The 58,736-nt window shown below is 42.5% G+C and overlaps 1 protein-coding gene across 2 annotated transcripts; it reads right to left on the bottom strand.

Annotated features, from left to right (window-relative positions):
• Positions 1 to 10,724: 10,724 nt before the first annotated feature.
• On the bottom strand, positions 10,725 to 54,122 carry hrob (homologous recombination factor with OB-fold). Of its 2 annotated transcripts, XM_078424770.1 has the most exons (11): positions 53,818 to 53,856; positions 43,272 to 43,331; positions 42,548 to 42,645; positions 39,024 to 40,310; positions 34,595 to 34,678; positions 28,182 to 28,322; positions 25,966 to 26,074; positions 22,313 to 22,398; positions 21,743 to 21,865; positions 15,264 to 15,468; positions 10,725 to 11,546 (listed from the first exon to the last, which is right to left on the bottom strand). In XM_078424770.1, exons 3-11 carry the CDS (start codon positions 42,596 to 42,598, stop codon positions 11,494 to 11,496), a joined length of 2,139 nt encoding a protein of 712 aa, XP_078280896.1. In that variant the 5' UTR covers positions 42,599 to 42,645; positions 43,272 to 43,331; positions 53,818 to 53,856; the 3' UTR covers positions 10,725 to 11,493. The 2 variants fall into 2 exon arrangements, with proteins under 2 accessions (XP_078280896.1, XP_078280895.1); XM_078424769.1 differs by lacking the exon at positions 42,548 to 42,645 and having other exon boundaries at positions 53,818 to 54,122.
• Between the last annotated feature and the right edge of the window lie 4,614 nt (positions 54,123 to 58,736).

Genomic DNA, 58,736 nt, shown 5'->3' with positions numbered 1-58,736 from the left:
CTTCGATTTGTACCAGCATCTGCAGTTATTTTCTTACATAAGTACACTGTAAACAATACAGTAAACGAGAGAAAAGTTCAGTGTGTATTGTTTTACACATCCCCACAAGTGCACACACACACACATATATTGATGTGTGGCCTCACTGACAGGATAGAAAGGTCAATATGGCAATGAAAGGAGTGTTAAAATGTTTGGCAACCGGGAGATTGTGTAGGTGTTCAGCAAAAGAAGCACCCAGTTTGTGCTTGGTTTTGCCGATACCAGGGAGTCAACATCGAGAACAACAGATACAGTCCCCTCCCTCCATAGTGTTTGGGACAAAGACCCATCATTTATTTATTTGCCTCTGTACTCCATAATCTGAGATTTGTAATAGGAAAAAAATCACATGTGGTTAAAGTGCATTGTCAGATTTTAATAAAGGCCATTTTTATACATTTTGGTTTCACCATGTAGAAATTACAGCTGTGTTTATACATAGTCCCCCCATTTCAGGGCAGCATAATGTTTGGGACACATGGATTCACAGGCGTTTGTAATTGCTCCGGTGTGTTTAATTGCCTCTTTAATGCAGGTATAAGAGAGCTCTCAGCACCTAGTCTTTCCTCCAGTTTTCCCATTACCTTTTATTGCTGTTTTTCAACATGAGGACCAAAGTTGTGCCAATGAAAGTCAAAGAAGCCATTATGAGTCTGAGAAACAAGACTAAAACTGTTAGAGACATCAGCCAAACCGTAGGCGTACCAAAATCAACTGTTTGGAACATCATTAAGAAGAAAGAGAGCACTGGTGAGCTTACTAATCGCAAAGGGACTGGCAGGCCAAGGAACATCTCCACAGCTGATGATAGAAGAATTCTCTCTATAATAAAGAAAAATCCCCAAACACCTGTCCAACAGATCAGAAACACTCTTCAGGAGTCAGGTGTGGATTTGTCAATGACCACTGCCCGCAGAAGATTTCATGAACAGAAATACAGAGGCTACACTGCAAGATGCAAACCACTGGTTAGCCGCAAAAATAGGATGGCCAGGTTACAGTTTGCCAAGAAGTACTCAAAAGAGCAACCACAGTTCTGGAAAAAGGTCTTGGACAGATGAGACGAAGATTAACTTATATCAGAGTGATGGTAAGAGCAAAGAGCAAAGAGCTGTGCGTGTCGTTTGCCTCGGTAGGGGTCGAGCTGCCTGTCCGTGGGTGCGGGGGGAAGAGAGGGGAAGTTTTGTTGCCTCCATCACAGTGAGGGGGTGTTTGGAGTCACTGTGATGGATGTTTGTGTTGGGGTCGGGTGTCCTGTGTTCTTTTCTTTTTGCTGTATTTTGTGTGACTGCTGAAATTTCGCTCGGTGTTGTGCCGAGTGACAATAAAGTGTTGTTATGTTATGTTATGTATGGAGGAGAGAAGGAACTGCCCAAGATCCAAAGCATACCACCTCATCTGTGAAACACGGTGGTGGGGGTGTTATGGCCTGGGCATGTATGGGTGCTGAAGCTACTGGTTCACTTATCTTCATTGATGATACAACTGCTGATGGTAGTAGCATAATGAATTCTGGAGTGTATAGAAACATCCGATCTGCTCAAGTTCAAATGCCTCAAAACTCATTGGCTGGCGGTTCATTCCACAGCAAGACAATGATCCCAAACAGACGGCTAAAGCAACAAAGTTTTTCAAAGCTAAAAAATGGTCAATTCTTGAGTGGCCAAGTCAATCACCTGATCTGAACCCAATTGAGCAAGCCTTTTATATGCTGAAGAGAAAATTGAAGGGTACTAGTCCCCAAAAAGGGCGGCACGGTAGCGCAGCGGTAGAGTTGCTGCTTTACAGCGAATGCAGCGCCGGAGACTCAGGTTCGATCCTGACTACGGGTGCTGCACTGTAAGGAGTTTGTACGTTCTCCCCGTGACCTGCGTGGGTTTTCTCCGAGATCTTCGGTTTCCTCCCACACTCCAAAGACGTACAGGTATGTAGGTTAATTGGCTGGGTAAATGTAAAAATTGTCCCTAGTGGGTGTAGGATAGTGTTAATGTGCGGGGATCGCTGGGCGGCACGGACTTGGAGGGCCGAAAAAGGCCTGTTTCCGGCTGTATATATATGATATGATAAAATAAGCATAAGCTAAAGATGGTTGCAACACAGGCCTGGCAGAGCATCACCAGAGAAGACACCCAGCAACTGGTGATGTCCATGAATCGCAGACTTCAAGCAGTCATTGCATGCAAAGGATATGCAACAAAATACTAAACAAGACTACTTTCATTTACATTAAATTGCTGTGTCCCAAACATTATGGTGCCCTGAAATGGGGGGACTATCTATAAACACTGCTGTAATTTATACATGGTGAAACTAAAATGTATAAAGATGGTCTTTATTAAAACCAGACAAAAAAGAGGAGCCAGCGCTGCCGTCGCAGCTGCGGCTTGCCTGCAGTCCGTCTGTCTTTTGTGTTTTTTGTTGTTTTTGTCTGAATTGTAGTTTTAATATGATGTAGTGTTGTATGTTATGTTTTTTGGGGGGGGGGGGGGGGGTGGGAGGGAACGGGAACTGTAACTGTAACATTCTCTCTCCAGAACGGAGACGCGACCTTTGTTCTGTGCCGTGTCTCCGTTCCCGTTGCGGCCTACCACCGGCCATGCACCTGGGACCACCTGGGTCTCTGGTTCGCAGAGCCCGCGGTCCGGACTCACCACCTGCGGCGCTGGCTGCCTGCGAATGCTGCGGGAACGGCTGCGACTCGTCTCCGGAGGCTCCGGCGCGGGCCGCGTGGACGTCGGAAGCCCGCAGGCCCCTGGATGGGGGCCGACATCGGGAGCTCCGGCAGCGGCAGAGGCAGCGTGTTCGCCCGCCCCGAATCGCGGGGCTTGGGTCGGCCCGCCACGGACCTTTCACCATCCGGCGCGGCCTGAAATAGGCCGCGGGATTTTTTTTCACCGCCCAGCGGGGGCTTCAATATCGGGAGCCCCGACCGCCCCGACGTGGCAACTCCAACAGCCTGACCGCGGGACAAGACGGCAGGGAAGAGAAAAAGACATTCTGGCCTTCCATCACAGTGAGGAGGGACTGGAGGAGACTCACTGTGATGGATGTTTCTTTTTGTTTGGTGTTAGTTGTGATTGTATGTGTTATTGCATTTTTATTGATTAATCTTATTGGTCTTATTGTTCAACTGCGGGTAATGTTTCATTTTACTACACATTTATGTGTATGTAACAAATAAACGACTATTGACTATTGACTATTGACAATGTACACTTTGACCACATGTGATTTTTTCTATTACAAATCTCAAATTGTGGAGTACAGAGGCAAATAAATAAACGTTGGGTCTGTCTCAAACATTATGGAGGGCACTGTGCAATAGATGAGTTGGCGGAGGTGCAAGTGATGAGCCGAAAAACCTGTTTCTATGCTGTATCTCTAAACTGTAGGAACCATCAAGCCTGTTGGATAATCGTTGAATTGGATGATATTTTGGTAATTGAATTTCATTGGAATAATCACTAATATTTTTTCCATGTTTGCTCTCTTCTCTGTACTGCCTTTGAAGACAATACTGTATTTTAGTTATTGAGGAGCTAATGCCTTTGGTCCAGGTTTGAAGGAAAACTATTAGGGCTCTTTCAAACCTTTACCACTTTCCTGCAAAAAAAGTGTTTGTGCATGGCTGTTGGGTAAGAATGGGATGAGTTTCAACTGTACAGCCAAATAGTTTAGGAAAAAAACTGCAGATGCTGGTTAAAATCGAAGGTAGACACAAAATGCTGGAGTAACTCAGCGGGTCTGGCACCATCTCGGGAGAGAAGGAATGAATGGGTGACCCCAACAGCTGCTGACGACCTTCTACCGCTGCAGTATAGAGAGCATCCTAACACATGGCATCTCTGTGTGGTATCTCAGCTGCATGGAGGCAGAGAGGAAAGCTCTTCAGCGGGTAGTCCATAGAGCTCAGAGGACCATCGGAACACAGCTACCAGCCTTGGAGGGCATCTACAACACACAATGCCTCAGAAAAGCCACCAGCATCCACAAAGACTCTTCACACCCCTGCAACAGTCTGTTCGAACTTCTACCATCGGGCAGACGATACAAGGCCTTCTACGCCCGCACCTCCAGACTCAGGAACAGCTTCATCCCCAGGGCCATAACTGCTATGAACCTGCTGAACCGGATGGTCACATCGCACAGTGAACCGGCACAGATCTACTTGCACTTTATTCTGTTTTAAAACTGTTCCAATTTGTTTCATTGGGTTGTTTAAATTAATACTGACTAGCTAATTAATTTATTGCATCGTATGGGAGGCGCATTCCCAATCTCGTTGTACCCCTGTACAATGACAATAAAGATATATTGTATTGTAGTGTATTGTTTCTGGTCGAGACTGACCTGAAACGTCACCCATTTCTTCTCTCCCGAGATGCTGCCTGACCCGCTGAGTTACTCCAGCATTATGTGTCTACAGCCAAATAGTTTGCAGTGCAGACTCTGGATCACCTGGGTGAGATGCAGAAGACTGTTGGCAGAAGTGGGATTATACTCGGGAAGATCAGTGCCATTCTGATGGGAAACACAAGCATTGAAATAGCACGAAACAGGAAAAGATAAACAACAATAGGTAAATCTGTATAACTGATTTTTAAAAGTATTTTGATTAAAATCAAAACCAATTAGATGTCTGGTAACTTGCACTCCGTTTCTAACTCCTCAGATTTCTCGCATTCATCAAGGTTTCTATTTGCAGCCGCCTGTTAAAAAGGTCTCATTGCCACGACAGCAAGTAATTTGATTCTCTGTCTTGGCCGAGTGCCTGCAACAAACCTCCAGGGAAGTAACACAACATCAAGCCAGCGTATCAACGTAGCTGACAAACAAGAAGACGCTTTTTTGTTGTTGTTTGGTAGCCATTGTAATGCATTGAAAGATCCCTTCACAGCAGATATCTGACCTATCTTTGGTTCCTTTGTTAGTGAGTTCTACGACTCTGAGAAAAAATTGACACAAAGTGCAGGAGTAACTCAGTGGGTCAGCCAGCATCTCTGGAGAACATGGATAGGTATTTGGGTCAGGACTGCTCTTCAGGAGAAGCGTCCTGACCCGAAACATCACCTATCCATGTTTCAACTCAATGTCCCAACTCCTACATTTGATGCCCCAACCTCTGAAGACAAACATCCCTTCTTCTCACCCATCTACCTGTGTCGTCACTTTCACGGAACTACGAACGAGGATACAAAAAGTCCCAGTGCTGATCAACATTCACTGGCACCACTCCATTTACAGTATATGCCCTACCCATTTTTTTAAAATGCGTCACCTCTCATTTGTTAGGGCAGTGTTACTCTCAAGGGCATTTCAGGATGGGTAATCATTGTTGGTGTTGCCAGCATCACCCAGATTCCAAATCAAAAATAGACACAATTTCACTTGTGTAGCCTTAACACCAATATCAACATCTATTTTCTTTTGCTCATTTTAGTTGCTGGCATCATGATTACTGTTACCTGTTGTATTTATGTATGTTTGATTAAACCCCTGTATGGTATGATTTACTAGATAGCATGCAAATGTTTTTCCACTGTATCTCTTACATGTGACAAATATAAACCAATGCCAATACTGCAACAGTTCAACACAGATGACCATAATATGTTAACATGGAAGAAGGGGGGACAAAGTCAGGGATGTTGGCAGTGAAGTCACATTCATGCCGAGTTAAACGCCGTTACCGCACCAGGAACGGCTTCACCACACGGGTCCAATGCACGAAGAATGAAAGCATACTTTCATCATGTGAAAATACGGATGGCAATTAATACTTGCACCAGAGTGAAAGCAAACAAACTACAGACTCTGGATATCACAAATAAGAACAGAAAATGATGGGAACACTCAGCATACCAGGCAGCACCTGTGGAAAGAAAAACAACCATTTTTTCATGTTTAAGTCCCATCCTTTGAACTAGGGAAAAAAAACATTATTTTTCAGAAGTATGGGGGATGGATGAACAAAAGGAATATCTCTGACAGGATGATGGGTTATAAGCACAATAAGCTTTTTTGTCTGTATAACATATTCTAAATAGAGATACCATTGGGGGACATGAGCAGGCCAGACGACACAAATAGAATTTAAAACATTAAGACAAACGAGGACAGGCAGAAATGGCCAGTTCTGACAAAGATAGAAAGAATACATCAGTTATTTCCATCAAAAGATAGAAATTCAACTTATCTGGGAGGCTGCAACATGCCCAGATGGAAATGAGGTGCAGTTCATCAAGCCCGTATGGGGCCAGGAGATCACTGACAAAAGAGGTCAGAGCGGAAATGAGATAGCAAATTAAGTGGCAGGAGATTGGAAGATCTGGGTAACTCCTGCAGACTTAACATGGGTGCTCTACAGCATATTTAAAGCAAGAAAAAAGGATCTTGTTTCTACACAAATGTGCAGAACCTTAAAAGGCACTGCAAAACCCAGAATGCCAACTTTACCATTTTAAAAGTATATTCATATCGGTAAATTTATAAAGTCCAATGACCCATTTACGCACAGCAGTCTCAAACAACGTTGAAACTGATCACAAAATAATATTACCCCAAACACCAGACGACTCTTGTTGAAACTATGGATCATTTACAATCAGCTGTGACACTTCCCCAAGTTTAACGTATCGCCCCAAAAACGACTTTTCAACAATGCACCAATGCGTTACATTGATCTATATTAAGTGCTCAAGTCTCAAGAACGAGCCTTAATCACACAACCTACTTACACAAAGCAAGTACTAGCACTCAGCCACGTCAGTCACAATATGAAGTGAGGGCAGTAAAGAACAAAAACAGTACGAGGACATGAAAGGTAAACAATTGTATTTGAAACCTGACTTTCATAGATCATTAGAATTTGAGCTATAGACGCTTGGAATAGAATCCATACTCCCCCTTCCTCCTCCCTTATCTCTGAAAACATTGATATCTCAATGAATTATTTAATTAAAATGAAATGGGCATTTAAGACGATTGAAACTTTTCTGTAAATACATGTTGCAAGCTTTGTGAGTTGGAACTTGATGTGTAAAAAGCTATGCCCTACGGAAGTATGGACCTCGTCCTGGGTGGCATTAGACTGGGCATCGTTTACTTGGTTGGTAGACATGGGTCAAATAGTATCATCTCCAGTTGTCTTTTCTTTGACATATGATACTTCACATCAAGCTGTATTCGTAGATGATTCCTCTGTGGATGGTATTGGGAATTGAATGGAACAGACTTTAATCTTTATTTAGGAGTATTGACTAATTACCTTTAGAAGACTGGGTAGAAATTCCCAAGAATTTGTTTCTCTCACTGCAATCTTATTTACAGTTCTTCACTCCCAGCAACAGAATTAAAAATTGATCAAGAAAATAATGAGTTGGCTCACAACAGTGGAAGGTATTTGTTTTAACTGTCAACCCTCATTTAGAAATCAGTATCAGATATCTATAGATATTATGCAAATCAAGGGACATGGGGTTAATGCAGAAAGGTGGGACTGCAATAAAGGTTCAATGTAATCATACTGAATGGCAGAACAGGCATGAGGAAACTAATGGCATACACCTGCCTCTATTTTGCAGGTTCAACACAATGGCACAGTTGATAGAGCTGCTGCTTCACAGCGTCAGAGACTTGGATTCGATCATGACCTCGGGGGCTGTCTGTCTGGAGTTTGCATGTTTTACGTGATTGCGTGGGTTGCCTCATACATCACGTGCAGGTTTGTAGGCTAATTAGCTTCTGTAAATTGCCACTAATATGAAGGGAGTGGATAGGAAGGTGGGATAACATAGAACTAGTGCAGATGGGTGATCGATGGTCAGCATACACTCAGTGGGCCGAAGGGCCTATTTCAATGCTCTCTCTCCAAATTAAATTAAACTAATAATTGAATGTGGCAATTCCAAATACTGCATAACCCCAGCAGATAAGGCCTGAGACATTCAGCTCTCTAATTATTCTACAAAAAGTGATTGTGGAAACTTTTGTTGTGTTTCAGCTCCTTCAAGTGTGGCGATTCACAGCCGGCCTCTGAAATTATTGACCCCTGCCATTTTACCATCAGTGGATTGAATTACTACAGCTGATGATATTTATAAATCCAAGCAAAAGAATCCTGAAATAGAACAGGCAGGTCACTCCTAAAACAACTTGCTTGCATTCATTTGCACATATCAATCAATTCCTTAAATAAAATCATAAACTCTTCAAAATAGATTCAAATCTGGAAAGTTCAGTTTTAGATTAACGAGATGGAAATAACCAACAAATCATTCTTGGAAGAGAGATTCTATAATGTAACTGAGGAATTTTAAAAGGTGGAATGATATGGTGTCTTTATGACGAAGACATTTCAAAACACTTCATAGCCTGAGGCACATGTAAGTGAACACAAACCCCGATAAAACAGTGCCATGGTGATATAATTATCAGTTATTATTGATTTATTTGCAAGATTAACCTTGACCAGGAAGATAACTTAAAAGCTAAAAGTTGAACATGTCAAAAATATGAAATAAAAACAGAAAATGCAAGAGGACCTTTGCATGTCTTACAGCATCTGTGGAGAGAGAAAACATTCTGGAAAGTGTTATTTCAAAGTTAAAAACAATGACATTTTGAACATAGAGAATAAGTGAGGTTTTAGAGAGAATAAAGATAGGTCTGTGATGGGGTGGAGATAAACAAAATCGACATGACCCAAATTCTGTTGGTGTCATCTAAAAGCAAGTGATGTGTGCCTGGATAAGGTATAGAGTGAGATGAATAAAGTGCAGGAGAGAGAAAATGAATACCAGAATTGTGGGATACAAAATACAACAGTTGCTGTAAGAAAGTAGAATTCTGGAAATACTCAGCAGGTCAGGTAGCATCTGCTGTGATAAAAAAAAAGTGAGTTCATGTATCAGGTGGATGGCTTACATCAGGACTGGCCAGTTCTAAAACCAACAGGAAAGGTTGGTTATCTGAAATGATTGAATTCGGATTGGGTGCCATAGGCTGCAAAATTGATGGCGTACTGTTCCTTCAACTTACTTTGGGATTTGGACTGTTGGCAATTAATCAGAAAATCAGGGTTATCCCAAGTACCATCAAGGAGAGAGATTGCTGAAGTCTCTCAAGTGGAACTTAAAGATTCAACGCGCCTCTCAGAAATAAAAATGCCAGAGGCATTGCTGAAGCAATGGAAAATAAAATGGACAAAAAGCCCCACTGAAGAAAGACAGAATTTTTTCGAGAATTTAAGAAAACAACCAAGGTTGTAGCTGCAAACTAGTAGTAAAGAATGCAAATATACTCCCTCGATTTTACATCAGAGATGTTAGCATTGTTGCAGTTGCAAGTAAGGTGTGAGGAGCATCATTAATTCTGCCAGTTTATTCAAATTGTCCTTTCTCTGTGATGTACTTTACATAAAATGCAATTTTGGCTATCAATGTTTAATGGACAGTGAAACAAAAACAGTTCCACATATTTGAAATCATATTTATCAACCACCATTCTAAACTTCCAGAAATGTAACTACTCATGACACCCCTGAAGTGGTAGACACAACAGCATCTATGTAGAGCTTGTGGATACCAGTCTTTCCTTTTTTATTGGACTCGTAAACTGCAGAGTCTTTCCTCTATTAACTTACACATTCTGAAGTGTTAGATTTACAAGTTGAAGTTATAGAACTGCCTGGGTATGTTTGACATATAACGGAAAGGCTGGTGCTGGATTGAAAGACAAAAAAGCTGGAAGCTGGAACGATGCATGTTATAACCACTAGCCAGTGCTGTTGCCTTTAATGTTGATTTGTTGTAAAGCAATACAAATTCTTTTGCACTTGTGCAACATGACTGAACACAAATCCCCAAAGTGATTTCACAATCTGGAAACAAATAGAACTATGAATATCACAGGTTACTGGGGCAAACCAATGCAAATTGAAGTTCAGAGCACTCGGCCTGATTACATGCCTGTGATGATCTAATACGTCTAGAGCAGACATGTCCAAAGTCCGGCCCGGGGGCCAATCGCGGTCCGAGGTCAGATTTTATACGGCCCGCAGCTTCCATCTTAAAATGTATTATTTATGGCCCGCCAGCACTGTCTAACAGAATGAAGGTGGGGGGAGGGGGGGAGGGGAGGGGGCGACTACACCTCCCGGCGGTCAGCGCTGCCCGACCTCCCCCCCCCCAGCGCGAAAGGCGACGGCGACTACACTTCCCGGCGACGGGGTTGAGGGCGTGCGGGGGGGGGGGGGGGTTCGGGAGAGCAGCAGCTGAGCTCTCGTCACCCCGCACGCTCATTGGCAGGCACTCCCGTCAGTCGGGCAGGTGCCGCATCCCCCCCCCCCCCCCGCCCCGAGCGGGAGAGGCGACGGCGACTACACCTCCCGGCAGTCAGCGCTGCCCGATCTGCGGATTGTCAGACGCGAGGTCCGGGGGGGGGGGGAGAGCGCATCAGTTAAAGGTCTGGGGGGGGGGGGGGCGCATTAGTTAAAGGTCCGGGGGGGGGGGGGGGGGGAGCGCATTAGTTAAAGGCCCGGGTGGGGGGGAGCGCATTAGTTAAAAGTCCAGGGGGGGGAGGGGATCGCATTAGTTAAAGGTCCGGGGTGGGGGGGAGCGCATTAGTTAAAGGTCCGGGGGGGGGGGGGGGGGGGGGAGCGCATTAGTTAAAGGTCCGGGGGGGGGGGAGTTAAAGGTCCAGGGGTGGGGGGCATTGGCCCTTGGGTATTTTCACATTATCAAATCTGGCCCTCTTTGAAAAAAGTTTGGACACCACTGGTCTAGAGCAACCCAAGCACCAGTAAGAGGGCTGAGAATGGCCCTCAATGGAACTCTGCAAAGAACACTTCAATTAGAAAAGTTTCAGTCCACCAAAGCCAAAGGCAAATGGGCCCCTGGCACAATGAAAACAAATCGGCTCACGAGCCCATTATAAAGTTCCTTATGGACATTGAAAATGATGGAAGTAGGAGACAGCAGGGAGATCAATTAGTTTTCATCTTCTGTGATACAGAGCTTTTGTCTGATACAGGCTTGTAAAGAGAGACACTGTTCTTCTGACAAGGTAACATCAACATAAAATCCATAGTTTAATAATCTTCAAATATCAGCAATATTGATGTACAGCAAGGTTTAACAAAACATCCAAATTTGAATGATTACAAATTAACATTCCAATTAATTTTAAATGGACCAAAAGTATTCTTTAAATAATGTCGGAAGGCTGCTTCAGTATATCTGTGCAAATATAGCCCCACATTAGAGGCTGATTCTCATTCTAACAGAGGAGGTCTCCTTAATGACCATAATTTCAAGTCTTATTTCAAACAATACTGGATGATCTCATGTTAATCCAATGAATATTTTACACTCACAATTATCAGCTTGAGCAGAGGCAAAATAAATAAATAAGCAGCTTTCCACGATGAAATCCTATACTACACAGGAGGTTCTAAAGGGTAAAGAATTCCTCTGGCAATTCAGCCATCAAGCAGTCCAAATCATCTGCAAAAAAATAAAGGGAAAATTAAATTGCAGGCAACTGATAAGCAAGTATAGTGATTATGATCCAATAATTTCTGCAGATATTTACACAGAATACAAGTTTGATCAATTGCATTTCTGGCAAAGAAAACTGAAACATTAACTGGATGTTTTCAAGAGAGAGTTAGATGTAGCTCTTAGGGCTAACGGAACCAGGAGATATGGGGAGAGAGCAGGAACGGGGTACTGATTCTGGATGATCAGCCATGATCATATTAAATGGCGATGCTGGCACGAAGGGTTGAATGGCCTACTCCTGCACCTATTTTCTATGTTTCTATATGGGACATATTGACGCAAAAATGAATGTTAAATACTTAATGTTGCAGTGTTTTTATACATTTAAGCCCCATATCAGTAATCCCCTTGCAAAAGCAACTGTTTGTGAGAGATATTTTTTTTAAGATGTAATATACTGGAGGCTATTTGCACACTAGGTTTTGTTTCTCCCATTGAAGCTATGGTTTTGACCATTGATACAAATGCAAATGGCACACACAAAATGGACAAACTGCAATCCCAATTGCAACCCAAGATAGACACAAAAAGCTGGAGTAACTCAACGGGTCAGGCAGCATCTCTGGAGAGAAGGAATGGGTGACGTTTTGGGTCGACACCCTTCTTCAGACTGATTAGGGAAAGGGAAACGACAGATATAGACGATGATGCAGGGAGACAAAGAACAATGAATCCTTCTTCAGACTCGTCTCCACCTGAAACGTCACCCATTCCTTCTCTCCAAGATGCTGCCTGACCCGCTGAGTTACTCCAGCATTTTGTGTCTATCTTCAATCCACTGTAAGCTGCCCAAGGGAAATATGAAGATGCTGTTCCTCAAATTTGCATTTATCCTCATTCTGACAATGGAGGAGACCAAGGACAGAAAGGTCTATGTGGGAATGGGAAGGAGAATTAAAGTGTTTGGCAACCAGGAGATCAGGTAGGTTCAGGCGGACTGAGCGAAGGTGTTCAGCGAAACGATCGCCCAGTCTACATTTGGTCTCGCCAATGAAACTTCTTCTTATCGTGTCCACAACATGCTAGATATTGTGTGTTCAGCCAAAACTGAACACAACTCTTAGCAATATCATTGTTCTCTGTGAGGTCCTCAGCCTTGCATTTGTGCTCCAATAGAGGACATCTCAATAGGTGCTCCATAGTTTGCGGTTGAGTGCCACATATGCAGATGACGTCTTCAGTGTCTATATAACCCCACTTCTTGGGAGTCGCTTTACAACGACCAGTACCGGCTCTGTCTGTTAAGGCATTTTCATTCAGCCCAGCTTGACTCTACGATGAATAAGAGTCCACATCTTGAACAACGGATACAGTAGATGAGGTTGGAGGAGGTGCAAGTGAACCTCTGCCTAACCTGAAAGGACTGTCGGGGTCTCTGGACAGAGTCGAGGGAGGAGGTATAGGGACAGGTGCAGGTGTTGACATCAAGTTCATTTCTATACCATTATTAAAACCCATGACCCATGAAACATTGGCCAGATGCAAGAAGAAATAACCAAGAGATTATTCCATGAAATGCATTTTAATGTGGTTTAAATAGAAACGGGAAATGCAAGGACTTTGGAGCGTCAACAGTCATGGCCACGTAAAGTTGATGAGAAGTGATGGGCGACAATATGTTTTATGTTAATTAAGATGGGAAATGTATCCTCTCGAGCATAATCAGAGTATTTTGACTTTTGGCAGAGGAATTTGATTCAATATACTGTAACTTATTGCTACTTGGTCAGGCTTGATGGTAAATGGCTAAATTAGCTTCAGATCACATGCACTCAATTTCAATTCGTACATTTAAATCAATTCCATTTAAATCAAAGAATCAACAGACCATAAGAGTAGGAGACAAACATATCGAAAGGCGAATTATTTCAGAGTGATTGAGCTGTTGCTTTATTTTTTACAAAATTAGAAAGGTTAATCGGTATAAAAATATCAGATGGTTTTGCAAATTTCAAGTCACAAGTACAAATTCCAGAGCTGTAAATGTCAAGGATATGGGTATGCAAAGGTGGTAATTTACCCCATTGATGCTTTCTGAAACTCATTAGTTCCCCAACAACTGCTAATTTTGTTAGAATTTTCCATAATGTTAAAAGTACCGGTAAGTTTTCACTTAGTTTCGGTAAATTTAGACCTAATTTCCCAATTTTCCTTCGTAATAAAAAAACATTTATTTTAGCATAATTCTAATACATTCTACTGGTACAAATTTCATTCAGATGTTTTCCCAGAATTAATTCATGGTGCAGCCTAATCAACAGCTTGCATTAATAATGCTACCCTTTCATATCCAATAGCTACAGAATCTCAAATGCTGTTTTGAAAAATGTACTTCTGAACTGGCACTTCAAAGACTGATATACCTACGTACATTTGCATCAGTAAATATCTTAAAGCTTATCCAATTTTCATTATTCTTTTTCTCAATTGCACTATTTCACATTTCTCTACTTTGAACCTCATTTACCCTTCCAGTTTGCTTCTTTGGTCATTTATGAGTTTGCAATACAAAATATTATTCCCAGCAGAGAACCAAAGCAGATCTACTTGGTACTGACAGCAGGAGATGCTGTTTCCCTATTAGTTAAAACCTAAAAATGCATTGGTATGCATGTAAGCTTCGTTGTCTACTTTCACTAACTAACACAAGATTAATCAAACTTCTTCAGAGGCCTTGGTTTAAAAGGAAAGCTCAGGATGCAATACGAGGGCTTTAGTCATCGTATTTTAAGTCTTATGTGAGCAAAAGTAACCACATCAGAACTATTCTAATTTCAGAGTTGCAGAAACACATAGCACAGAAACATATAGTATAAGAAAATAACTGCAGATGCTGGTACAAATCGAAGGTATTTATTCACAAAATACTGGAGTAACTCAGCAGGTCAGGCAGCATTTCAGGAGAGAAGGAATGGGCGACGTTTCGGGTCGAGACCCTTCTTTAGCACAGAAACACACCCTTTGACGCACCGAGTCCATGCCAAACATCGCATTAACACTCATTTACACATGCCAACTACTCATTTATACTAATCCACCATGAATCACTTTAAAAAAATGTGACCACCGGTCACCAACACACAAGGGGTAATTTAGAGTGGCCAAATAACCTACCAACCATATGCCTTTTTTGAGATGTGGGAGTATACCCACACGGTCACAGAGATGTGGAAACTCCAGAGAGAGCACCTGAAGTCAGGATTAAATTTCTGGTGCTGTGAGGCAGCAGCTTTACTAGCTGTGCCATTGTGCCAACCTGAAAGCTAGGCATTTGGATGGATGCTCCACACCAGAAATGGCTTAGGAAAACTGCCATCCAGAAAAGGTTTTGATCACAGGCTTTGAAAACATAAATAATTGAGAAATCTGAATTATTTTTAATCTTGCTGATAGCATTCAAAAATCTCTCCAATTCAATTTATCTCAAAAGACTGCAACCAAATGCACATGTTTAAAAAAAAACATGTTTCATAGATGCAAGTTATTTAAAAACCTCAATTGGAAGGATTTTTGGATATTCAGCATGGAGTTTGCACTTGCTCAAAATCAATGTAGGACAATACATAATTTAGAAATTTACCCTGTACCAATAATAGAACTATGTGCAAATAACTTAAATACTCATTTATCTTAAGCATTTGTTTTGAACATCCAATCTACCTGTTTCCCATTCTTCTTCACATTGTCCCTGTGATGCTGTGCTTTCATATCCAGATACTTCTATGGTTCCCATTCTTGTCCCAGGTGGTGTCTGACAGTCCAAAGATGTCGAGGATGTGCAGGAGATTTTTTCTGGAGTTAAAGAATTGCCACATCTTGATTCTGGCAAGTCAACGGTGGATATCCGTAGAAGTCCAATGGAGTTCTGAAAAAAAGAAAATATATTTTGAATGAACACAAGAAAATCAGAGCGAGGCCCTTCACGCCTGCCCCGCAGTGTAATCAGGCCCTTCACGCCTGCCCCGCAGTGTAATTTAGTGTTGGCTAATCAACGTTAGCCTCATCAGAGAAGAGAAGAGAATTCCAGAGAAGAAATGTTAACGTACCTTAGTTTTAAATGGCCAGCTCATATCTGTTATGTTTGAATATGTTATGTTTGGTCACAGTTTAAGGATAAGAGGAAGTCTTTTAGGACCGAGATGAGAAAGTTTTTTTTCACACAGAGAGTGGTGAGTCTGTGGAATTCTCTGCCACAGAAGGTAGGAGGGAGAGAGAAAACGGGTAATTATAGACCAGTTAGTCTGACATCAGTGGTGGGGAAGATGCTGGAGTCAATTATAAAAGACGAAATTGCTGAGCATTTGGATAGCAGTAACGGGATCATTCCGAGTCAGCATGGATTTACGAAGGGGAAATCATGCTTGACAAATCTACTGGAATTTTTTGAGGATGTAACTAGGAAAATTGACAAGGGAGAGTCAGTGGATGTGGTGTACCTCGACTTTCAGAAAGCCTTCGACAAGGTCCCACATAGGAGATTAGTGGGCAAAATTAGGGCACATGGTATTGGGGGTAGGGTACTGACATGGATAGAAAATTGGTTGACAGACAGAAAGCAAAGAGTGGGGATAAATGGGTCCCTTTCGGAATGGCAGGCAGTGACCAGTGGGGTACCGCAAGGTTCGGTGCTGGGACCCCAGCTATTTACGATATACATTAATGACTTAGACGAAGGGATTAAAAGTACCATTAGCAAATTTGCAGATGATACTAAGTTGGGGGGTAGTGTGAATTGTGAGGAAGATGCAATAAGGCTGCAGGGTGACTTGGACAGGTTGTGTGAGTGGGCGGATACATGGCAGATGCAGTTTAATGTAGGTAAGTGTGAGGTTATTCACTTTGGAAGTAAGAATAGAAAGGCAGATTATTATCTGAATGGTGTCAAGTTAGGAGGAGGGGGAGTTCAACGAGATCTGGGTGTCCTAGTGCATCAGTCAATGAAAGGAAGCGTGCAGGTTCAGCAGGCAGTGAAGAAAGCCAATGGAATGTTGGCCTTCGTAACAAGAGGAGTTGAGTATAGGAGCAAAGAGGTCCTTCTACAGTTGTACCGGGCCCTGGTGAGACCGCACCTGGAGTACTGTGTGCAGTTTTGGTCTCCAAATTTGAGGAAGGATATTCTTGCTATGGAGGGCGTGCAGCGTAGGTTCACTAGGTTAATTCCCGGAATGGCGGGACTGTCGTATGTTGAAAGGCTGGAGCGATTGGGCTTGTATACACTGGAATTTAGAAGGATGAGGGGGGATCTTATTGAAACATATAAGATAATTAGGGGATTGGACACATTAGAGGCAGATAACATGTTCCCAATGTTGGGGGAGTCCAGAACAAGGGGCCACAGTTTGAGAATAAGGGGTAGGCCATTTAGAACGGAGATGAGGAAGAACTTTTTCAGTCAGAGGGTGGTGAAGGTGTGGAATTCTCTGCCTCAGAAGGCAGTGGAGGCCAGTTCGTTGGATGCTTTCAAGAGAGAGCTGGATAGAGCTCTTAAGGATAGCGGAGTGAGGGGGTATGGGGAGAAGGCAGGAACGGGGTACTGATTGAGAGTGATCAGCCATGATCGCATTGAATGGCGGTGCTGGCTCGAAGGGCTGAATGGCCTACTCCTGCACCTATTGTCTATTGTCTATTGTAGTTGAGGCCAGTTCATTGGCTATATTTAAGAGGGAGTTAGATGTGGCCCTTGTGGCTAAAGGGATCAGGGGGTATGGAGAGAAGGCAGGTACGGGATACTGAGTTGGATGGTCAGGCTCGAAGGGCCGAATGGCCTACTCCTGCACCTATTTTCTATGTTTCTACGAATAAGGTCACACCTCATTCTTCTGCAGTTCAAGGATCACATGCCCAAAATATTTTGTCTCTCAGCAAGACAAGCAAACCTCTCAGACAAGGAATTAGCCTGGTGAATCTCGTTTGTAAAGCCTCACATGTTACTATATCTTTTTGTTTAGGTAAAGGGACCAAAACAATATCAAGTATTCCAGATAAGGTCTCACCAACACCTTGTACAATTCTAACAAATACTCCCTATTTTTAAATTCCAATCTCTTTGCAATGAAGACCAAAATGCTATTTGCCTTCAGAATTACTTATTGGACCGCATCTGTGAGCCTAGATCCCTCTAAACCTCACTCACTTGCAGGCGCTTTTAAATAATTAAATAATAATATGCTTTTTCATGACCCTTGCCCAAGTAGATGACCTCACATTTCCCCACACTAAACTCCAATCTTTTGCCTGCTCACTCAATCCATCTCTATCCCATTGCACACCTTGCATATTGTTCCATCCTCCAAGTGAGTGTGATAGATAAACAAATGCCTTCCAAGAATTATCCCTGGGGTTCTCCATAGGTTACCTCCTTTCGCAGGAATTCTCTGCACAGTCTTTTACCCAGAATAGGGGAATCAAGAACCAGAGGATAGAAATGGTATGCACAACTTTATTCGCCTAGGAAGGTCCCTTAATCTGAAATTATAGAAAACATTCTTAGCTTCTTCGTAGATCACATTTCATCTTTCAAACCTCCAGTGAGTGTAGGCCTAAATTTTGGTTTGAATTCATTCCAATCTAGCAAACCTTTCTAACTCCCTATTAGACAATATCCAGCAATGGATTGAGGGCACTAACAAACATTCATATCTTAAGAATGCTAAGCAATCTCATTTCCAACGAGAAAATGTAACCGCATGTTCTTTAACATTTAAAGTAGCAGTCTAACCGCTCCAAGCATTCATTCACTCAACCAACACAGTGGACAGAGTGTGTAAAATGTACAAAGTACACTGCAGCTAGTTAGCTATGGTACTCCCAGAGCAACTTCCAAACCCACAACGACTACCACAAAGAACAAGGTCAATAGGTGCATGGGAATGTCACCACTTAAAGCCGAATGCCACTAACTTCACATCCAAAGTCACACATCATTCTGATATTGGGAAAGAATTGCTGGTTCATTATCGCTGTGATATCTAAATCCTGGAACTCTCTACCCATCAACGCTACGCGAGTAACTTCACAGAATGACAGCAGTGGTTCGAGTAAGTGGCTCACCATTGCCTTCCCAAGGGCAATCAGGGAAGGCAATAAAATGGTCTTGCCGGCAACAGCCAGATCCCGAACAAAAAGTATACACTCCACAGAGAGATTCCTAAACTGTACCCAGTATCTCAGATCTCCCCTATGTCCAGCAGAGTGGTAGAAAATGTTCCTTACTTTTATATTCCATCTGGTTTGACGTGAAGGCCATTATTAGAATGTCTAGTACTTTCAAAGATATAGAAATAAAGAATTGAAATGTGCAATTTTTCAGACAGAACATAGAGAGAATAGACAGAAATGTACAGTAAATAACGAATGATGGATCACTTCATTCCTTATTCGGAATTGAGTTTTAAAACAGAAATTATCTTTCCTCGAATATCAGTATACGAAAGTCTGACTAAGATAAAGGAAATGAAGTGTCCAATATTTGAGACATATAGACCTATAAAAGACAAATGCAGTCACAGAAATTGCAAAAAGAACTCCCCTAAAGATCCAAATTTAATGCGCATTCATATCAAATGTACAGGGTAGACACAAAATGCTGGAGTAACTCAGCGGGACAGGCAGCATCTCTGGAGAGAAGGAATGGGTGATGTTTCGGGTCGAGACCCTTCTTCAGACTGATGTCAGGGGAGTGGGCGGGACAGAGATAGAATGTAGTCGGAGACAGTAAGACTGGTGGGAGAACTGGGAAGGGAAGGGGATGGAGAGAGAAGGAAAGCAAGGCCTATTTGAAGTTAGAGAAGTCAATGTCCATACCGCTGGAGTGTAAGGCAACCAAGCGAAATACGAGGTGCGGTTCCTCCAATTTGTGCTGGGCCTCACTCTGACAATGGAGGAGGCCCAGGACAGAAAGGTCAGATTGGGAATGGGAGGGGGAGTTAAAGTGCTGAGCAACCAGGAGATTAGGAAAGTTAAGGCGGACTGAGCGGAGGTGTTCAGCGAAAAGATCACCGAGCCTACGCTTGGTCTCGCCGATATGCAGGAGTTAACACCTGGAACAGCGGATACAGTAGATGAGGTTGGAGGAGGTGGAAGTGAACCTCTGCCTCACCTGAAGAGACTGTCGGGATGGAGTCGAGGGGGGAGGTAAAGGGACAGGTGTTGCATCTCCTGCGGTTGCAGGGGAACAGGGGAATGTACTTGGGGAGGGGATGGTTTGGGTGGGATGGGACGAGTTGACCAGGGAGTTGCGGAGGGAACGGTCTGTGCAGAAAGCAGAAAGGGGTGGAGACGGAAACATATGGCCAGTGGTGGGATCCCATTGGAGGCGGCGAAAATGTTGGATTATATGCTGTGTGCGACAGCTGATGGGGTGGAAGGTGAGGACAAGGGGGACTCTGCCCTTGTTACAAATGGGAGGGGGGGAAGGCGAGCAAGAACAGAGCTGCGGGATATCAAGGAGACCCTAGTGTGAGCCCCATCTATAATGGAAGAGGGGAACCCCTGTTCCTTAAGAATGAGGACATCTCCGATGACCTGGTATGGAAAACCTCATCCTGGGCGCAGATGCGAAGTAGACGGAGGAATTGGGAGATGGGGATAGAGTCTTTACAGGAAGCAGGGTGGGAAGAAGTGAAGTCTAGATAGCTATGGGAGTCAGTGGGTTTGTAATATATGTCAGTCAATATGCCTCCTATGATGGAGACGGTGAGATCTAGAAACGGTAGGGAGATGTCGAAGATGGTCCAAGTGAATTTGAGTGCAGGATGGAAATTAGTCTTGAAGTTAATCAAGTCAGTGAGTTCTGCATGGGTGCAGGAGGTAGCACCGATGCAGTTGTTAATGTAGCAGAGGTAGAGTTCGGGGATAGGGCCTGGAACAATGATTGGTCGTCGTACCCTACAAAGAGGCAAGCATAGCTGGGGCCCATGCGAGTGCCCATAGCTACACCTTGGATTTGGAGAAAGTGGGAGGTGTCGAAGGAGAAGTTGTTAAGGGTAACGACCAGCTCTGCTAGGCGGAGGAGAGTGTTAGTAGACGGAAATTGGCTGGTTCTGCGGTCGAGGAAGAAACGGAGGGCTTTAAGACTTTCCTGATGGGAATATCAGAGAATAATCAATGATAGGTTATTTCCCTTGGTTGTTGAATTAGTGATTAAGATATGCAGACTGATGATTAAAAGTAGAAAAATAAAAGAGGGAAGCTGGAGGAAGTGCTTCACTACAAAAGGTCAATAGAAAATGGAATTGCCTTGCCATCGGCAGCTTTTTTAATTAGTTATATAATTGAGAAGTAGAAACGGCATATCAAGGAAAGGAAATTTGATAGAATGGCTTTGGAGCTAACAGCAGCATCTGATTATACACTGAATAGACTCGCACTGTGATGCAACTTTTATACTTCTGCTCATTAAAATGCACCGTGAGAGTTTAAAAAGAAAATTCAAAGGTTAGCAAAGACAAACCATCTCGCTATGCATGCACAATATCACCAGCCTTTAAATGACACCGATGCACGAGAATAGGTATGAAATGGTGAAGTACAATTGATTCACTTTCATTGTTTTTATAAACCATTTCAATGCTAGGTATGCATCATCTATTTGCTTTAGTTTTCACTGCATACCTTTGGTTATGCCATTTTATATTTTGTTCATTTAAATGAGCAAACAAAGAATTTGACGTAATTTTTTTTTAAATGGCCATATTTTAGAACACTTTGTTGATTGTACAATCATAGATTCTTCAGAGAGCTTCATAGAAATTTGGAGTAGTCAAGACAGAGTTACACAAATTCTATCAAATTTCTGAAGAAGGGTCCCGACCTGAAATGTTACCTATCCCTTTTTCTCCAAGATGCTGCTTGAGCTGCTGAGTTACTACAGCACTTTGTGTCTACTGACAGTATATACCAGCATCCACAGTTCTTTTCTACACTTATTAAAGTTCTTAATTACTGGATCAAAGTGCAGGACACCACTATCACCAATAAAGGAATTTGACTTTTAACAGTTTTGAGGTTCAAAGATGTAAAGGGCAGGAAGTTCCATAACAGGAGTCCAAAGGATTAGTAAAAGTTCACTTGCTGTTTAGTGCTTTTGTTAATGGTACAATACAATACAAGAGATCATTTCTTACACTTGGAATTCTTACCTGGGAACTCTGGGCCAGTTGACTATGAATGTATTCCATGGCACCTTGTGGATATATTTTAATCACATTGCTTGGTGTTATATTCAAATAATGATTTCGAAGTGATGGAGAAAACACACCAACCTAAACACAGAAACAAAAAAAGATGCTCCTGTTGATAAGAGACAATGTACCTATTAAATGTATAGATTGAAATTAACTGAGGAAGATAAATGGCCTATTGATAGTCATATCGACAAGTTACCAAAGTGCTTAGAATGTATCATTAATAAAAAAGCATTGAATATTTCACCTGCCACCAATTTAACATTAAATTTCACTGTTGACTGAAGCTTACAAAAATCATCATTTTACTTGCATGATAAGCTCTTAAGCATCAGGGGGTATGGGGAGAAGGCAGGAGCGGGGTACTGATTGAGAATGATTAGCCATGATCACATTGAATGGTGGTGCTGGCTCGAAGTGCCGAATGGCCTACTCCTACAGATGAGGCAATTACATTTAATTGCTGTTAACAGAGCAGTAGTTAATGTCCAAAAGCTTTAATGTTTAAATATCAAGCTAAACAACCTGCTTCAGGAGGAGAACCGTTCCAACTTTCAAATCGTTTGGTTGCTCAACCAGAAGTTGTCTGTGAATGGTACCTTGCATCTCACCTGTGCAAAAACACAAAAAAATTAGATTTCAAGCAACCCAACTTCCAGTTTACTATAAAAGATAAAGTGCTGGAGTAACTCAGTGGGTCAGACAGCATCTCTGGAGAACATTGATAGTCAATGTTTCTGGTTGGGATCTTTCTTCAGACTGATTGTTGATGAGGTGGAGGGAAAACTAGGTCTGGCAATGAGGGGTCTTTTTTGATTGGCAGTTGGCTGAACAAAGGCCAGAGATGAAAAAACAGAAGTGTGAAGTAAAGATAGAAGAGGTGTGAAATGTGAAGCCAGATGTGGAAGTGATAAGGGAGAAATAGGTCTGAAGAAGGGTCTCGACCCGAAACGTCACCCATTCCTTCTCTCCCGAGATGCTGCCTGACCTGCTGAGTTACTCCAGCATTTTGTGAATAAAGGGAGAAATAGGTGCTCATCCAGGTTGAGCACAGGAAAGTTTATCAGTCTGGCAGGCTGACCTCCACCATGCTGAGACCAGGCACCAGCTCTCTGACACCTCTGTTTAGTTAAGAGCTACAGCGTGGAAACAGGCCCTTTGGCCCACCGAGTCTGCACCGAACAGCGATCCCCGCACATTAACACTATCCTACACACACTAGCACCAAATTACATTTATACCAAGCCATTTAACCTACAAACCTGAACATTTTTGGAGTGTGGGAGGCAACCAAAGATCTCGGAGGAAACCCACGCGTTCATGGGGAGAATGTAAACTCCATACAGACAGCACCCATAGTCAGGATTGAACCCGGGTCTCTGGCGCTGCATGCGCTGTAAGACAGCAACTCTACCGCTGCGCCGCTGCCACCACCCTCTACAGACCAACTCCTTGACCATGATCCCAAGATAATCACCAGGCCACCATCTCCCAGATCATTACTACTTTTATCACCTCTGGCGATCTCCCTCCAGTCTCCAACCTTATAGCTCCCAGCCCTGTAAAGCCTGAATCTGTCTCTTTCCCGAAATCATCAAACAGGACTGCCCTGGCAGACCTATTGTTTTACCTGATCCTATCCCACAGAACTCATCCCAAACCTCATGCAGTAGATGAGGTTAGTGGACGTTCACATGCACCACCTCTAATTGTTTCTCCGAACACTTGCACTTGGTCCGCCAAGGGCTATCGGATTTCCTGGTTGTTAACTATTTTAACTCCTCTTCCCATTCCTATACCTATCTTTCTGTCCTGGGCCTCCTCCATTGTCAGAGTGAGGCCACACACAAACTGGGAGAACAGGACCACATATTCCACATAGGTAGCTTACAACCCAACACTAAATATTGAAATATCCAATTTTAGGTAACTGCAAACCCCCCCCCCCCCACCCTGTGCCCCACCTGGACACGCACCTATTCACCTATTTCTGCTCTCTCCCACTTACTTTCCTTCCTCTAGCTTCACAATTCGTAAATCTTCAATCCTTTTATTTCACACCTTTTGTCTTTTTCATCTCTGGTCTTTGCCCAACAATCAGGCCTGTCAACCCCCCCACTTGTATCCACCCATTACTTGTCAGGTTTTGTTCTGCTTCTTCTAGCTTTCTTCCGCAACCCAGCTCCACAATCAGTCTGAAGAAGGGTGCTGACCTGAAACGTCACCAGTCGTGATCATCAGCCTGTGCAGAATTACCTATCGCCTGTGCAGCTGGTCATAACTTTTCTAAAGAAATGCGATTAACTGAAGTTTTTGTTCAGTGCTTCCCATTGGAAAGCGTATGTTTGCAGTGATGGCTTCCTACAGTTCACCAGGGTGGCACGGTTGCTGCCTTACAGCGCCAGTGACCCAGGTTCGATCCTGACGATGGGTGCTGTCTACATGGAGTTTGTACATACTCCCTGCGAGTATGTGTCGGTTTTGTCTGGGTGCTCTGGTTTCCTCCCACACTCCAAAGACGTACAGGTTTGTAGGTTAATTGTCTTCAGTTAAAAAAATTGTAAATTGTCTCTAGTGTTGGATAGTGCTAATGTATGGGGTGATCGCTGGTCGGCGGGGAGTCGGTGGGCCGAAGGCCCTGCTTCCACGCTGTATCTCTAAAGTAGTGTGTACATCCTCTTCAGTCTTACACAACATTGGGAGGGGACTGATGTCTTTGAAATCTTTCTTTTTGGTCAATATCATCATATCTTTGGTAAGGAAAAAACGAAAGAATTTGAGAGAGAATTTGCAAAATAAAATGGTGTGAAAATTGACATACTCAGATGAAAGGAAATGGAAAGGGGAAACAGTTATAAGGATGAGCAATACCCTGTTCCATAATTTCTCAAGTTTTACCCTTCACTGGCAAAGCATCGTCTGAAGAAGGGTCTCGACCAGAAAGGTCACCCATTCCTTCTCTCCTGAGATGCTGCCTGACCTGCTGAGTTACTCCAGCATTTTGTGAATAAATCATTCAAATAATGTTTGCAGAGCCTAATTCACAAAGGACTTAAACTGGAGGCCCTTTTTAAAAGTGGATCAGCAACAATAATATTAGGTTTCCCTCAGGGTCATGAAATAATTTCTTGCCCTTTCTAGGGCACCACTGATATATGAAAAAATACAAAGACCAACCATACTCAGGATGGTTGGTCTTAGTATTCTCAGGGGATTTTGTTTTCTTTTTACAAAGAGGGTGGTGAGTGTCTGGTGGTGCTTGAAGCAAAGTCGTTAGTGGCATTTAAAAGACTTTTGGGCAGGCATACGTTGTGCAGCGGTAGAGTTGCGGCCTTGCAGCGCTGGAGACCCGGATTCGATCCCGACTGTTTCCGCACTGTATCTCTAAACTAAACACAGATATACAGGGAATGGAGGAATACGGATTGTGTGCAGGTAGATAAGCGATGGTCTTGGCATCATGTTTGGCACAGACATTGTGGACCAAAGGGCCCACTATTGTGCTGTACTGTTCTATGTCCCAATAAACGCAAAGGGAGCATTTACAACTAAATCTTGGTGATCAATTTCCACAACATGTGTGTCAACATACAGAAGAGGACAAGCATCGAAGTAATGAGCACGTGTAGGATCATCTGTGGCAGGTAATGAGAAGGAAGTGGGTTTAGATTTAGATTTAGATATACAGCGCGGAAACAGGCCCTTCGGCCGCCGAGTCAGCGCCGCCCAGCGATCCCCGCACATTAACACTATCCTACACACACTAGGGACAATGTTTACATTTACCCAGTCAATTAACCTACATACCTGTACGTCTTTGGAGTGTGGGAAGAAACCGAAGATATCGGAGAAAACCCACGCAGGTCACGGGGAGAACGTACAAACTCTGTACAAACAGCGCCCGTAGTCAGGATTGAACCTGAGTCTCCGGCGCAGCATTCGCTGTAAGGCAGCAACTGTACCGCTGTGCCACCGTGCCGCACTAATAGGGTTAATAGGACTCACATCTATATAGACTACACCCAATGTGCTTTTGGGATGCATACTTTTGTGTTTGGAAGACCTCCAAGTCTACACCGATCCTGTTAAACTTCCCATAACTCTGCAATGAGTGGTTCGATTATTCTTGAAGTTTCAATGATTAAATCCATAGTGAAATCCAAGAAGAAAAACACTACCTGATGGATCTTTAAAAACAGCGCTGGCATCCGTGTTCGTTCGAGTCAGCGACTTCACAAGCACAGCCATGTGGGGAACCTTGCCTTTAGGGAGCTGTTTTAAGGCCGCCTATAAAAACAGTTACAAGTCATTAAAAGATTTGAAATATTCATCCATTTTAGGAATACAGAGCACGTTTCGTGAATAAAATTAAAATCTAAGTTACTTTAACAGCAAATCTAAGTTACTTTAACAGCAAATTCTAGGCAGTGCTTAATGCAAATACAGCAGACAAAACACAAATAATCACACGTACCAGACAATCATTTTTCTAACCACTATACCAGCTCCCCTTTGTATCTTAAAATCAAATCACCTGAAGTTACACGGAATTCACTCAGAATATGTGCCACAGTAGATGACAATGTGGAAATTTACCATACGTGTCATTTGCAAAAAAGTAACACACCTCCAATCCAACTAATTACAACCTAATCATAGGTGTCACAAAATGCTGGAGTAGCTCAGCGGGTCAGGCAGCATCTCAGGAGAGAAGGAATGGGTGACGTTTCGGGTCGAGACCCTTCTTCAGACTCCTAATCATTGTACTCTCAGTTATCAAAGTGAGGAAGGTCACTGCTATTAAAAACTTCCCCAGTCAGCATCTTGGTATTTGGGGATAGTGGGGGGGTGGAGAGATTCAACATTGACTTGGAAATCATCTGGACCGGTCATGTTAATATTGTAACTGTAAGAGAAGATCAGAGGATGAGTATCTTACATCGTGACTCGCCTCCAGATATATCACAGACTATTTTTCTACTTGGTTGAGGAAACAGCCTGCTTGACTGGTAATCTACCGTTCTGACCATTCATTCTGTCCATCACTGAGGCACAACTTTCAAGTATTTACCAGCTGCTAAAAAACATTGTGGTTACAGGCATTGTCATTCTGATAAACCTCCCAAATCTGCAACAAGAGGGCATGGGCTTGAAACACATGGTAGTACCACCAACTGCACTTTGCCCACCTATCTAATATTTCTGTTCCTTTATTGTCTCTCGGTCTGAATTTAAGAATCCCCCACTAATGGCATTGTGGGAGTAACATCATCCAGAAGGACTGGAACAATTCGAGGAATGTTAAGGATAGGCAATAAACCTAGCCCTTGTCAATAATGCCCAGATAAAAAAAAAATTGGCAAATTTGCTCTGAACCCACACCAAAGTCAATATATTCTTCCCAAGGTGTGGTACATGAACCTGCTTAAACCATTCTAGGCGTGTTCCAATTTAGGCTTTGTACAGCAGTAGCCCATCTCCTATGACCTTATACTTCAGTCCTGTAGATACATTAGCATCTTTCACTACCTTCTGTACTTTCACTTTGAAAGCATATTTTCTGAGAACCAGAAACTGGCCTTTCATTTGCTTCAGAACCATCAATACTCTTTTCCCGACATGCCAAGTCCTCATCACCGTTACAAAAGCTCATGACTATACTATTTATCCGATATCAAATAACATGGGTTCCAGCCGGGGTTAGGGGAAGCTTGGCCCATGGAATAAAGCCTCTCTTGTCCACACCACACCTTTAACCAAGCATAAACCTCTTAAAAAGCTCTGTTAATTGAAAGATAATAGATGAAAATTATGCTAGATTAATGTATCTTCCACAAATTTTCATTTCAAGATGCAGGGTGGGGGGTTGTGCAAGATCACCCATGCCTTTGTAGTGCATTTATCCCTGCAGATCCATGTGCTGTTCCAAACCACACCATGGCGTGAAGTTCCCATTTTTATTGATCTTCCCACTCTGCCTCCCCATCTGTCCTCATCTCTGTGATACCATCAGTGCACCAATAATCTTACCGCTGTTTGCCTTGCAAATCTTAGTTTTCATCACATCTTGAAAGGGATTAAACCATTGCTTTACTTTCTTAAAGCAAGGATATTCCAATTGTGTGATTTTATAGCAACTTCCAATTCACCATTACTACTACACACCCATTTCTCTCTCATTGGAGAAAAATATATAAATTTGCCAGCAATAATTTGTCAAAATTATGGTTCCCTGCAAGTACAAACATCTTTTTCCTCCATCCTATCAGTTCTATTCCCTCCTATTCCACGGGACATGGCCAGCATTCTTTATCCTTGAGACAGCAATTCAATTGTAGTTATTAATAAGATCAGCCAGAATACCATGACTGTTGCTTTTCCCCGTTAGACATACCTTTCGAAGAACCATGACAATACTATAATTTTGAAGGAAGCAGCGAGTGTCTCCTTCATCCAATCTCAACTCTTCCTTCATGGTAGCCCATGGGCCTCTCCCAAAGTCATCTTCAACAGATTGTTGAGAACTCAGATCTTCCTTAAATGTAAATTTTAAAAAGTTACATGGGAAATGTGAAATAAATAGCATGTGATGCTTTCAATGTTATTAATCTACACTTCAGAATAACCAACTCATTGATCTATAAGAAAATAACTGCAGATGCTGGTACAAATTGAAGGTATTTATTCACAAAATGCTGGAGTAACTCAGCAGGTCAGGCAGCATCTCAGGAGAGAAGGAATGGGTGACGTTTCGGGTCGAGACCCTTCTTCAGACTGAATAAACTCATTGATCTAATCCCTAGTGGTGCTTCCAATAGACCAGCTCAGTTATTTCTCTAAACTCCCTTTCTCACTCAATCTTTAACACTATATTCACACTTCCTGAACTGGCAGGATACATACCTTAAGGTAAGGATGTAGTTAAGGGAAAGGAAGATGAAGGAAAATAAATCAACAATACAGCAACTCAATAAAAATGATATTTATTTTTACGATCAAGTTACTGCACATGATTTCCAGTAGAGCAGTCAAATCCTTCACAGGTGACCAATTTTCAGCAAGAAAAGGATAACTCCTTCACCTTGCAGCTTTGAATACTCTCAATTCACTGCATCTAGGAGTAAATTATACGGTGGTCTGCAGCTTTTGGTGCCACAGAAACTAGTTTCGTACAACAATATGTAGATATTCGTTTGAATAGCCCAAGGGCAGAAACATGTTCATAGAAACATAGAAAATAGGTGCAGTAGGCCATTCGGCCCTTCGAGCCTGCACCGCCATTCAATATGATCATGGCTGTTCAACACAGAATGCTCAGATGAAGCCCACTCCTAATTTGGTTAGCCACACTATGTTTTAAATTAGCTTCCATTACAGCCTGCGTAATCTCTGTAAACAGAACATTTCAAAAACGATTATCTAAAATCATCAAAAATTGACGTAAAGTCCACTGAAGTAGAGTGTGCTTAAGGTGAAAAATATACTGTATCTTTCCCTTTTTCTGTTTGTTCCTTGTAACAATGGGCAATGATGTGTATTCTCTTCAGTGTGTGATGACTGCCTTGCAGAAAATTCAGTGTCCAAGACATTTGGGATGCCTTCAAGTGTCTTCTCTTTGCCAGAAATCTTGATGCAAACCCACGTTCTCACCATATCTTTCAGTTTTTAAACTGAATTCTTTCTTCATTCCATTTATTTTGTCAATCAAAAGTGCTTATACAACTTTTAGTTTAGGGCTGACTTCATATTTATGAAATGTTAATTTGTCTCTGCCTACCACTTGAATCATTTGTTATTGAAGCCAACAAAACCAGTGTTCCGAGAGAGTTCACGTTTATTATGTGTACCAAGCTAGTTTGTTTGTGCGCTTTGCAATCAAATCAGATACGATAGAAGTTTATTTGTCCCAGGAGGGAAATTGATCTGCAAACAGTCATAAAAACACAAAATACATGAAACATGAAATTAAAGTGACGAGTGGAAAGGATTGGAGGATGTGTAAAGATTAGGGAGGGGGAGGAAGGGAGGGGGAGGAGAGGGAGGAAGGGATGGGGAGGAAGGGAGGGGGGAAGGGGAGGAAGGGGAGGAGGGGGAGGAAGGGAGGGGGAGGAAGGGAGGGGGCAGTCTCAGTCTATCCCACGACAGAAGGGGGAGGAGTTGTACAGTTTGATAGCCACAGGGAAGAAGGATCTCCTGTGGCGTTCTGTGCTGCATCTTGGTGGATCCAGTCTGTTGCTGAGGGTACTCCTCAGGTTGACCAGTGTGTCATGGAGGGGGTGAGCTGTATTGTCCAGGATGCTCCACAGTTTGAGGAGCATCCTCCCCTCCAAGACCACCTCCCATGAATCCAACTCTGCCCCCAGGACGGAGCCAGCCTTCCTGATGAGTGTTGATCCTATTTGCGTCCTCCGCCTTCGCTCTGCTGCCCCAGCACAAGGCAGCAAAGAAGATGGCACTGCCTACTTGGTAGAACATCTGCAGCAACTTACTGCAGATGATGAAGGAGCGGAGCCTTCACAAGAAGTACAGCCGGCTTTGTCCCTTTGTACAGGGCCTCAGCGTTCCTGGACCAGTCCAGTTTACTGCCTGGGTACACTCCAAGGTATTTGTCCTCCCTGGTAAACTGCACATCCACACCATTGATGGAGACAGGGGTGTTCCTCTCCTCCTAAAGTCCACCACCAACTCCTTAGTCTTGTCGGTGTTGAGCTGCAGGTGATTCACCCCACACCACTCATCAAAGTCGTTGATTACACCTCTGTATTCAGCTTCCCTCCCCTCACTGATGCAGCCCACAATTGCAGAGTCATCTGAAAACTTTGCAGGTGGCAGGAGCCGGAGTTATATCTGAAGTCCGAGGTATAGATGGTGAACAGGGAGAGAGGACCGTCCCCAGTGGGGCCCCTGTGTTGCTCACCACCATGTTCGAGACACAGTTCTGTGGCTGACATATTGTGGTCATCCAGTCAGGTAGTCGGTGATCCTGGATACCAATGGAGCGTCAACCCGCATCTTCGTCAGTTTGCTCCCAAGCAGTGCAGGCCGGATGGTGTTAAAAGCACTGGAGAAGTAAACAAACATGACTCTCACAATGCTTGTGCACGGCTTGTACTTGCTGGAATTTAGAAGATTGAGGGGGGATCTTATAGAAACTTACAAAATTCTTAAGGGGTTGGACAGGCTGGATGCGGGAAGATTGTTCCCGATGTTGGGGAAGTCCAGAACAAGGGGTCACAGTTTAAGGATAAGGGGGAAGGACCGAGATGAGAACGTTTTTTTTCACACAGAGAGTGGTGAATCTGTGGAATTCTCTGCCACAGAAGGTAGTTGAGGCCAGTTCATTGGCTATATTTAAGAGGGAGTTAGATGTGGCCCTTGTGGCTAAAGGGATCAGGGGGTATGGAGAGAAGGCAGGAACGGGATACTGAGTTGGATGATCAGCCATGATCATATTGAATGGCGGTGCAGGCTCGAAGGGCCGAATGGCCTACTCCTGCACCTATTTTCTATGTCTCTATGCTTCCCGGCTTATCCAGGTGAGCAGAGGATCGATGGAGCAGGTGGACGATGGCGTCCTCAACCCCCATCTTTGTTTGGTAAGCAAACTGCAGGGGGTCCAGGTCGGGTTTAGCCAGGGGTCGCAGGTGAGTGAGACCAGCCTCTCCAGGGACTTCATGATGTGTGAAGTCAGCGGCACCAGTCTGTAGTCATTGGAGGAGTTAGGGCACTTCCTCTTTGATACAGGAACCAAGCAGGGTGTCTATAGATAATATTATACATGAATATAATCAAGCCAACCACAAGTACAAAAAGTAGACGAAAAAGAAAGTTATCAGAGAGCAGAATATAGTTCTCAGCATTGGTGTGTAACAGTCTCAGAGAAAAAGTTTAATGTCCACAATGAGGTAGGTAGGAAAATCGGGACTACAGCCTAGGCTTATGGTAGAACCATAAAGAAGTCTGAATACAGAGGGGCAGCAGGTGTTCATGATCCTTGTGTGCTTTCAAGCTTCTATATCTTCTGCTGACAGGAGCAGGATGAGGAGGAATGACAGAGGCGGGAAAGGTCCTTGATCATGTTGGCTGATTTCTCGAGGCTGTGCACAGTACAAATGGAGTAAATGGTGGGGATTGTGGACTCTGATGGACCGGACTTCATCCACAACTTTCTGCAATTTCTTGCGGTCTTGGACTAAACTGTTCCCAAATCAAGCTGTGATGCAACCCGACAGTATGCTTTCTATGGTAGAAGTTTGTAAAAGGCATTGGAAATGTGCCGAATTTCCTCAACTCCTCAGGAAGGAGGTGTTATATGCCTGCTTGGTTGTCCCTTCAACGTGGTTGGTCCACAACAGATTGAAGGGTCAGATTTACGCCAAGGAACTTTGTTCATAACCATTTCCACATCGGCACCATTGATGCTGATTGGTAATGTACTCCAAGTAGATAATCTGAAGTAGATAACTAGCTCCTTCATCTTGTTGACATTGAGGGAGAGGTTGTGTCCTGACACCATGTTCCTAAATTCTCTACTTCCTGCCCATACTCCTCGCATTAACAATTCAGCCCACCACTGTGGATGGGGTTGGAGCAGAATTTGGCTGCAGTTGCGAATGTGTAGGAAGTATGTCAGGCAACTGTGAACGCATCCTTGTTGGGCACTGGTGTTGAGTTATTGTGGAGATGTGGTGTTGCCTATCCAAGTAACACTTCAATATAACTTACTTTTGCTTTGAACCCAAACTCCACATTAATGTTATTGAGAACCTTGACTTTCTTACAATTACCAGCATTACTGTTAGATTTTTTTATTTTATTTCTCCTCAGTGTGTATTGTCTCTGATTCCTATTATTCAATTTCAATTCTCCATCATAGACTGGGTTCAGTTATATAAGAAATTTAAATAATAAATAAGAAATTTAAATAATGAACCTTTTTGCTCATTACATTCCTTGTTCCACTTTGGCATGTTTTGTAAATCTGATTTGGCTTGTAATTGACCTTATGACATTAATTCAAATGAAAATAACAAGTATTTTAACAAAGCAAGAAAAAAAGCAGGAGCAGACTATATCATGCTTCAAGCCTGCACCGCCATTCATCAAGCTCATCGCTGATTGCCTACTCTGAAAGCCAGCAGATGCTACAATTACCAACAATTTGTCCCCCTTAAGCAGTGGTACAATGACTGAGTGATGCAACTATAAGGTGAACAATCTTTTCATCAAGTAGAATTAAAAATAGCTGTACAATTTAAAAAACGTTGTCAACTGTATTGCCCCACTTGAATGAGTTGTACAATCCAAACACCTAAATAACTCAAGTCAGGAATAGGTCTGCTACAACAGGATAGTTGCATTCCATAAAATGATCTGCATTGTACAAAATTTAGTTACTAAACCAATGGTGTCAATGGAGAAAGAGCAGAGCTTCAGATCCTAATAACGAAGTTATTTTTCTCATAGGATTTTCAAAAATAAAGGAGTTTCCAATAACGATGTCTTTTGTTACTCCAAGTTAAATTTATGAATGGTTGCACATTTCATTGCTAACACGGTATCACTCCTCAAGTGTCAATAGAAGCAGATTGCTTGTCAATTTCAATGGCCACTCATGGTTACACTAACAACTGTGTCTTCAAGAGACATGGATGTCTGATTGCTGTGGGGAGATTACATGGAAACAATTATTTCCCCCTAGATGCAGGAAAAATGTTCCCGATGTTGGGGGAGTCCAGAACCAGGGCTCATTAGTTTACGAATAAGGGGTAGGCCATTTAGGACTGAAATGAGGAAAAACTTTTTCACCCAGAGAGTTGTGAATCTGTGGAATTCTCTGCCACATACGGCAGTGGAGGCCAATTCACTGGATGTTTTCAAGAGAGAGTTTGATATTGCTCTTAGGGCTAACGGAATCAAGGGATATGGGGAGAAAGCAGGAACGGGGTACTGATTTAGGATGATCAGCCATGATCATATTGAATGGCGGTGCTGGCTCGATGGGCCGAATGGCCTACTCCTGCACCTATTTTCTATGTTTATATGTAAGACAGCTTATTTTCTGCTTGTCTATTTCCAAAGTAACTTTTAATTGTTCTCTAGATCTCAATCAAAATAGCGTTATAACTAATTCGGCCCACATAATACAAATAGCGCTCCCTATTTCCTCACTTGCACTATATCCAATTCCTGTTATCGAAACACATGTTGCAACAGAATTACCTGTATATGCTGCGACTACAAACATTACAGACACCAACAAAACTGAGGTACGAACTGTCGTGGTTGCACTAAGAACTTTGGGTTTTTTGCAATAATTTCTTTTTGATTTTTTTTGTTCATTATGTTATCATCATCATATCATCATATATATACAGCCGGAAACAGGCCTTTTCGGCCCTCCAAGTCCGTGCCGCTCAGCGATCCCCGTACATTAACACTATCCTACACCCACTAGGGACAATTTTTACATTTACCCAGCCAATTAACCTACATACCTGTACGTCTTTGGAGTGTGGGAGGAAACCGAAGATCTCGGAGAAAACCCACGCAGGTCACGGGGAGAACGTACAAACTCCTTACAGTGCAGCACCCGTAGTCAGGATCGAACCTGAGTCTCCGGCGCTGCATTCGCTGTAAAGCAGCAACTCTACCGCTGCGCTACCGTGCGTTATCTATGAGTACTGTGTTTACAGGCCTGTTGTGCTGCTGTAAGTAAGCATTTCATTGTTCCATTTTCGGTACATATGACAATTAATCACTCTTGACTTGAGACTTATAATGCTTGTAGAAAATCTTCCAGTTTACCTCAGGGTGTAGTTTTGGCATTGCACCATGCGTTGGTGTGGGTGGGGCTGAAATCATGACTTCATCCAGGTTTTTACCATGATGCTGGAAGACAAGCAGAATTAGCAATAAACATTTGGATTAAAAAAGAATGCTTTGATAAGAAGAGTTAAAATATCAACCTGTAATTTAGGTATCAGTTTACAATACACTAATACACAATGGGCTGGTGTGGCAGTACATGCTGGTTCAACATTTCAGACTTTACTTTTGGAATTCATGCATATTTATTCCAACAAATTATGTTCACACATCTATCTCAAGGAATTTAAAATAGATTTCCACACACCAGATGATGTACTGGAATTATAACAAAAATGCTTCCAAAGTCCCTCAGATACTGCTTTATAAATATTCAAATTTGATCCTTGCTTTGGAAAAAGCTAATAATTCTCATACATACTAAAAACACCAAAGCAAAAATAAATGACATTTCCAAATTCTAGCTTTCAAGTGCTGTCTTGAAACTCGAGAGATTGACATTATTATCATTCTGAACAAATGGTTGGATGCAAAGCAGTTGTGCGGCAGATGAGAGGCTGGAAGTTGATAAAGAGGTTAATCATAACAGGTTCAGTTGACAAGACAGCCAATAACACAGCAGGAAAGACTGTTGGATTAAATTACTTTTATTTCAATGCGAGAGGCCTTACAGGGAAGGCAGATGAACTTAGATAGCTGTATTGGACTAGGATAAAGATGCCATCACAGACACATAGTTAAGAGAAGGACAGGACTGACAGCTAAATGTTCTAGTACACTGGTACTATAGGCTGGAAGGAAAGAGGGGAGGGAGTTGCATTGTTGAATGAGAACATCAGGCCAGTAGTCCAAGATGAAATTACTGAAGTTCATCCAGTGAGGCTTTATGGATGGAGCTGAGAAATAAGAAAGGATGATCACCTTGTTGGGCTTGTATTGTGGGCCCCAAAGTGCCCCCCCCAAATAGTCAATAGGAATTGGAGGAATAAATGCACAGGGAGACAAGAATTGGAAGAATAATAGGGTGGTCATTGTTGGGCATTTTAACTTTGTAATATAGACTGGACTGCCATGGTGTTAAGGGCTTCAAAGGGGAGGAATTTGTTGAGTTCAAGCTATATATAGACTTTTAGTCTGAAGAAGGGTCCCGATGCAAAACGTCACCTATCCTTTTTCTTTAGAGATGCTGCCTGACCCACTGAGTTACACCATTATTTTGTATCTATCTTTGGTTTAAACCAGCATCTGCAGTTCCTTTTTATTACATGGGACCTACTAGGGAGAGGAAAAGCTTGACCTACCCAGGACATAGGGCAGGGCAAATGACCGAGGTGTCAATGGGGATGCACTTTGAGACCAGTGATCACAATGCTATTATTTTTATGGCTAATCATGATGGTATTAATTACGAGCTTGCAAACATTGATTGGAGGCTTTTTTTATGACAATGGGATGTTCAGCAAGCAGGAGACTTTTAAAAGTGAGACAGTGAGAGTTCAATGCACCAACCCTGGATGTCAAATGATATTGAGGCTCTCCTAAGAAAAAGGAGGCAGAGGACAGAATGATGCAAGCGTATACTCAAGGAAGTGAGGACAAAAAGGGGGCATGAGAAGCGCAAGGAGAATCAAGGAGATGCTGTAAGTATATTAAGAGAAAAAGAGCAATTATTCAGAGACCAGGGCCCCGCAAAGACAAAAGTGGATATCTATGTGTGGAATCACAAGGCAGGATAAGCAAGGTCCTCAATGAGTATTTCTCCTCTGCTTTTCCCATTGAGAAAGACATGAACACTAGGGAACTTGGGAAGGTTAATGAGAATATCTTGGGGATAACCACATTACAGTGGAGGTGGTGCTGGATGTCTAAAAATCTATGAAGATAGATAAATCACAGAATCTGATCACAAACATCACAGTGCACTGTGGGAAGCTAGAGAAATTGCAGGAGCACTGACCAAGATAAATACATCCCTGTTAGCCATGGGTAAGATCCCTAAAGTCTGGTGGGCGGCTATGCGGCCGTGCATTTATTTAAGAAGGAATACAAAGACGACCATGAAAAAACTGACCAGCAAGTCGAACATCTGTGGTAGGCAAGTTACTATAGGGGTTTCTGCGGGATAAGATATACATGCATTGCAATAGCACAATGATTAAATTATTGTACAGTAAACCCTCGTTAAAAATGATTCATGGGAGGGGGAGGGGGAATGGTGTCCGTAATTGCTGATTGTACGCTATAACGGAGTAAGGGACTGCAGGGTAATAAAAGTGTCATTGCACAAGCAGGCCAGAGAGCAGGCAAGTTTTAGCGGTGGCAGGCGCAGCCTGGAAGCAGTCTAGGAAGCAGTGTGGGCTGGCAATGTAGCAGTGGGTCCGGCCTGGAAGCAGCCAGGGAGGCAGGATCTGCAGCCTGGCCTGGTGGTGGCAGCAGTAGGTCTGGTCTGGAAGCAGCTGGGAAGGCAGTGGCAGCGCGGGCCAGGGATGTCGTCAGCAATCCGGCCTGGCGGTGAAGGTGGGTAAGTTAAACACTACATTTTCTGGGGCTTTTTTCTAATCAGAGAACGTATATTTGGAGTGGGGTTGGGGGGGTGGGTATAGTTGGCAAGGGCTCCAATATGCCCTCTCTGACTTTCATCAGAATGTTAGAAAGCACACCTTCCGGGATCACTGACTTTTCCCACTTTGAAACTACTATTGCCTCTTGGAGTATTCAAGATCCTATTTATAGTATGAAATCTAATTTTTCACATTTTCATTAATATGTTCATCATTCAAATAAAACAAATATGAAACTACTTTTACAGCTGAATTTCGAGTTCTATCAGGCTAAACTTGTTTAAGTTTTAATTTTTACTAGACCAAGTGCCCAAACCTCTCCTGCATTAGTCCAGCACCCTCTCCTCCCCCACTCCCCCTACCACCCCACACCCACTCCATCCCCCCTCCTCCCCTCACTCCGCCCTGAACCCCCCCTTATCCCCTCCCCCCACTCCTCCCCCACTCCATCCTCAACCCCCCTTATACCCCCCCCACCCATCACTCCCTCACCCACTACATCCACCCATAACACCCCAAACCTCTCTGCATTGGTCTAGCACCCTCCCCCACTTCCCCTCCCCCCACTCATCCACTCCATCCCCCCTCCCCCCCACTCCATCCCCCCTGAGCGCCCCTCCCCCCCACTAAATCCCCCCAAACCCCCCTCCTCCCTCCCCACTCATCCACTCCATCCCCCCTCCTCCCCTTGCCCCCCCACTCAGCCACACTATTCCCCCTCATCTTATCCACTCCATCCCCCCTCATTCCCCCTTAACCCCCCCCCTCCCCTCCCCCCGCCCCATCACCCACTCCACCCCCCCTCACGTGGCCGGAAGTGAGCTGCGGGTCGCTGCCGTTTGTACCATCGCTAGGTCGAAATATCGTAGGTCGAAGCATCGTAAGTGGACGCATCGTAAGTCGGGGAGCATCTAGCGCATTGCTCCCCCCACATGGGACCCAGACCAATCGGGTGTCTTGCGGGATAGAAGGTCTTGTTTTTTTAATGAATGAAATAAATCTTGTTTTTAAATGAAGCGTTTTGTCTTTAAATTAAACGGCTTTTTAAAAAAATGAAGTAAATCTAAATTAAAATGGTGGTTCTTTTTAAAGAATGGTCCTCCCGGCGGGGGGGGGGGGGGGTGGGGGAGCATTTGTTGAAATTTCAGTGCGACGGCTCAGCAGCCCCCCCCCATTGGCCGTGGCTCTCCCGTCAATCTGGCAGGTCCCATTATGACGTCGAACGCTGAACACCGTAAGTTGAAAAGGTCAATTTTAAACATTAAAATGTCTATAACTTTTAAAATATAAGACCAATTTCAATGAAACTTGGATTAAGGTGACCCCAGGACAATGATGCCTAAAATTGTCGCTCTATCGTGTGACAGGGGCACAAACATAAGGCATGATCATCCAGGGGGGATGAAACAAACCGAGAAATTTTTATGTAATATATAGATTACACAACCCAACATTTACATGCGTCTATCTACAGCATTTGGAAATACAGCTGTATTCCCACATTTTGGAGAAAAAGGAACAAAATGCTTTCTCTTGAGATTATTTTGTTTTCTATTTATTCTCAGAATGTAGTCACTAATGTACTACAACAAAATAGATTTATTGCGGGCTGACTAGCTGCGGAATATGAAAGAACCCATTTAGAACCTACTGACACAGAGCGGGAAAGAAAGTTAGAAAAGGAAAGGCAGGACAGTGCATGACTGGTAATAGGTGAACACAGGTGAGGGGATTTTTGATAGGCAGATTGTTGGACAAAGGCCAGGGATGGAGAGGTGCGAGCCCAAAACAGATAAAGAGTTGTGAATTGTTAAGCTCGCGGATAGAAAAGTTCTCCGTCATCATACCTGTTGTGGAAGAATTCCAGCAGGTCCAGGAAAGCGTCTTTTGGCCCGGCGTCTGTCCACCTTTTGTATTTCTGGTGTCCGATTAGCAGCCGATACCAACTGTATTAGATGATTGGTTACTGGAGTTCCCACACAACTTGAATTTACTGCTGGTGAGCACAGAGTTCCCATAGTAACTGAAGGTCTGTCTATAGTACACAACAGTGCTCGAGATTCACTTGTGGATGTAATTGGTCTTCTGAGGCATCCATTTGGGAGTATGGAGGTTAAAGCATTATTGAGAGGAGTCCTTGGGCTCAACAACATTGAATTTGGACAGTGTCTTAAGGCAGTAGAGCTCATTTTCTGATGTTCTGCAAACTGGGATTTCAAACCTGGACTAATGGTATTACCCGTTATGTGTTTTCCAAAAGGAGTTTGTAGTATTGGTGTTGATAATTGTTTGGTTGTGATTGTGCTCAGTGGAATAGAACTACATAATTTAGAATCTGATCTGGGCTGTTCACCTGGGTAACAGTGATTGTCAACTATCTGACCAGAGAAAGAGTTGGTGCCTTTCATTGTAACAACATCAGTCATGGCATTGGTTAAACTAATTGGAAACTGGTTGAATCTTGAGGATGGACGATTAAGGCAATTGTACGTTTCGCTTACATCTTCAAAATTAGTCATTACAAAATTCTCTTGGCCATTTTTGGAAATTCTACCATTGCCATTATCAGCTTCTGTTAGCCCTCCTGGCAACCGTGGAATTTTGGCTGGTGGTAAAGCATGACCACTTCCTGAATATATTGAAGACTCATCTTCAGGAGTTGAAAGGCTCTTTTCATAAGAGGTTGATGTCCTGGTCTTCCCCAATTTGGAAATATGTATATTCCCAGCTTCACTCAACTCTTCAGAACCAGACCAGAACAAGTCATCATCTTCTTTTCCTACGTCCGTGATTAATTTTAAGGAGGTATTTTGCAAGGCGTTGCTACAAAAATTGAAAGTAGGGGCTGAATTCCGCTTCTTTAGCCATGGTGGTGATTTCAAAGAGACGCCAAAACTTGCTGTTAATGTTTTCGGTGTACGATTTTCATCGCTGGTTATATTAACGGAGACGGAATCTGGTTCAGATTGAGAATACCTCTGAGCTGCAATGCTGCATAACAGGTTTTCAGGTTCATAACATGAACTAGCTGGCGTTCGAAGGGCTGCAGTAATGGGCCTTAACCCAACACTCGGCATTGTTCCAGATGTGCCGATGGCCGTGCTTTCAGCATCCAATGCTGCTGATAACAAATCCTGTCACCAATAGATTAGGGCATTAGCTGTAATAACTGGAACAGTTACATTTTCAAAATATGTAGAAGTTTTTTTAAATCAATAAATACTTGTTAAAATTATAACTGTTCAAAATTGAAAAATGTCAAAATGTAACTTTACTATATAAACATACTTAATTCAGAATTATTGATGAACATCTACATCAAATGTTTTTATTTTAAAACATTTAATTAAAGATGTAGAAAAGTATCCTAAATAATTAGGATGTAGAGATTATTAAACCAAATTGACAAATTAAAACCAGGTTGAGAGAAAGTGATAAGAAGGGAGTCCCTTAATCTTGTTTTGAACTGGAACAATATATTGGACTTCTCAACAAAAAAATGGAAATAATACAAAAGCTAAAAACACTATTATAGTCTTTTCACTCTCGATGTATTAATGGGTACATTATCATGTATTTTTAAATATTGTGATATTATAGTTTAGGAATAGATCATAGAGCCCCAAAAATCCAAGCAAAAGAGTTCATATTCCAAAGAAGAATCCTGCCTTTAGATTATTTTATTATACTTTGTTTATTTAACTTCCTCTTACATACATCTATGGTGGTCACTGCAACAACTCCTCCTCACCACTCTCTGGATAAACTAATGTTTCCCAACTTCCTTGGTGGTATTACTAATCACCATCTTATATTTGATTATCCCTGGGATGGAGGGACTGTCATATGAGGAAAGATTGGAAAGACTAGGCTTGTATTCACTGGAATTTTGAAAGATGAGAGGGGATCTAATAGAGACGTATAAAATTATAAAAGGACTAGACAAGCTAGACGCAGGAAAAATATTCCCAATGTTGGGGGAGTCCAGAACCAGGGGACACAGTCTAAGAATAAAGGAGAGGCCATTTAAAACTGAGGTGAGAAGTAACTTTTTCACCCAGAGAGTTGTGAATTTGTAGAATTCTCTGCCACAGAAGGCAGTGGAAGCCAATTCACTGGATGAATTTAAAAGAGAGTTAGATAGAGCTTATGGGGCTAGTGGAATCAAGGGATATGGGGAGGCACAGGTTACTGATTGTAGATGATCAGCCATGATCCCAATGAATGGCGGTACTGGCTCGAAGGGCCAAATGGCATCCTCCTGCACCTATTATAATTACAAATTACAATGTCAATTTCTACATTCACCCAAAAATTGAAGCATCTTGACTGTACACCCCCTAGAAGTTCTTTCAAAACCTTGAAGGCCTTCTTATGAAAAGAGCTCCAGTATGTCCAATCTTGCCTGAAAATTATATCCTTCAGTGTGACATCTTTGCAATAAATCTGCATCTTAACTTTTTTTTTGGTGCTCCCATTTTAATAACAGATTTGAGAATTGTTTGCAGACTTCAACAATTACTCAGAACACTCCCAGCTAAATTAATATAACATCTCAGCTTTTCAGTTCTTTCATTCCAAAAAGAAACTTCAGTTTTCTTTCTTAAATGGCCTGATTAATGTGTGTTGGTACTTTACGTGATTGTTGCATTTGCAGCTGCAGATTCTTCATTTTCCAAGGTGCATCTAATTTTTTCTGGGAAATTTCATTTTACAATTATACATTAATTAGCAAGTTTATTACAGAAGCAGACCAAAAAGGCCCCGATGCAGTTTTACATAATGAACATAAAGATCTGAAGCACTCATGGAATAACTTTTTAAACAAAAATTAACATACACATAAAAACAATGAAAATAACTTAAATAATATAATGTTCTACTTAACCTTCTCCCAGAAGCCAATGTCTCTCATTCATTTAATAGGGATTACCGTACTAGCGACAAATTAAACCTGAGACAGCAGGCAGCTCAGGTAAGCAGGGCAAAATTTGCCATAACAGCTTAAGCCACTGTCAGTGCTTGAAACCTCTATGAGGAAAAATGGGGCAGGCCCTGGCATGGGAATTGAATTCCCAAGACATTATGTTCCTATATCTTGTTGCAATCATCTTTTACATTCCTCTTAAATTTTCATCAAGGAAATAGTGAATACCAGGCTTTTCCACGCTCACTAAAACCCAAGCTAAATTTATAGGTTGATTTAGATTTTTCATTTACTTCAACAGAAAACAAGTTTTCTTCAAAAATTGAGTCCATGTCCAAATTTTAGTTTTCAGATGAATTTGCAGAGGGATCAGCATGAACTGTACAAAGACTACGCATGAATACAGCTAAACATCTGCAGGAGCAGCATTGACTAAGTACCCACAGTTCTATATCTCAACCCAAAGAATAAAGAAAATAGTTCACAGTTGCGCATTGCACCACATTGCTCTGTGCGAAGTGTGGCTGGAAGATGGCAGGATACTGAAAAAGTAAATACATAGCATAAAGTTTTTAAATGTTTTGGCCAATCCAACACAGAAATGCATCACACAACTTGCAGTAAATTTACAGTTTTATTGAAGCCGATTAAACTTCAAACCTGTACGTCTTTGGAGTGTGGGAGGAAACCAAAGCACCCAGAAAATACCCACGTGGTCACAGGGAGAACGTACAAACTCCAAACAGACAGCACCCAAAGTCAAGATCGAACCCGGTTCTCTGGCACTGTAAGGCAGCAACTCTACTGCTGCGCCATTGTGTCACCCGAGCAGAAGGCAAAAGTAAACAATGTCTTGGACCTGAGTTATGATATTTCCTGCCAGCCACAAAAAAAAGTTGACCTAATGTGAACTAATCATTCACTGTCACTTAAAGGGTACCTTTCAATTTCCAAGAAAGGAAGTTTAGCAGATATTTAACGACGTTACAAAAACCATTAAGTTTGTGAAGGCCAGCTTTCCTTTATCTGCCAACATCAAGATTGAACTTCAAAACAGAAACAGGGGGTATTTTCATCAATCAATGAACCGCATTGTTGCAGAAACTGGAAATTAAAAATGAGAGGGAAAATGAATTTAAAGTTGCTTATTGTATGAAACACAACTTACATCATCATCATCATCGTCAAACTCTTCGCCAACAGAAAACAACTTCTGGATACTACAAGCCTTGAAGAAAAGAAAGGAAGGAAATTAAAAAGAGACTACACAAAAACGAAACATTATGAAGAATTCTGTACAATTCCTCAATTATTACTTTAAGAAATAATTCCACAAAAATGTTCCAAAATAAATTTTGCATAGAGGATTTTTATTTTATTAAGAGGCCCAATAAAAATACCAGGACTGACATCTTTAACTGATTACCTTATTTTCAACAATGTGAGAGGCAAAACTAAAATCAATCTTTTTAATCTTAAAATTCAATTAGTACCCATGCGCAAAAAATTAAAATGCATAATTTTGCTTTTCTCATAGCACCAATAATTTTCATCATACAAATACATTCTTCATTTAAATAATGTATGAGCAACATATATTGAATCTTTAAGAGGTCAAACTTAACATTTAGACATTATTTTTCTCTGGAGATTATTTACTAAGCTGGGTCATAATAATAGCAGCAACAGTTCAGTGTTAAAAAAGATCAATTAAAACATAAACATGTCTAGAAACAATCTGCACCATAGTTATAATTGGCAATGTCTGGGTCAAGCACGCAGGTACCAAAAACAAAGATGAAGCATTTGTAAGCAGATCAACTAGAAGTACCAAACAGATGATTCATCTCTGCTTGTTCCCGAGATCTGCACCATCGCGAATCTTCAGCCAATTCAATTCACTGCGTGTGATATCAAGAAATAGCTGAAGAAAAAGGTTATAAGATTTGACTAGACCAAGTGGACCCGTTGGGTCCAAACCTCTCCTGCATTGGTGCAGCACCCCCTCCTCCCCTCCCCTCCCTTCTCCTCCCCCATCCCCTTCACCCCTCCCCATCCTCTTCACCCCTCCCCATCCCTCTCTCCCCTACCCCCTCCACCCCCCTCCCTCCCTCCCTCCCTTCCCCTCCCCCCCTCCCTCCCCTCCCCTCCCCTCCCCCCCTCCCTCCCCTCCCCTGTTTCCATGATATAAATTAGATATAAAGCAAATGATAAATTAGGGAACATTATTTGCATTACACTGACCAAACTGGTTACAACATGATTTTGATCAGGAACCGGAGAGCCACTTAAGTTTACTTTGGAAATTGGCAAGCAGAAAAAGATTGCTGTATTGGATTTAAAAAATAGAAGAGACAAAAAAAAACGCTTCCATGTAATCTCCCCAAGGTAATCAGACATCATTGTCGTTTAAGAACACAGCAGTTACTTTGACGCAGATGGCCACTGAAATCAACAAGCACTTGTTTCTATTGAAACTTCTGCAATGAATCAATGTAATTCAACCTTTCATATTTTTGCAGTAACAAACATAAAACTCAATGCTATTGAAAATACATTTATGGTTTAAAATCTTGCAAGAAAAATGACTTTTGAGTTTCTGAAACTCTTTGTCACTAACATCCTTTCTTCCATTGACACAATTATATTTCTAACACGATTTTCTATAACACAGGGTTTCCTAGGAACACAGCTATTGTGTCATAGAAACATAGAAGAAACATAAAAAATAGGTGCCATAGCAGAACTGCCTGTACTAGCTACTCCACATCTAGCTGCACCACTAAGTTATTCAAGTAGAGTTACAACACATGCATCTAGCTGACAATGTGGAAAATTGCCTAGGTACCTCACCTGAGCAGTAAATTTACTCTCAAAAATTTACTCGAGTACTGGAAGCACTGTTAACAGATCTATCAAGTGGAAACCCTCACCAACAACCTGCTCACAGATACAAGCAAATTTTTTTTGGATACACCCAATAGGTGAAGAAGGGTTAGTAGGAAGGGAATGCTTCTCATAGCGACGAGACCATTAAACAAGTGGCATAAAAACAGTTGTAATGTTCTAGGAAACATTCCCTGTCCAGACCATTAAAACCGCTAGTTTCTCATTCCACAGATGTTGCACGAACTGCTGAGTATTTCCAGCATTTTTTGTTATTATTCTTAGCATCTGTGCAATTTTTGATTTCTGTCTGGTCACAATTACCCAAGTTTGGTTTTGCTAGGATAACTCGATTCAGGAAATCAACGTGTCATATTCTTCATCAGGACCAGGTTTAAATCCTGGAACACACGACCCAAAAACATGAGGGAAGTACTTTCAGCAGAAGGATTGCAGTGATTCAAAACAGTGGCTCAATACTACATTCTCAGTTAGTTCGGATTGTCAATAAATGCTGGCCATGCCTACAATATCAGATCCTAAATTAATGGGGGAAAAATTATAATTTAATCATAAATTAATTGTAGCTTCATAATCAAATGATTAACACAGGAAAAGACCTTGGAGGTCAAGTGGTGTGAAATTAAAGATGAGAAATCAAGCTACTAGATGCAAATTAACAGTATTTCTTGTGATATTTAGTTATAACTATATTACTTAACAATATTACACTCATTGGATCCAGTGTTGCCTGGGATTTCTTTCATGGAAACGACTATGGACAAATTATTTACAACTAGAACGATGAATGATGAATCAACCCTAATTAGTCACCTGCTGCAGCAGAGCAGAGAATAAAAGAGATTTACAACACAGATGTAACACATCTAACCCACTGGGCTGATTGAAAATCTGTATCCTGTGAGTATCAGCTCTTCATGTGCACAATGTGATGAGAGTTTGTCTTTACCACCTTTTTTAAGCAGCAAGTTCCAGACCACATTCAATAATAAATTGGTGTAAAGGTGTCTTGATCTCCTCTCATCCTTTCATCAATTACTTTAAGTTATGCTACTTGTCTATTGGCTCTCAGCTAGGAGAAACATTAGCTTCCTATTTACTTTATCTATGTGCCTCATTTTCATATACCTCAGCTAACTATCACCACAATAACTTTTGTACAATCTTTCGTCAACTCCCAATTTCTATTCATGAGTAACATCTCCATAAGTCTTCTTTGCACCCTGTCCAGCACAATTGCATCATTTATATAATATGGTAACCAGCACTCTACACCAATTCTTAAGTTGTGCCCGAGATAGTTTTGTTTACCACAAGCCTCAGCTAATAAATAAAAACATCTTTAACCATCCTAATAAACTTTCCAGATTTAAGGATCTGTGGACATACACTCCAAGGTCTCTTTGTTTCTCCACGCCACACAATATCCTCCTATTTGTTATGTAATGACGTCAAGAAAGTGTGGTTTTGTAACAAGTACACAAACCACCGTCATTCCCATGCATTTGTTCTTCACAAGGCCAATGGAAATAACAACAGTTTTTGATGGATCAAAACTAGGTATTCCAGATGAGAATTTTTTTTAGCCAGGCTCTGTAAATACATGCTTGATAACCTTTAAATTTTTTGTTTTATGTTACAAGGCCGATAGTTAGGACTCCATTAAATATTTACAGAAAATCCTGAGCTCTTATCACCATGGCTATTAAATCGCTGCAGGAATTTAAACCATAAAACATTATAATGCAAACACAAAACTGGCAAACGAAGAGAGAGATGATTCTAATCCCCCTGCGCCCACCAGTCATACATCAAATGTTCTATAAAAAGAACTGGATAAATCTATAATTGAAAACAGAACGGAAAGGTAAAAAGGATGTGTACAAAGAAGACGGATTGCATGACATGAAACACAACAGCTGGGACTTTGGAACATACATCCATGGAATGAATCAAAGGGATGCATAATGTGTTGTGACAGGCGTAGAACCTTGACAGCTTTTGCACTATTCCCTTTGAGAGTAGGAGAAAATGTTACTGGCAATTATTTACCTCAAAATTAAATAAATTGAAGAACAAGTGACACCGAATATCATGCATGGTATCACTTTGAATGACCGGCCTTCATGTAATGAACAAACTGCATCTCATACTTTACTGTTTAAAAGAAAATGTCCAAAATGAACACAAAAGATATAAATAATGAGAAGATAATATAGCTTACATTTTAGGCTGCATAGAACTTCACAGGTCGTCAAAAATCGCAGAAATAAAATATGTCCCTTCTCCATACCCCAAAATATGTCCTAGCATGTGCAGAAAGCCTAAACTTTGCACCCACCTCACAGAAGCCGTCCGGTGACTTTTCTGACTGAAAATGTTTTAATAAGTCAATGAGTCAAGAGCGTTTTATTGTCATATGTCCCAAATAGAACAAGGAAATTCTTAGTTGCTGCAGCACAACAGAATATGTAAACATACTACACTGTAAACAATATGATAAACGAGAGAAAGAAAAAGAAAAAGAAAAAAAAAGAAAAACAAGTTCAGTGTGTATAGATACACATATTATGTGTGTGTTGGTGGTGCAAGCCACAGGGTGCTGCATGTGTCTGGTGCCCTGGTATAAATCCAGATGCCACTGCCTAGCATTTTTGCGAAAAAGGGTGCCGGGTGCGTAAGCCTCCACCTGCCAGTACACAACCTCTGTATCATCAAGACTCTCGCAGTGCCTCCTCGTGGCAACACATGGTAACTGGGGCCACCTTCAGTCCCAGGCTAAACTGCGCGGGGATCTCGGAGGAACTCTGGCCCCCAGAGATGCGACGTGCAGGCCCACCGGCGAGTGGACACGTCCTGACGTCCATCAACCAGGTCCCAACTATGGGTTAAATAGCACCCCACTGCCTTGTGGGTAAGGCTCAGGAGAGCCAAAGGCACTGGAGCTGGAGTCCCTAGAGACGGTCGGCTGATCCCTCGTGCTTCCGCCTTCCGGCAACTCCCGCAACCGAGTAGGCCCCAGATGTAGCAGCCAGGCCGTTCCTCTGGAATCAGCCTATCAGGTCAAGAGAGGAAGACAGATGCTGGGCAAGTTTGTTTTCCCATTTACCTGCCCAGGCTCAGCAGCCAAATCAAATGGAGAGGCCACTTCATCCTTGCTGGGCACAGTGAGATGTAACCACAGATGAGAAATCCCCCTCTCCAAGCAGGACAACACATCAAGCAGCACCATCATCTCTCGCAGATGGACTGATGCCACTAACTGTGTGTGTGTGTGTGTGTGTGTGTGTGTGTGTGTGTGTGTGTGTGTGTGTGTGTGTGTGTGTGTGTGTGTGTGTGTGTGTGTGTGTGTGTGTGTATTTTGAGTATGTGTGTATATATATACACACTTACTCAAAAAACAAACAATAGTAGAATAATAATAACAATATTTATTATTATTATTAGCTTATTGGCATTTAATTAAAAGCAACATTGTACTTATAGGTGCCTGCCAAAAAGCACACACAAACTCATTTCACATATCGCTTCCAAAGATTTTCTGCGGGTAAAATTTGAAGCCAAGTTCCTAAGATAAAAAGAACACTATCTTCTCCACTCTAATTAGTTTTTTTATGAATAGTAAGGCTACACCTGCCTGCCTGCCCATATTTTTAAATACTGATATGATAATCCTGAATTTGTACAAAGATGCTGAGATGCAGAAAGAATAGATGACCAACAACATTGGGTGTCAGAGGTTATGGGGAGAAGGAAGGAGAATGAGGTTAGGTGGGAGAGATAGATCAGTCATGATTGAATGGCGGAGTAGACTTGATGGGTCGAATAGCCTAATACTACTACTACCCCTATTCCTTATGACCTTATGACCATTTATGAGACCGATCCCTTCATGATTGCCTGGATTGTTTACAAGCCAGGAATTCTACAGAGAATAGCCAGTTAGTTTGCAGCATGCAAGTCAGCTCATCGTTGCTTTGTGGCTGAATAAATCAGCAATAAGCTGAAGGCCAGGTAGCAGTGCATCTGGCTTCTCACACCATTGCAGGATTCAGCAGTGAATCCAGGGAGGGGAAGAAGCCATGTGTACTGGGCTCCACAACTTTATTTCTGCCATTTAAATCAGGTCACCAACTTGCATTGTAAACATAAATGCAGGCACTGTAAAAGCTTTTTCAAAATTTCTATCAGAGAAATTTATAATCTGTTAAAAAGGCATTTTATCACTTAAACAGAAGTATTTTGGCAGTGAAATAGAGATGTCCAGATTTGAAAACAACATCTCGAACTCCATACTACTTATGTTATAGACAATAGACAATAGGTGCAGGAGTAGGCCAGCACCGCCATTCAATGTGATCATAGCTGATCATTCTCAATCAGTACCCAGTTCCTGCTTTCTCCCCATACCCCCTGACTCCGCTATCCTTAAGAGCTCTATCTAGCTCTCTCTTGAATGTATTCAGAGAATTTGCCTCCACTGCCCTCTGAGGCAGAGAATTCCACAGATTCATAACTCTCTGACTAAAAAAGTTTTTCCTCATCTCTGTTCTAAATGGCCTACCCCTTATTCTTAAACTGTGGCCCCTGGTTCTGGACTCCCCCAACATTGGGAACATGTTTCCTGCCTCTAACGTGTCCAACCCCTTAATAATCTTATATGTTTCGATAAGATCCCCTCTCATCCTTCTAAATTCCAGTGTATACAAACCTAGTCGCTCCAGTCTTTCAACATATGACAGTCCCGCCATTCCGGGAATTAACCTAGTAAACCTGCGCTGCACGCCCTCAATAGCAAGAATATCCTTCCTCAAATTTGGAGACCAAAACTGCACACAGTACTCCAGGTGCGGTCTCACTAGGGCCCTGTACAACTGCAGAAGGACCTCTTTGCTCCTATACTCAACTCCTCTTGTTATGAAGCCCAACATTCCATTGGCTTTCTTCACTGCCTGCTGTACCTGCATGCTTCCTTTCAGTGACTGATGCACTAAGACACCCAGATCACGTGGTACGTCCCCTTTTCCTAACTTGACACCATTCAGATAATAATCTGCCTTCCTATTCTTACCACCAAAGTGGATAACCTCACACTTATCTACATTAAACTGCATCTGCCATGCATCCGCCCACTCACACAACCTGTCCAAGTCACCCTGCAACCTCATAGCATCTTCCTCGCAGTTCACACTGCCACCTAGCTTTGTATCATCGGCAAATTTGAATAGCTGCGGTCCCAACACCGAGCCTTCTGCAATCAGCCTCTTGTACTTAATACAGCCATGCCCTTAATACAGAACTTCTGAATATTCTGCTGCTAATCCTTGTGGCATTTCAACTTTAAATGTTTACATCACAACACTCGATTTGCTTCTTGCCAATGCTCAATAATGACCATAACTTTATCCATCAAAAATTAGGCTTTGGAATTCTCAAAAGGTTCTCTATTTCCATTTATTTCGTACCCAACGTTTTGACCAAGAATTTGGTAATTCTTCTATATATACTTATTCAGACTGATATTAATTTCTGTCTCATTATAGTCCTGTTACATACCTAGGGACATTCAAAGCACGATAAACATTGGTGGAAAAAAGGGCACTAAGTGCTAGAGCAACCATAGTTCCTTGTGTCTCCGGTTTCTGTGTAGTACCGAGCACTAAAACTTACTCCTTGCATCAATTCCCAACATTCCTTTCAGGAGAGATAGAGGTACTCGTGTACCCCCTCTACCTCATCTCAGCATTCGATGTTCCTGATGTGGTCTCCCTTACATCGGTGAAACCAAATGTAGACTCTGTGATCATTTCCCCAAACACTTTCTGTTGGATCTCCAGGTTGCGAATGATTTTAACGCCTCTTCCTAGTCCTGTCTGATCTTTCTGTCCTGGGCCTCCTCCATTGCCATAATGAGGCCGCATGCAAAGTGGAGGAACAACATCTGTTTGGGTAGTTTACAACCTAATGGTATGAACAATGAATTCTCCAAATTTAAGTAACTAATCTACAAACGGTTTCTTCTTTACCCCCTCTTCCCTGTTCCCCACCTGGACGTGCACCAATTTCATTCCTTCCCATCCCCTTCCATCTATATTCCTTCCTCTGGCTTTACAATTTACACCTCTACTATCCACATCTCACACATTTTGTCTTTTCATCTCTGGCCTTTCTCCAACCACCTGACAAAAAGAAAATCCCCTCACCTGTATCCCCCTATCACTCGCCAGGCTTTGCGTTGCCCCTCTTCTCTTTCAGCTTGCTTTCTTTCTTCCACCCCTCCGCCCACACAATCCATATGAAGATGGGTCCCAACCCGAAACTTCACCTGTCCATGTGTTCCAGAGATGTTGCCTGATCCACTAAGTTACTCCAGCACTTTGTATCTATGTTTTGTAAACTAACATCTGCATATCCATGTACCTACTAAAACTTACTAGTTATCCAATTGTAGGTGCAGCAGCTGCAATTCTTCCAAATCATGACTAAGATTAGATTATCATGACCAGATCCACCTTCGTGGCAGGTTTTATTATTCAATGCATAAACTAGGTAGAGACACAAGGAACTGCAGATGCTAGAATCTTGCGCAAAATGCAAGAGCAAATCAACAGGTCAGGAAGCATCCGTGGATAGAATGAATGGGCGATGTTACATGTCAGCACCCTTCTTCAGACTTAAGCTTGGTAGCTGTGCATTAATAATCATTTCCTTTTCTATTCTACTATACAGCATTTTGTCAAAAGATATTTTAAAATTGGGATTCGCAACTGAGTTAGCTTTGTACTACAATCTAATAACATTTCAATTAGGTTGCTGAAATGATCATTTTACTTCTGGAAGCCCTATTGAAATTAATAAATCATGAAGATAAATATTTTAAAAAATCATTCTGGTCAATGTATCTTTCTGACTCTTTCCTACAATCTCAAGAAAAAGCCATTGGTAATATTTTAAAATCTGCCACTGTTTCCTAAGATTTTCACAAATATGCCCCGAGGGTTCTTTTAACCCTGACAAATGGAGCTGAAAAGATGTCGGAACTATGACTTTTATTTCATTACGCCTAATTACACACTGTTGACCAGGCATGGTTAATCAGAAGTAGCTGAGATATCACACTTAATTTTTCATACACTATGTGACCAAAGCAGCACGATATTGCAATGTCTCAAATAATATCTACTTTCACAGAGATGTAGTTAGAAACTCTTCTCAAAGAAAACGTTCTAAAGAAATTTGAGTGCTGGAAATCTGTTCACTTAAGTAATTTACAATGCTTGGTATATTTCATTTTGCTATTGAATAGAGAAACTGGGTTGTTTGTGTAAGAAGGAACTGCAGATGGTAGACACAAAATGCTGGAGTAACTCAACGGGTCAGGCAGCATCTCTGGAGAGAAGGAATGGGTAACGTTTCGGGTCGAGACCCTTCTTCAGACTGATGTCAGGAGATGGGGCGGGAAAAAGATAGGATGTAGTAGTGGACAGGAGGACTGGTGGGAGAACTGGGAAGGGGGAGGGGATAGAGAGGGAAAGCAGGGACTATCTGAAGTTAGACAAGTCAATGTTGATACCGCTGGGGTGTAAACTACGCAAGCGAAATATGAGGTGCTGTTCCTCCAATTTGCGCTGGGCCTTACTCTGGCAATGGAAGAGGCCCAGGACAGAAAGGTCAGGTTGGGAATGGGAGGGGTAGTTAAAGTGCTGAGCCACCGGAAAATCAGGTTGGTTAAGACGGACTGAGCGGAGGTGTTCAGCGGAACGATCGCCGAGCCTGCGCTTGCTCTTGCCGATGTAGAGGGGTTGACACCTGGAACAGCGGATACAGTAGATGGGGTTGGAGGAGGTGCAGGTGAACCTCTGCCTCACCTGGACTGTTTGGGTCCTTGGATGGAGTCGAGGGGGGAGGTACAAGGAACTGCAGATACTGATTTACAAAAATAAGATACAAAGTGCTGGAGCAACTCAAGTCAAGTTTATTTGTCGCATACACATACAAGATGTGCAGTGAAATGAAAGCTCACCCACAGTCCAGCAATAGAGCAATACAAATAAGCAATTTCACACACAATCACAACCAACACAGAGAACATGGACGGTATTTATTCACAAAATGCTGGAGTAACTCAGCAGGTCAGGCAGCATCTCAGGAGAGAAGGAATGGGTGGCGTTTCGGGTCGGGACCCTCCTTCAGAAGAAGGGTCCCGACCCGAAACGTCACCCATTCCTTCTCTCCTGAGATGCTGCCTGACCTGCTGAGTTACTCCAGCATTTTGTGAATAAACACCTTCGATTTGTACTGGCATCTGCAGTTATTGTCTTATACAGAGAACATGGACAGTCTGAAGGGTCCCGACCCGAAACATGACTTATCCATGTTCGCTAGGGATGCTGCCTGACCTGTTAAGTTACTCCAGCACTATGCGTTTTAATCGACAGGTACCACCTGACGAGCTTGTTATTCTGGGGGAAGTTCAGGCTTGTTATGTGCTTGCACAATGTCTCTAGTAAATGTCTCAGTTTGACTGAACGTTTACTTCTTCCCCTGGTCCCTGGTGTACTGTTCCCCTGCCTTGGCTGGGGTTTAATTTACTCACAGAAGATAGAGACAAAATGCTGGAGCAACTCAGCGGGTCAAACAGCATCTCTGAAGAGAAGGAATAGGTGACATTTTTTGGACTGAGAGTCAGGGGAGAGGGAGTCACAGAGTCTCACAGTCAGAGACAAGGACGATTTACTCCACAACGCTTGGCTCAGGGACACCCGGGGGCCGAGAACAACCACGAGCACAACCCTGCCGTCTCTTACCATTGTCCTGTCGCTCTCCAAGAGGCGCGGAGGTGAGCTGGCGGCAATGATTCCGGAGCCAGGCCCAGGCCCGGCCCGCGGCCGCTCCACCGTCTTGTTGTTGAAAGTTGCCGCCACCGCCGTGACGCTACCCGCCCCCACAATCCCGCGCGGCTCAAGCTCCTCGTAGCAACCGGCCCCAGCGGCCCTTAGCAACCAAGCCTGACCCCCCTCCTTACTCCAGCAGAGCGAGGACAAGATGCTGGAGTAACTCAGTGGGACAGGCAGCATCTCTGGAGGGAGAGAATGTGTGACGTTGCGGGTCGAGATCCTTCTTCAGACTGAGAGTCAGGGGCGAGGGAGACACAGAGATAAGGATGGGTAAGGTGTGAAAATGAGACATCAAAAGGGATACAGTTCAAGGAAAATGTAGAATAGATCATCGTTAGACACAAAAAGCTGAAGCAACTCAGCGGGTCAGACAGCATCTCTGGAGAAAAGGAATAGGTGACGTTAGGGGACGTTTTCTCCAGAGGTGCTGTTTGACCTGTTAAGAATAAGGGGTAGGCCATTTAGAACTGAGATGAGGAAAAACTTTTTCATTCAGAGAGTTGTGAATCTGTGGAATTCTCTGCCTCAGAAGGCAGTGGAGGCCAATTCTCTGAATGCATTCAAGAGAGAGCTAGATAGAGCTCTTAAGGATAGCAGGGTCAGGGGGTATGGGGAGAAGGCAGGAACGGGGTACTGATTGAGAATGATCACATTGAATGGCGGTGCTGGCTCGAAGGGCCGAATGGCCTCCTCCTGCACCTATTGTCTATTGTCCTGCTGATTTACTCCAGCTTTTTGTGTCGGAAAATAACTGCAGATGCTGGTACAAATCGAAGGTATCTCAAAATGCTGGAGTAACTCAGCGGGTCAGGCAGCATCTCAGGAGAGAAGGAATGGGTGACGTTTCGAGTCGGGACCCTTCCGTTCCTCTCCTGAGATGCTGCCTGACTCGCTGAATTACTCCAGCATTTTGTGATACCAGCTTTTTGTGTCTACGGTTTAAACCAGCATCTGCAGTTCCTTCCTACATAGATCATTGTTAGCTTGGAGAAGGTGACAACGAAGCAGACAGAGCTAACATTTGATCAGGGGGCAGTCAGACTGGTCGGAGAACTGGGAAGGGGGAGGGATGGAGAAAGAGAAAAGCCAGCGTTACTTGGTTAGAGGTCAATATTCTTTTTTTTTAATCAAAAAATACTTTATTCAAGTAATAAATATTTACAAAACATCTTCTTTTCAGAAACTCCATCCGACATTTCCGGAGGTTACACATTCAATGCAGATATTCATTTCCAAATTTACACAGAAATTTACACAGAATCCCTTATTTGGAGGGGCGTCTCCACCACACCCTGCCCCCCATGTCCAGCAGCGGAAATACCGTAGACTGTGGTCCTCCCCCACAGAGCCTTGGCGTTGGCTGCACCAAGCATCAGTGCGTCCCTCAGCACGTACACCTGCAGTCTGCAGCGGGCCAGTCGGCAACATTCCCCGACAGACAGCTTGCTCCGCTGGGAGGTCAACAAAGCTCGGGCAGACCAAAGAGCGTCTTTCACCGAGTTGATGACCTTCCAGGAGCACTCGATGTCAGTCTCTGAATGCATCCCTGGGAATAGGCTGTAGATCACAGAATCCTCTGTGACGGAGCTGCTCGGAATAAATCGTGACAGGGACCCCTGTAAACCTCTCCAGACTCTCTTGGCAAATCCACACTCTGTGAAGAGGTGGGCAACCGTCTCCTCTCCATAGCAGCCGTCCCGAGACCAGCGTGCGCTGGTAGTGAGGTTACGGCGGTGCAGGAAGGATCTGACTGGGAGGGCTCACCTCACCGCCAGCCAAGCCAGGTCTTGGTGCTTGTTGGTGAGTTAGGGCGATGAGGCATTTTGCCAGACAAGCTGGGCACTGCCCGATGACCCACCTCACTCTTGGCGGTTGCCCGCGGCTCCAATTCCAATGTGCAAGTTCTTGTGTCTCCATTTTATTGCTTCACTCTGAAATCTCCTCAAAGTATACTTACTTTGAAGAAGTTCTCTCTCCAACAGAGTACTGCATGCCTTCTGTGATTCCTGTTATTTGACCATGTTCTGATCTGAACTCACTACGACAACCATGTTTGTTTCCTCAGCACTTGTGTACGTCACCATCTTTTATCCACCTATCATTTGCCAGGCTTTGTCCCGCCTCCCACATCTCTTTTCTCGCTTTCTCCCCCCTACTCCTATATCAGAAGGAGGGCCTCAACCCTAAATCATCTATTCCTTCTCTCTGCAGATGCTGCCTGACCCACTGAGTTTTGTGTTTTGATGGGAAAAGCCGTTCATGAACCAGGCAATAAGGGTTCTCTGGCACATGTGTCTTCTTCCTAGCGACAAGATGCGAGCAAGGCCAGGGAGATGTGGATACTTAATTATTGGTAGGATCTTTAATTAAACTTCCTGAATGTTACAGGAGCTAAATTGGGAATGGCTGGAAAACAGACATTGTTTTGTATGGAAAACGATTCACAATTAACCCATTTCTAGTTCCTTGAATTAGGCCTTACACAGCGTGTATGCTCATATTTTAGTGTACAACAAGTGGTAACATGGCATTAGTTGTGGGCATTTTGACCTCGTGCTTGAGCTGCTTAATAGAGAAGCAAGGATAGTCATTGTGGCAGGCCCTCCATGGTTTGTGCAGGCCCTTCTGGGTTTGTTTTAATGGATTAAATATGAATAAATCAAGGGACTGGCACAGAAAGAATGCATCTGTTTTGCTTTCAGGATACTATGCAATGGCCATCACGTGACCATGTTACCTCATATTGCCAGACCAGTTGTATTCTCAGAGTGGACTCCTTTCTGGTTATGTCATCTTGTAGAATGTATGTGCTGCACAAAAAGTACTATGATTGTATTCATTGAAATGTAATGTTATTGGGAAGCAGCATTTCTCCAGCTGCTCACTGTCAAAGGAGAATAATATTAATTCTTCTCATCTGCAGCCGAAAACAGCGTGGTGCATTTTGAGGTGTTGAAGAAATCTTCTGCTGCAAATTGGAAAAAGCCAGAAGTTGTAAAGTTCATGACCATGAACTTAAAAGCCACTGCAAAACTATTCTATAATTGCTTTGTGGCTGAGACTTGTGGAATATTTAAGTGAGGAACTCTTTACTGAAGTAGAACCACCTCTTGATTCTTGTTAAGGTGAACATAAAAGAAATGCTTCCATGAAGCCCTTATGGAGAGGACTTGCTGACAGCACTTTTGTCCAAGTTCCTCCCTCTTTTTTCCGCTTGTTTGTGCTCCCTTTTTTAAACTATGTTGTATTGATGGCAACAGCATTTGTGTTTGGGAGAAACAATGTTTTACTAAAGCTTTGGAATTAAGGTAAATTCTTTTTTTTCAAGCATCACATGTATTAACCACTAACAGTAATAAGATCTGGAAATATCAAACAATGCCTACTTTAACCAGCACTTGGTACAAATTCAATGCCAAATAACCTGCAAATAATGAATAATCCCGACCAATAGTACAATATTATCTTAACATTAGATTATCTAAATTGAGTGTGCCAATTAGTTCCACATTGGCAACATGAATATCAAATAAGCTTTGATTAACGTCACAGTCTCCACAGGCTTTCAAGAACAGTGTGAGGACATTGCAGCATTAGCATGCTTCACCATATGGTAGCTAATGTGATTGAAACAACACATGTGCACCAAAACGATGAGAGCTATGTAGTTAGTTAGCAGTCATGGTTGCATTGAGTCTGGCAGAGTGAGCAGTGCCAAAATGGCCACCATACTAATTCTAATCAGTGATTCTGCTCTCTTATATTCAATAGGGATAATACTAATCTTTCTTTAAAAAAGAGCTCCAATATTAGTAGTTAGAAACGTTGATGAGAGTACAGGGAATGTTGATGCAAGCCAGACCTTTTGGTATAAGCTCATGTCTTTTCAAGATTTTTCATCACAGTGAAACCATGGTGATGAAATCAATCAATTTAACAATTATCGCTTGTATTTGTTTTGTGCCTTCAACATAGTGAAATGTTGCAAGACACTTAGGTGAGAATTATCAAGGCAAATGAATTCAGTGTATTAGGAGTGTATTTCTAACATCTTTTTGGCAAATTTGAAAACCTGCAACAAAGTATATAAATTCTGCTGCAGAAAGGTTGTATATGTGGTTAATGTTCCCAGAGATTCTTTATGTAAAGACTAATGAGATTATTGAACTCATTCCTATATAAAGTGGAATTGTCAACTCTGGTTTTGGTATTGGTTAACTGTTGTCATGTGCATTGAGATACAGTGAAAAACCTTGCATGCTCTCCAGTCAAATCACACTATACATTAGTGCAATCAAGCCATGCACAAGCAAACAAGTAATGCATCAGAAAAATAATCAGTGCAGAACACACAGTTACAGCTGCAGAGAAAGTGCAGATAAAACAAATGCAAGGACAACAATGAGGTAGGACAGGGAGATTGGGGGTACACCCTTAGTTTATGAGAGGTCCATTCAGTAGTCTGATATCAGTGAGGAAGACGCTTTTCCTGAACCTGAATCGGAATTACGTGCTTTCATGTCCAAAGTTGGGAGGATGGCTGGTTTTCATGATGGACTGGATTACAGCCACAACTCTCTACAATTTATTGTGGTCTTGGGCAGAGAAGTGGCCGTGCTAATTGTGATGTATCCCTATAGGATGCTTTTTAAGGTTCATCTGCTGAAATTAGTAGGAATCATTAGAGATATACTGAATTCCCTTAGTTTTCTGAGCGAGGAGAGGCGTTGGTGTGCTTTCTTAGCCGAAGTATTATGCTTGGTACTGGACAAGTTGTTGGTGATATGCACACCAAGGAACCTGAAGTTCCGTCGGTGCTAATATCAGGA

The sequence above is a fragment of the Rhinoraja longicauda genome, chromosome 29 (assembly GCF_053455715.1).
Source record: "Rhinoraja longicauda isolate Sanriku21f chromosome 29, sRhiLon1.1, whole genome shotgun sequence".
Classification (NCBI taxonomy): Eukaryota; Metazoa; Chordata; class Chondrichthyes; order Rajiformes; family Arhynchobatidae; genus Rhinoraja; species Rhinoraja longicauda.
The sequence above is the reverse complement of the archived record's forward strand: the minus strand, read 5'-3'. Positions and strand labels throughout refer to the sequence as shown.

Excerpts from the sequence above, each read along its gene's own strand:
- hrob (XM_078424769.1), bottom strand. The coding sequence starts at position 54,087 with ATGCTGCCTGTCCCACTGAGTTACTCCAGCATCTTGTCCTCGCTCTGC. Across the intron at positions 28,323-34,594 it reads TGCCAAAACTACACCCTGAG|GAAGATCTGAGTTCTCAACA; the intron begins GTAAACTGGAAG and ends TTTACATTTAAG. Across the intron at positions 22,399-25,965 it reads TGTTTTTAAAGATCCATCAG|GTGAGATGCAAGGTACCATT; the intron begins GTAGTGTTTTTC and ends GTTTTTGCACAG.